The sequence below is a fragment of the Solanum verrucosum genome, unplaced genomic scaffold, assembly GCF_900185275.1.
Source record: "Solanum verrucosum unplaced genomic scaffold, falcon-dt-bn FXZP01000549.1, whole genome shotgun sequence".
Taxonomy (NCBI): domain Eukaryota; kingdom Viridiplantae; phylum Streptophyta; class Magnoliopsida; order Solanales; family Solanaceae; genus Solanum; species Solanum verrucosum.
Window position 1 is genome coordinate 140,269 of NW_026020082.1, and position 72,089 is coordinate 212,357.

Below are 72,089 nucleotides of genomic sequence, written 5' to 3' on the forward strand. Positions count from 1 at the left end.
ACAACCCTACTCCGGTGGCATTTATGGATTTGATGAATAGGGTGTTTAGAAAATACCTTGACATATTTGTGATTGTGTTCATTGATGACATATTGATCTATTCGAGAAGTGAAGACGAGCATACCAATCATTTAAGGATTGTGTTGGAAGTTCTCAAGGACCAACAACTCTTTGCAAAGTTTAGTAAATGCAAGTTTTGGTTAAGGTCCATGGTTTTTCTTGGGCATATTGTTTTCGGTAAGGGTATTGAGGTAGATCCTAAGAAGACGGATGCGGTCAAAAGTTGGCCTAGACCTCTAACACCTTCGGATATTCGGAGTTTCTTGGGTCTAGTCGGTTACTCTAGAAGGTTTGTTGAAAGGTTCTTTTTGATTGCTTCTTCATTGACGACATTGACTCAGAAAAAGGTTAAGTTCATATGGTCCAAAGCGTGTGAAAAGAGTTCTCAATAATTGAAAGATAGACTTACTTCCGCTTTGGTGTTGACATTACCGAAAGGGACAAATGGTTTTGTCATTTATTGTGATGCCTCGAGAATTGGGTTAGGATGTGTCCTTATGTAAAATGGGAAAGTCATTGCATATATTTCAAAGAAACTTAAGATTCATGAAAAGAATTATCCGACCCATAACCTCGAACTAGTGGCGGTCGTTTTTGCCTTAGAGATTTGAAGGCATTACTTGTATAACGTTCATGTGGATGTCTTTACTGACCACAAGAGTTTTCAATATGTGCTTACTTAGAAAGATTTGAATCTTCTCCAAAGGATGTAGTTTGAATTATTGAATGATTATGTCAAGAATGTTCTTTATCACCCCGGTAAGGCAAACATCGTGGCATATGCTCTTAGTCGATTATCGATGGGTAGTGTTATTCATATTGAGGATGATAAGAAAAAGTTAGTTCAAGATGTTCATAGATTGGCCCGATTGAGTGTTCGGTTATTTGACTCTACCAAGGGTGGTGTTGTGGTTCACAATGGTTCATAATCGTCTTTTGTGGCAAACGTGAAGGCCAAGCAAGGTCTTGATCCAAATTTGTTTGAATGGAAGGAAGCAGTGCTTAAAAATTCCATAGAGGCTTCTCCCAAGGGAGAGATGGTGTACTTAGATATCAAGGTCGTTTGTGTGTTTCTAATGTAGACGACTTGAGAGAAAAAATCTTGTCAGAAGCCCATAGTTCTCTATATTCCATTCACCCGGGAGCCACCAAGATGAACAGTGACTTGTCCTAATTGTCAACAAGTGAAAGTTGAGCATCAAAAGTCAGGAGATTTATCCCAAGACATTAGTATCCCTACTTGGAAGTGGGAAGATTTGAACGTGGACTTCATTATTGGTTTGCCTCGCACCCGGTGACAACACGACTCGATATGGGTTATAGTAGATCAAATGACGAAATCAGTTCACTTCATTCCAGTCAAGGTTTCTTATTCAGCGGAGGACTATGCCAAGTTGTATTTGAAGAAAATGGTGAGGTTATATAGAGTTCCCTTATCCATTATATCCGATTGTGGTACCCAATTTACTTTGCATTTTTGAAAATCTTTCCAAAAGGGTCTTGGTACTCGTGTTAAGCTTAGTATGACCTTTCACCCACAAATCGATGGGCAAGCGGAGCGTACTATCCAAACCTTGGAAGATATGTTAGATCATGTGTAATTGACTTCAAAGGTAGTTGGGATGATCACTTGCCTATGATTGAGTTTGCGTACAACAATAACTATCACACAAGTATTGGTATGGCTCTATTTGAGGCCCTATTGGTAGGAGGTGTAGATATCCAATAGGTTGGTTTTAGGTGGGTGAAGTTTCCCTAATAGGTCTCGAGTGGTACATGACGCTATGGAGAAAGTTTGACTTATTAGAGAAAGGTTGAAAACAAATCAAAGTAGACAAAAGTCCTATTCCGATATGAGGAGAAAAGATCTTGAGTTTGAGGTGGATGATTGGGTCTACTTGAAAATTTCACCCATGAAGGGTGTAATGAGATTTGGGAAGAAAGGGAAACTTAGTCCCCGTTATGTGGGCCAATATCAGATTGTGAAACGAATGGCAAGGTCGCTTATGAACTTGAATTGCCTAGTGAGTTGGCATTAGTACATCCAATTTTCCATGTCTCCTTGTTGAAGAAATGTGTTGGAGATCTGACATTTATAGTTCCCTTAGAAGGTTTGGGAGCTAAAGAGAATCTTTCTTATGAGGAAGTTCTGGTTGAGATTTTAGATCGACAAGTTAAGAAGTTGAGAAATAAAGAAGTTGCTTCCGTGAAAGTTTTTTAGAGGAATCAGTTAGTTGAGGGTGCTACTTGGGAGGCCGATGCCGATATGTTGTCCCGATATCCTCAACTCTTTCCTTCCAATCCTACTTTAGCTTGAGGTATTTAGTTCCTCATGGTTTGCTCTCTTGGTGTCATGTGTCTTAGATATGATGTTTTGAACATGTTTTAGCTTAGAGTCGATGTTTCCTCCTTCGATATGTGCATTTAGGTAGTTGCATGAATGATGGGTTGTTAGATTAAGTTTCTAGCTTTCTTATGATGTCTTGAATCTCATTCAAGGACGAATGTCCCCAGGGGGAGATATTGTAATACCTAAGTTTCAGAAAAGGGTAGAATTTGCAGCTTTTGAAGAACCTGGTGACAGTACTGACGGAGCCACCTATGGTCCATAGACTGACTCAAGGTCAGTAGGTCAGCTCCGTGGAAGGCCGACCCAAGTTCCCAAAAATATCAAGTTTCAATACTTTTTCGATGGTTCACCAGAACGGCTCGTCATCCAATACACGAGTCGTAGGTAGGGTTCGTAGGTGAAACCTAGACTTAGAGAAATTCTAGGGTCAAAAGTTGAGACCCATGATTGGGACCCACGACCCTTCATTGGGACCATGACCCGTGGGTGAGTCCCATTATTTAAGGTCCCAAGGTTAGGGTCTCTGAACCCATCGACGGCCGACCAGGACGGTCCGTTGATGGGACCATGGACCGTAGGTCCCCACCCTCAATGGTGTCGGCAACTATTTTTTTTGGGCTTTTGGGTCTTTTCCTAATTATTTCAGCCTAATAATATGTCATTTTACCCTTCACCTAAAGCCCTATATAAGTGTTTTAACCCCCAAATTTCTCCAATTGAAATCATTCTCTCAAATTCCTAAAAAAATAACACGTCTTGCTCTCAAATATTTCTCTCTCTAGAAGTTGAAGAAAAAGCTAGGGTTTGCAAGTCAAGACTCCAATTCCACCATTGAAGTCAAGGTTTTGGCATTGAGGTATGATAGTTTTCATCCATGGATCCCTTTCCTCCATGGAGTTTCCAAATTCTCCAATTTATAAAGTTAGAAATCCCCAATTGAGTTAGAGTTTTCTTCCATGTCATGGGTTCTTTTAAATGTTGATTTATTTGATTGATTTATGAACTTTTATGCACGAATTAATATAATCTCGTTATTTTTAAGGTGAATCCCCATGATCCCATGCTTAACCCATATTTTCTAGATATTGATGATTAAAAGTGGGTTTTGAACTATGAAAGGTGAATTATGGAATTATGCATGTTTTTATGGAATTGATGAGATATGATGTAGATTGCTTTGAGAGTAAAAGAATATATGTTGTTGTTGTGGTTAATTGTTGTGAAAAGATTGCTCACATAATTACCTCATGAATGAATGTGAAAGGTTTTCTCACATAAATGATTTTAAGATTGAAAGGTCTTCTCACCTAAAATGAATCAAAGATAAGGAGCTATTCTAATGAAACTTAGCTTGCATTGGTTACTTAATTGTACCTTTTCATGGATGACATATGACTTATCTTGGATTGGCAAGATGACGTGCCCTTCCATGGATAATAAAGGCAAGTTAAGAAAATGACTATTCTGTGGGATTTACGCTTAGCACCGAGAGGATATTGAGATGGGAGCTCTCCAGTTAGTAGAGGTCGGGTTTCTAGAAGCAATCTCTTTATCACATACCTATGTGCCCCCATAGGATGATTTTCTTAGATAAACATTAGCTAGTTGTTCTACATAAGATAGAAGTTCATGGTCTTACCTCGGCAAGTAGGACACCCCTTTTTGGTGTGGGGTAGACACCAGAATTCGTGTTGATAGCTCACATGGCCTTATATGTCGGTTAAAGGTAAATCTTCCACAATAATGAACTAAGGTTACTTTAAAGAAGTATCTCACATGTGACTTAAGATGATGTCTATTTGCATTGACCATGTTTTATGGCTTATGTCTTCTATTTCTTTTACATTCATGATTTATCTTGGTCATTGCACTTTATGAAAATGTCCCTTTTTCTCATGTTTTCAATGTTTTATGCATGGCTATCATACTTGGTACATATTTTGTACTAACGCATACTCTTGCCTACATTTCCCCAAATGTAGGGACCAGCCTTACAGATTCGCACTTTCGTGGCTAGGATCTCATTTAGAAGATTGAAGTTTGGTGAGTCCTTATATTCCGAGGACCGAGCTTGATTTCCCTTTTTTCTTTACATTCAGTTTTGGAACTTGATGTACGGGCTACGCCCTGATAAACTCTTATGTACTAGATGGCTTTTAGACGATGTTTAGATTTCCGCTTTTCTCTATAAAACTCTCAATTGTTGAAACTGTCTTTTTATGTCTTATATTCTATTTTCTTGTATGATGAATACTAAGTGGCTTGTATGGCGCCTCTCGGGATCCTATACGCCATGTTACGCCTAGGGGCCACCTTGGGTTGTGACACTAGCTCAGTCTCATAGGTGGCCTCCTCTACTGAAAAATGTATCTTGTGCACTTTCACCAAAGTTATCTCATTGGTCTCAACTTCATCTATCTTTGCAAAATAGCACAAGCTCCTCTCTTGAAAATCCATTTCTAATCCAATATTTCCATTGAATCACATGTGAACAATAAAAATGTTACTTCGTCAATATAGACATATAAAATACAAGATGCACAACTGAAAGACCTAGAGGTAAGGTCACCTTCTAATGTGCTGAAGTACCTCAAATAGACTAACAAACTTGGGGATAAACTTTTCTTACTTTCCAAACCTCATGACACCCTTCATGGGTGACAATTTCAATAACACCTTCTCTCCAACGATAAACTTAAAATCTTGAACCTTTCAATCTGTGTAGCTCTTTTGCATGGTCTAAGCTATAAAATTTATATCCTGAATCACCTTTACCTTGTCCAAGAAATCTCTTAACAAATTAGCACCTCACTGTCTAACCTCAAAAGCATTAAATCGTCCAATAGGATGCCTACACCTTAGACCATACAAGGCCTCAAAGGGATCCATTTGAATGCCTAAAAAGTAACTTTTATTGTAGACAAACTCTACCAATGGCAAGAATCAGTCACAATGTCCTCCAAAATGAATAGTATATGCTCAAAACATGTCCTACAGTACCTAATAATTTGTGTAGGCTGACCATTTGTATGATGATGAAAGGTTGTATTGAGCATTACCCAACTACCTAATTCCATTTGCATAGACCCAGAACTCCAATTTTAACTGGGCACAACAATCTGAAATGATATAAATAGGCATAGTGCAAGCAAATGATATCTTGGATATAAATCTTTGTCAATCTCACTGAATGGTAAGTAGTTTAAACTGGTACAAAGTGAGCAAATTTGGTCAATATGTGTACAATGACCCAAATGACATTGAACTTCCTAAGGTATACCGGTAGCTTACTCAAGACAATGAAGAACATGAATGATAGAGCTAACATGTGAGTTACAATGAATGGAGGAGACTTGAGACACTTTTCAGTGGAGATAGATTGCACCAGGGATCAACTCTTAATCCATTTTTATTAGCCTTGGTAATGGATGAATAATGTGTTCCGTTAAAGATGAGATGCCTTGGTGTATGTTATTTTTGGATGACATAGTACTAATTAATGAAGACACATAGCAGAATTAATGTTAGGTTAGAGGTGTGCAGACAAATTCTAGAGTCTAAAGGGTGCAGGTTAAATAGGGTCAAAACTGAGTATTTGGAGTACAAATTTAGTGATGAAATACAAGAGACATGCGTAGAAGTGAGGCTTAACACATAGGCTATCCCAAAGGGAGATAGTTTCAAGTATCTTGAGTTTGTAATCCAAGAATATGGGGACATCGTTGATGATATCACACATCGTATTGATGCAACGTAGATGAAAGGTAAAATTAAAGGTAAATTTTTTTTATAGAGAGGTGGTTAGACCAACTTTGTTGTATGGGGCAAAATGTTGGCTAGTCAAAAAATCCCGTGTTTAGAAGATGCATGTTGTAGAAATGAGGATTTTGAGTTGGATATTGTTAGGATATACTATTAACCATGCGTTTTGATATAGTATTATTATTGAACAATTGTTTATTCATTTATTCAATTCAATACAGTGTTACATTATATAGATCATTTTGTCATTTATGTGTCCTTAACTTATATAGTAGATGATTTGGTGTATAGAGTTTAAGCTTATACACAGAAGATTAAATCATCGGTTCTTATAAGTTAAAAGTTATAGTTCACAATCGTAGATGGAAATTTGGACAAAACGATCAGAAAGATTGTAGCACGAGATTAAATGTAATTTATCTTTATTATGAGAATGATATAGTTCTAACTTCTTGTGCTAATGCATTTTGTATGTATTGAACGGGACCGAGAAGAGATAGATGTTTTAGACTGACTGATAAAAATATATTCTCTAAACTGATAAATGTACTTATATTCTTAATCTTGATATAACGATTATGATCTGTATATATTAATTATCATTTTGATTTATTAAAAGGTAAGATTCTGAGATGGGCCAATATGCCTGGTATATTGGATGATGATAATATATATTGGTGAAATAATTAGTTAGTTGATGGAATCCATGTCTCAATATAGAGATTGATGATACACCTTTTTATGAGAAACTTATAAGTTTTCATGTGTAAACTCGGCCGGTAGATTTATTAGTCTGGCACATGAAATAAGTTAAGTATTGCTCTAAAGAAAATTAATCATTGAATTAAATTCGTCATTAATTTAATTTATTGATTAGTATCTGTAATCTTAACATGGGGAATTACATGGTGAATTTCGAAATATAAATAGATGAGTGCAATTACGAATTTTTAGTGGAATGATTTGTAATTTATTATGGTAAGAATAATTTCAAATTAATTATTTGGAATTATTTCCATAATAGGAAGCCTCAGTAATAAATTATGTGGTCCCTCCAGTGCCCAATTTAACTAGAATTCAGAATCCTATTTTCTGGTAAAAAGAAAAAAGAAGTGTGTATCTTGTGGAAAAAGAAGAAACGTGTGTTTCTTGGTTTTTCTTGGAAGAAAATGAATTCTCTTTGGACTAGGAAGATATCTCTGTAAGTAGGGATTCTTCTAACCTAGAAAGAGAATCCAGTATTCTATACGATACTTGCCCACCCAAGTATTGAGAGAGTTCAATTGTTAATTGGGATCACTGTAGAAGACCGTAGAGCTGGAGTCGGATTTACTTTAAGATATCTGCAAATGCTTCAAGAGGTAATCCTGAGTTAATTTTCAACATACTTTGTATGTGATACATATTTGTGATTGTTGTCTATTCTCATTCAAGATGTATGATTCTGGAATGCTTCCGTTGTGTATGCTATTTTCTAACAGATATGTGGGCATACAAGGATTGATAAGATTAGGAATGAGGAAATATCGGGATAAGGTAAAAGTGTCCCCATGGAGTACAAGATGACGAAAGCGCAATTTAGATTGTTTGTATATATGAAGAAGTGATGTGCAAATGTCCCAGTGAGGAGGTGCGAGAAGTTTGTTATAGTAGGTACGAGGAGAGTTAGAGGTAGGCCGAAGAAGTATTTGGGATCAGGTGATTAGACAAGACATGATGTAACTTTAAGTTATCGAGAACATGACCTTGGATAGAAGGATGTTGAGCACACATATTAGGGTAGAAGGTTGACAGATAATTGAGGGTTTTTTTGGTTTTTAAGGGTACTCTTGTTGGTATTTGTCGTTGTATTAGTCATATTATTGTAGTTATTATTTTTTATATCTCTCATCGTTTGTGGTTTACTGTGTTCCTAGTATCACACTATTTTGTTGGTCTTGTTCCTTTGCATTGCTTTTATTGTTAGTTACTTTTTTTTTCTACACTATTTCATTCTTCTTTGTACTTGGATTGGATGTATTTGAGTTGAGGGTATACCAGAACAACCTCTCTACCTCTATGAAATAGTGGTAAGATTTGCATACACTCTATCCTTTCTAGACCATACTTTTAGGATTACACTGGGTATATTGTTGTTGTTGTTCGTATGTGAAATGTCACAAATTGTTTTTAAAAAATATCGTAGTTTGAATTATACTAAAGTATTGGCCTTTCAGGCACAAATTTGTGCCTTATTTTTATACAAGTCTAGATCGCTGAGTTGCTAAGACATAAAGTTAGAACATGATGCTGACAATGTATTGTAAAATTAAGTTTAAAATAATATAAAAATGAAGATAAAGAAATAAATTATAGGATAACTTTTTCCTCTTAAATATGTCAATAATGACCTTTCATCCTCTATATATAGAATTATGTAGAGATAATCAAAGAGAATGTCATAAACATAACATGGGGGACATTACGGAGTCGGTGAAAGATATAGCATTATTGTTTTAAGGTCATAAGAGAAATAGAACATAATTCTAGAAGAGTAATGAAATAATAACGAGATTACATTTAATAGACATCCACATTATAATATATTTCATAACATAAATCAAAATTTGTGCATACTTAACAATGGCCTCAAGATAGGAAGACTTGTGCAGTCCAAAATCATATCTCTGTCCCACACATTTTTCTTTTTAATCCGTCTCATAAAGAATATTGATTTATTATAATTAAAAATAATTCAACTTTAAAATTTCTTTTTTACCCTTAATAAAGCAATTCTCAGCCACACAAATTTAACAATTATTTTAGACTACAAAGTTTTAAAAGTTTATTTCTTAAACTCAATGTCAGGTTAAACGGTTGGTCGTGATGATATTTCTGTTTTGCCTTTTTAATTAGTGGAAGATTAGCAACTCTGTTTCTGTCGGCAACTTCCCCTCCCCTGTCTGTGTTTGGTGTGAGTTTGTCAATGGCAGATGGAAATGTGGATGTTTTGGATATTTACCCACTGAATCATTACTATTTTGGTTCAAAAGAGTCACTTCCATTAAAGGAAGAGGAGACCTTGGATCATCGCATTCAACGCTTGAAATTCAAGTATATTTTTCTATCCTTATTCCTCTCTTTCAATCACTATATATATTGTATGTTCATTTTTGTTTCCTCTTTATTTCAGCTACAATACTCATGGAATCAGAACTTGTGTACAAGCTGTGCTTTTGGTTAGTTTCTCTTTCTTCCTTTTTTTCAAAACAGCTAGAGGTAAGGGGTGAGTATAGAGGACCTTTAGATACTCCGGGTGTTTTAGATACTGCGATCCAAATTAGTAAGTTTCAAAATTCTGAGGGCGGAGCCACGATTATTGCAAAACATGTTTCCTTTGGTTGATAGTGGGTTCAAACCCACAACTCTACCATGGAAAGAGTTTCCATGTCCCATTCTGAGCCGCCAATTAATTTTTAGTAGGTTAACAAGTTAATATACATATATATTAATTTAATTTTCTAATATAAATACATGATCGACTAAAAAGCTATTGGGTCCCTGAACCCTAAGTTCCTGTTTCGAATACCTAATGGTGAAGGAAAACACAAAGAACAAAACAAAACCAATCCCAAAAGATTTTTAAAGCGCATTTCTTTAGAAATAATTGAAAGTTTCAGTTGTTGCAGCCTAAAAATTAGCCTCTGGATTTTTGCTCCCTTAATATAAGTGCTTTTCTGCAAGAACTGAGGGGTTGTTTTGTAGCTGACTAGAGTTATGTAGGTATTAGTAACACATTAATTTTGAGGATATTTTTGAATTTGTTTGTGTAGGGATTAGTTGTTTCATCTTATATGCTGCATAAACTTTAAATAGCAGTTTTGCATATAAATAATATATTTAAAATTGGTTGGATCTTTAACACCATTTTAACTTTATATAAAATCGCAACAAGCAACTGACTTGGCTTAGCAGGCCAGTAACTTTGTCAAATGGAACATTCAATAAAATTGGGACATTACAGTGTACCGTGGCTCCTGCACAAGGATGTGACACAAATCGAGAAATGGTCTAAACTTTTCAAAAACTACGTGTGGTTTCCAGCTCTAGAAGCTGTTATCTTATCTTGCATTTCTTTCTCCTCGGTGAGTAAGTAGCTTTTAGTTTTAGGATTCTCATTTTGGAATAGAATTGCAACAGAGGTTCTCCTGTTATTTCACTATGTAGTTGTAGGATGCAGGCCCTACTGCTTTGATTTAATATCCACAAGTAAACGCCTCCAGGCTGAAGTTCTTTTGGGGGAACATAGTGACCTAAAGATGTACGTTCTAAACCTCCGTCTTTTATCAAACAACTTGATACTGCCACTAAGCATGGTTGGTTCATGAAGTGCTGAATAAGTAGAGCCAACGCCGTGCTGCAACTAAACCTGTTTGTATCATAAACTGCTTATACATGGAGTCATCGAGACAGTTCAGCCGTCAGTTTTGCAACTTTGCAGGTTCTAAGAGCCTGTCTAGACGGGTTTATAACTTATGGCTTATAAGCCAATCCAAACAGGCTCTAAGTCTGCAATCTTAACTAATTTCCTGTGTGAGTAGTTAAAAATCAAGAGAGCAGCAGAGATTGTAGTTTTGACATCTGTTCCAATAGTTCAAGTATCCATAAATTGGTGCCTGATTTTAAGTGAATGATCTCGATACTTATGTGAATCCTCATGGATGGTCGTAATACGGGGTGTAATTTCTATTCAAACAACTCAAGCCTTTATGTGTTCTTCTGTCGTTCAAAATGTCAATTACCCATTGAATTACATACTGCATTAGAAAGGGGCTATTCGTGATTGTTGTTGGATGATATAGTATTCAATACGTCGCATTGCAGGTTGATTTATTCAAACATCCACATCTATTATTATTGCAAGTACGGCATTCCATATACAAACTTCCAGGTGGTCGTCTTAGGCCTGGTGAATCAGGTACAATGATATCTTTTCTCATTTTGTCCAATTTTCTATGTTGAAGCTGGGAGTTTGAGCACTGAAGAATTTATCTTGTTGACATACACAGAAATTGAAGGTCTTAGACGTAAACTCTCAAGTAAACTATCCATGAGCGAAGAAGATGACAGATGGGAGGTATGTCAACATTTTACGTAGTGTTTTCAATTTATATTTTTGGCTATGCATCTTATAAATATTTCATTTGATGTATACGTAGGTCGGTGAATGCCTTGGGATGTGGTGGAGACCTGACTTTGAAACATTGATTTACCCCTTTTTGCCACCTAATATAAAAAGGCCAAAGGTACTTGGTCATAATATTCTGAAATTTGTCTAGTTAGCTATCAGGAGTTCTTGAAGGTATTAGTACTCAATTTAGCAAGGTTAACTTTATTTCTTTGTAGGAGTGCACAAAACTCTTTCTAGTGAGGTTGCCTGAAAGTTGCAAATTCATTGTACCGAAGAACCTCAAGCTTATTGCTGTTCCATTGTACCAAGTTCATGAAAATTTCAAGGTACTGTACAGCAGGAACATTCATGAATAGAATATTACCATGCTAATTGATCAATCTGTTTTTCTTTTATCACAATGGACTCTTACAGACAGTTACTCAACATTAAATGGCCTTACTCGATGTTATACTTGAACTAATGCAATCAATTCCCTTATCTGCAGACATATGGGCCAATAATAGCCGGAGTTCCACAACTGTTATCGAAGTTCTCGTACAATACACCCGATACTGACTGATTGGTGTCATAATACAAGTTAAAAGACCACATTAGGCTCAATGCTATTCCCATCCAGCTTGATGTTTTAAGTTGCAAGTTTAAGTTGAGAATACCAAGATAGTAGTGACTTTGACATGTATATATAGCATGTGGAGTGTGAGTATACATGTTTTTATTTGTAATGTTTCCATCTGCAGTGTCTGTTTCTACCTGTATATTTGTATAATTGTGTTGGCTTGTTGTGTAAAAAATATAATATAGCTTATAAATCATTCAGGTAATGTCTCAAGTCAAGTTCATCATTTTTCTTTGAGTTGATTGTGGTGGTGCTCAAATTCAGTAACAATTTAAGCTACTGTGATGCTTAATTCTTGACCTCTGAAGAAGAAGAATCCCTGAACAGAATGAGAGGTGCCTAACCAACTTTCAATAGACATAATTGACTGCATTGATCTCTGTAGCTACACTCATAATGATATCTATGCTACCTAGTATAGTCACAATATCATTATTCTTTTAACTAACTGAGGAAGAATTTGCAAATTGACCATCTACAAGGAAATGACAGAGGCAAATGAGCTTTTGCACATTTTCGTTAATCCATGAACAGGATCGAGAGAGTTAGACTTAACTTTTGTTGCCAGAAAATTAGAGCAAGTGTATAAAATAATAGTACTTAGTTTTATCATTTTTGGTCGAACAGTAAGTATGCCATTCCTCAACTTTCTTTAACTTTTCATTCACAGATTTTCTACCATGTATTCCAAGAAAGTAGCTTATAAAATGCACCAATTACTTCTAATACATCCTGTCAAGCTGGCTGCTGGCTGCTGGCTGCTGGCTTTGTTATTTTCAAGTTTTGAGAACTATGTTTGTTTGATAGTTTTTCTCTTTTCTTGCACAAGTTACTCAAAGCTGCTGGCTTTGTCTACCATGTATGTTTGATTGCTTTGGACCAACACGACAATCAAATGCGCGGAGAAAGGGAAATTAAAGAAAGTGGAAAACAAAACATAACATGCCAAGAAATGGTAACAGAAAACAGACCTCAAGAAAACAGTGAGAGAGTTCTGGGAAGACAACATTATACTATAGTGACATAAATAATCTGCTGGGAGTCAGTAGTTTGTTCTTTGAACCAACTTTGCTGAAATTTTTATTGTCAGAATAACTTCCATCATGTACGGTAACAGCCTAATTAAAAAGGAAGCTAAAATCTGCAACATGAGTACGATTTGATTTGATTATCATCCTGTACGATAAGTTTCCAATGTTACATCCACAAAATGAAATACGAGGATGGTTTAGTGCTCTACGTTTTCTTCTTGAATTTCCTCTGTGCTTTCAAGTCGACCACAATCACAGATATATTATCTCTGCTGCCCCTTTGGAGAGCAACTCGTGTCAAGTACTCTGCAGCATCCTGAGCAGCAGGATCAACGCTTTCACCCCTTTCGCTACTCAAAGTACCACCATTCTTTTTGTGCCAGAGAAGAATTCGTCTCCGGGCCACATCACAAGCTTCTTCATTTGTCAAGACATCCCATAGGCCATCACTTGCTAAAATTAGACAGTCGTCTTCTTTTGCTCGGGGTACAAACATCATTTCTGGATCTGGAATCACATAAGGCCTTAAATATCTATCACCTGCAGTAAAATGACAACTTCTTCAAATCAAGAAAGCTTTGATCTCTAGGATAACAGTTTCCAAATAATAAATGACAACCATGTCAACTGAAGTCAGACGTCGTTATCCAACATCAGTGAGCTGCTTCAGGGATGAACTTTGACACTATATATGTATGGTATAACACTTTAATTTTGGTACATATGCAGGTCTGCTCCATCGTAGCTTTGAGATTCCTTTATTTCCATGTGCAAATCAAGCACAATATAGATGACTTTCTTAACCCTCTCCAGTAAAAATACAGCAGTACAATGAAATTTGCAGGTGGCTAGTACAATATACATACCAATTGACCTTGAAACTGCAAGAACACCAGAAACACGATGTCCATCCCAATTAATGACCTTCCCTCCCAATTCTTCTATTCGTGAACACTCATCTTCCCTATTTGGCTGAAAACAATGAACAACGAATATTATATGGTTGCAAAAAGAAAAAACTAGCAAATGTTGCAGAGCGGTGTAACAACAAACACAAGCCTTACCTTATGGTCAATGGATAATGGCATGGGCAGTTTTCCCCGACAAAGGACTGCCCTTGAATCACCACAATTCGCAACAATAATATGGGTTGGACTAACAACAGCAACTACAGCTGTAGATCCAACTGCTTCAGGAGCAATGACTGAAAGGTCAGGCTCAATCCCGTCTGTTTCACTACAGAACCCTCCTACCTCATCATCGACTCTACAGAAACAATTCAAGAAAGCCTTTGACCATTGCTCCTTCCAGTTAACACTTCCATTATGTGAATCTTCTTTCATAATATCTATCTCCTGTGCTAAAACCATATGGAGACGCTCATGACAATAATTAGCAACCTGCTATGGAAAAAACAATTGGTCTTAGTACATAGGCTTAAATGACAAACAAATAGGAAATGAACTCTAAACATGCAGGCAATTACAGTTCTTGTGTTACTAGAAACTAAAAACAAAAGTAGAATGTAATAAAAACGGATAGAAATTCACCTGAGAGCCTCCGTGTCCATCATAAACCCCATATAAATGGGCTGTAAGTGTTTGACTCAGGGCATGAGAAACTGAAGCATCCGTCAAAATATGAGAAGGGATTCTCAGAAACCTTGGTAAAGCTATAGCAGTATCTTCCATCTCCGGCCTCTTTCCTTGTATCGTGATGAGCCCCCAAAGCGGTACAGAATCAAAACAAAAGGCATTTGGCCTACTTATCTTTATCTCTTGTGAGGTCTCAAGATGGGATGGTGATAATTTTCTTTTATAATCTTCAGCACCCACAACCATAGTGGAAACAAGATCACTTACAAGTTCTGACTCATTAACCAACTCGCTAGCCAAATTACACGAAAAAGACTTCCTCAGAATCTGGGATACACCAACCTTCTTGTCTTCATTCCGAGGAGGAGTTCTCCCAACCTTAACCTCCAAATCTGTATATTCTTGGTTAGGCATGCCGCCACGCTCATCCACTAGAGAATCAGAACAAGTCATATTTCCTAAAAGCTCATCAGTTGGTGAAATCAAATTGTTGTCCATAGATCTACCATCTTTTACCTCACTAGCAATCAAACAATTCCCATTAGCTACAACTGTCGAAGAAAAACTCTTCCCTTTCCTGATTTCATGGCAATCAGCAACTGTCATAAAGAGGTTAGCTTTGTCCCTGGACACTATATGATTGGACACCGAACAAGGAAGTTTGCACTTGTTAGGTTCTGATAGCAAGCTAGTCGTATTCGGGATCAGCTCATATCCAGCGAAGTCAATACATGTGGGTAATACTGATTCATCATATATCAATTTTCCCTGTTTATATGATACAGTAAGTGCTGGAAACATCTCTTCCATCTTCTAACCAACCAAAATTATTCAAATCCCTAAAATTTACTTAAGTTGTAAGCCAAGAAAAGTTTTCACATAAAAAAAAACAGAATAAATCTATGACATAAGAGAATATGGATCCAAAGTCCAAACTTGTGGAATCACTATCCATAAAACCCTATTCAGCATCTTGTACTCTTCTATTCCAATTCTATCCATTCAACAACACATTAGCAACAAACCCCCTTAACAAAGAATCACTTTTTATCAACTTATAATATATAGGAAACAACAAATCTAGTGGTCACTGCTTAACAAGACAGAACACAACATATAAAGATTCAAACTTTATTGAAAAAAAAAAGGACTTACAAGCTCAAAGCAGACCAAACATGAAACTTTTTTCCAAATTCAAAGCAACCCAACTTCTTCTTGATTACCTAAAGTTAGTTGAATCAAAAAAAAAAAAAAAAAAGTTTGAGAGAACCCCATATAATTCAAGAGTCAAACAAATCAAGAAAGGATGCATGCAAGGATTTGTTATTAGAGACTAATCATTCTATATTTATTGTGGGTATTGTATTATACATACAAAAAAAAAGGTTTGATTAGATACACAAATCAATGAATACAATAATCCAATAAACAAATACTCATAATAGAGGAAGGTAAGTGAGAAGTTGCTTACCGTTTCAAAACAATCTTGCATTAATGACACACTAAAAAATAAAAGAAAGAAGGAAAAAAAAAAGGTTAGACCAACACTTCAGTTCCTCCTAATAAGCAATTGAAAAAAATATAGAAAAACAGATTAGAAAGCAAAGTGTGTGATGTGTCAACACATTTATGTACTCTTCCCTTTATTTAAATTTGATTTTTTTAATAAAAATAAAAATAAAAATAGGTAAAATATACCCCTTCAATTTTATTTCACTTTGTTATATCTGTTTTGCACTTCCCTTAAAAAAGATATTAACTAGAGGATGTAATTATCCATACTCATTACTCCTCTCAATTTACTAATCTATCGGTTCATTCTTACTTGCCACTTATTCTTAAAATACATATATCAACAATAATTTTCTTAATAGATATATCAAGCCAAATTGTGACAAGTAAAAATAAACTGGAGTAATTTTCTCTTTGCATCATATTAATATCTCTTCATATATATGATTAATAAAAGTAAAAATGAAAATAAATAATTAATTATATCTTTATTTTTTAAAATAATAAATGTTATGAATTGTTTATTTTAAAGAAAGATGATAAATGAAATCAAACAGAGAACTATCAAAATTTTTGAATTTAATGATATTAACCATATTAGTAGAAAAATTAAAATTAAAAAAAAACACAATTTTAAACAAATTTAAAACAGAAGTGGGGCAAACAAATGGGAAAAACAAAACTGTGGTTTTATTAAATTGTTAGTCAAGTGGGTCCCAGTTAGCAGACATGTGTCCAACCAGATGGCTTGTTTTGATTGGTTGTGGACCCACCTCTTGATTTTTAATGTTTCTTTCGGTGAACTAATGGGATGATCTTAAAAAAAAAAAAAAAAAAAAAATGGGATGATCTTTATAGGAGTCTTTCTGAAAATATATATTAAAATAATAATTTTGGTGGGTGGGCCCTACACTAACTCTCTGTCCTTGCCACGTTGAGCTTTAGTTTTCATGTACAAAAACTTTTGGGTAGATAGAATCAAGACGGACAAACTGACGCATACCATCTTTACCAATAAAAATATTCTAATTATAAGCGATCGTCTGGTTTGAATACAAGTTATATGAGGATAAGTTATATGAAAATAAGCTATTTAGTTTAAATATTTTGTGTGTGCATTTTGATAATTATGATATATGTTTTTAAAATAAAATTTTCATCTTATTTAACTTAAAATAAATTTCATCCTATTTAGATTAGATATTTTGTGTGTGCATTTTCATAATTGTGTTGTATATTTTTAAAATTAAACTTTCTTTTATTTAACTTTAAAACAATTTTTCATCTTATTTAGATTAAAAATAAATCTCTCTTGTTATTTATTTAAAAATAAAATTTTCATCTTATTTAGCTTAAAAATAAAACTTTCATTTTAAGTTTGTTAAAGTAAGAGAAATTTTATTATTAAAGCTATCTACATTTTAATTGATATATAAAATATAATTTTTAAATGAGTAGTAAACTATTTAATTTAAAATATGTAATTGAGTAGTGAAATGAACATTTTAAGAAAAAATCAAAATATAAATAAACATAAGAATTAGGCAAATAAATTCAACTTATAATATATCATAAATATAAATAGTATTTATAAAATGTAATTTTTTAATAAAAAAAAAATATTATCATAAAAACAACAAATAATTAAGGTTGTGAATGTTATTATAAATGTTGTTAAAAATTATGTTACTATACATGAATATAAAAATGGTGTATATAAGAGAGTTTAAGGGGAGTATTTTTGTTATTTTATACATTTTATCCCAGGATAAGTTATCCTGGGATTACTATTCCACCCCTAGTAAGGGATAACTTATCCCAGGACTAATAGTTAATCCTGGGATAAATTTTCTCAGCCTTTGCAACCAAAACAACAAATTAAACATCACTCAAAAGTTACCTGCGATTAAATCTTCTTTTCCATCACACCAAACGATCCCTAAAGGTTTTAGATCAGTATTTTCAAAAATGTTTTTGACATGAGTCTCACAATGATTTTTGGGGTGAGGTATATTAAAATAGCTTTGGAAATAAATTTATAAGGTATACATTTTAGAATTTGGGGCGTAAAAGCACAAGTTTTGGGCATAAAAACGCATATTTTGTGCATTAAGTGTGATAAAAAATTTAATTTTTATTATTTTAAAAGTATTTTTACTATAAATCATATTTTATATTATTGATATAGTAATTTATATACTGCTATCATATTTTAATTTTTCACTCTGAAATATATAAATAAAAAATATAATTTTTATACAATGTGATATTGTCTAGATAATTGTGTCTGAAATTGATAATATAGAGATTCTATAATACTATATTTTGGAATAACTTTATCTATTTTTTGTCATTACTCTTATTCTTTTTATCTTTCTTCTTTTTTGAAATATATAAATAATAATCTGTGAATATTAGTTGAGTGAGAATGACTAGTAGATGTAAGGATGAACGATAATTTCATATTAAAGATTATCTCGGCTATTTTTATTTTTTGTGTTGTTATCTTTTTTCAAATAATTATTATGATTTTTTAAAATATTGTCCGTTATTTATTTACAGAAATATTAAAGTTTTTTCTTTTATTTATATTTTAGTAATAAAATTATAAATTTAAGATACATAACATATAAGTCTATAGATTCATGGAACTTATGTCTCCGGTTTTGAGGATTATGCTTCGTTCGTGGCTCCGTGCTATGATATGACTTGCCTCACACCTCCCCCTCCCCCTCCCCCTTTTAAAATATTGATTTAAAATAAATCAAAGTAAAATTTAAAATTTATAAATTTAAATCAAATTCACAATTAATTTTACTCATATATTCATAATTAGATATTTAAATATATTTAATCATTTTTAGAATATGAATAGTGTATCTTAGCCAAAAGTGCTGACTTTATTTGGATTCACACTTGATACAATAGAAAATCCGTCCTTATGTAAAAGTATACTGTAATGATTAATAAAGTTGTAATGAATTGCTGGGGTCATGGTTCAAAGTTTAATAAAACAATAAAATATGTGATTTTTTCTCGTTAATCTTAAGTTTGATAGATATAATTATTGAATGAAATTCATTCAAACCTTACTTTAAAAATCAAACTCCCCCTTAACTTTGAGAAATAATTATTTTCTCTTTTTCCTCTAATTGATTTTTTTAAAAATATCTATTATATTTTTACATTATCAATCTTTTTTTATATTTCTTTTAAAATAATATTAATTTTGTCCAAAAGAAAATGAAAAAATATTGATTGAGTATATATAATTTAATGTCGTACAATAATGAAAGAAACGAAAAGAATAAAACATATGCTAAATTTATTGAGGTGAACATAAATCTTCAAACACAATCGTAAATAAAACACAATAAATCTCATTAAATTAATACTCGGTAAATTAATAATTTCTCTAAGATAATATTTTTCTCTAATTCCAACTTGGACCAATGAAATAATTCATCCATTTCAATAAAATAATAAGATAATTTTCAGAAGATCCATTTATGAATATATGTTTTCATTAATATTATAAATTAATAATTCTTTAAAAGTATAAATATATTAGGGGTGACAAAATCAAACTCAATCCGTCCAACCCGTTTAAATTTGGGTGGGTTATCGACCCGCCCATTCATTAGCTAAACCCATTTCAATCCATTAAAAAATGGGTTGATATGTAACCCAAATTGACTCATGAAAAATCTTGTTGAAATATTTTAATTTTTTTTCAATTTGATATGTCGTATATAGCCATAATAATAATAATAAATTTATTAGATACTAAAATAGTTTAAAAGAACAAATAAAGCAATTAAATTTAGTAAAAATTGGATTGGGTTGGGACTTGACCCGTAATGTAACACATTACTTAACCTATTTTGACCCAAGCAAATTTGTTGGGTCTTGACTGATTGCTAACCCATTATGACCCGTCTAAATTTGACCCAAACCACCCAATTGCCACACCTAAAATATTTTAAGACAATTTAGTTAAATATGATTCTATTGTGTTTTGGTTTTTATTGAAATTCAAATCTAGTTAAAAATCATTTCTAATTTTTCTTGTTGCATCCAAAAGTCCCGGTGTTGTCTTTTTGAATTGCATCATAAAATTGTGAAGAGTTATATATAATAAGTGTTTCTTTACGCGTAACTTGTTCAAAAGGCATTGTATCATCTTCAATATTGTTTTTTCCAGTGGTATCTAGAATGTCTTTTTAAGTTTTGGACCTGTGAACATGTATCATTTTAATTCAGATAATCCAACAAGTTATTAACTTCTATTTTACTATGGTAATCGAGAACATTAATCATGACCTCAAATTCATTAATGTCATTTTCATAAGTAAGTTCATTCAATTTTTTTGAGATTTCATCTCCCAAACGAATTTGCAGTATCAAAAATAATTTGCTATTGTTCCTGCTGAACATCTATCTTCCAAGCCCGGATTGCGAAATTGATAGCACCTAAAACAATCTTTCTAATTAATCATTTAACAAAAGATATACATTACAATGAATCATACACATACAATGTACTTTATATATAACGAATTTTTTATATAAATTTAATAAATATGATATATAATTTAGTAAGATACAACAACTTTGATGTATTCATTGTACTTTATGTATAATAATTTTTTTTTTGTGAATACAATAATTATGACACATAAATTTTGATGTAATTAAAATTAACTTTTATTGAGGGTGTGTTTGGTAGGAAGGAAAATGTTTTCTTGGAAAACAAGTGCATTTCTAACCTATTTTCTCATGTTTGTTTGGAGAGTAGAAAATATTTTCTGGAAAATATTTTTTAATGTTTGGTTGGAGAATGAAAAATAGTTTTCAGAAAATATCTTCCTTTTTTTTTACTTGAGACTAAAAAATTACTCTTTAGGAAAATAATTTATGATCCAAAAATCAACCCCAATAATTGAGGACCCGACCCCGACACCCAAACTAGGACAAGACCCCGATGACCGTTCCAAAATCCAACCCTTAGATCTGACCCAGGATTTTTAAAAAAAAAACTATCTTTTAAGAAAAAATGTTTTGACGGGGTCGCCTGGGGGGTTGGCTGCTGGGGTGGGGGTAGGGATGGAGGTGGCATAAAAAATGAAAATTTTAAAATTTTGAAATATTTTTCAAAATCAATTTTTTTAATTTTTTTTTGATGGGGTGGGGTAGGGGGAGGGGATGGGATGGGGGTGGCATAAAAAATGTTTTTTTTTTTTCAAATTTGAAATATTTCCCCAAAATTATATTTTCTTAAAAAGATTTTGGAAGGGAATGGGTGGGGAGGGGGGGGGGGGGTAGGGGTGACACAAAAATGAAAAAAAATTACATTTGAAATACTTTCCAAAAATATTTTGTTTTAAATAAAAATTGATGGGGTGGCAGGAGAGTGGGAATGACCTTGTTTGGGGGTTGGGTGGGGGGGGGGGTGGCGGGAGCCGGGGAGAGTGGCATAAGAAATTTTTAAAAATTAAATTTGATTTTTTTCAATAGCAATTTTTTTTTGGGGGGGAGTGGTAGGGGTTGAGTGAGGTAAGAAAATCTTAAAATTTGAAATATTTTTCAAAAATAATTCTCTATTTTTTTATTTTTTGTTTGATGGAGGGGGGGGGGGTGCTGGTTTGGGGGTAGGAATTAAAATATATTTGAAAATTTAAATTATTATTTTTTGAATATGGAGGGTCGGATAGGAAAAAAATTTAAGGATGAAATAGAGTTTTGGAAAATCTTTTCCTTAATTTTGGATGGGAAGTCATTTTCCTTAAATTTGAAGAAAATGAGTTGATTTGGAAAACATTTTCCAAACATTTTAAGCCAACCAAACATGGGAAAATTGAAAACTCCATACCAAACACACCCTGAATCTCAAAATACGTTTTAAATTAATAATATTAATTTATCGATTAAATAATACATCTATAAAATAATAATACTTTATGATCTCACCTATATTAATTTAATAAGATATTACGTATATTATAAAATTCTTATTGAAATTTTAATTAAGAAAGAGAGTTTAGTACTGCTAAGTGGTTGCTTCCCCACAAAATATGGGACAATTGTCGCTATTTCAGCCTTGATTTTAAAATGTTGGTCGAACTTTCTAATTTAATTTTCTTGGTTTGGAGCATAAATATCAAATTAATATTTGATATAAATTCAGATATATGATTTATCAAAAAAAAAATTGGAAATACAACTTATAATTTATATAAGTATATTCTAAGTAACAATAATTAACAGACTAAATATTTCAAAAAATATAATCAAAAAAATATTTATAGCTACTTATATAATAATTAAGATAAATAAATTAAAAGGGAATATTAAATCTCCGATTAGTTTAGTTTTGGTATATCTTAGATCTCATTCTTCTTTTTCACCACTTTATTATTCTAGAAATGAAGTCCACTATTAGCCAAAATCATTGTATATCTCCTGAAAAGGAAAACTTATGTTTTCGTTAATAAATCTTAACCACATTTGATGTAGTGATGAAATAGTAAGTAATCACTCAAATCACTTTTTACCAAAAAAAGATAATCACGTAGATTAATGAAATCATGTATATCTAGTCATGGCTGGATTTGGACACTTGTTGAATTCTAGTGAGCTTTAATAAGAGGTAGATTTAAAGTATTCTAATCGAGAAAATGGTCTAAAGCCTTCAATTTATATCCAAAATTTCAATTATACACTTTAACTTTATGACTGTCTTATCATCCCTGAGCATTTTATTTGTTTATTTACTACACACTTGAGTGTTGACCTGTCATAGGAGGTGAGAACACCTCCTAGGCGCGTGAGAAGAGACAATAGCCTTAAATTTTGACGAAAAAAAGTGTACTACTTCAACGGTCATCTTTTCCAAGTTAAATAAACTATTTTTCCTTCTTCCCCACCATTAACCCTTGTTCTTTTTTTTTAAAATATTTCACGATTTTCTTTCAATTTAAGGTAGGTTGGAGGGAGGGGGGCTTTAGACCAATTGTTCTGGATATCCTCATTTCTAATTTAATCACTTTGATTATGTCCATATATCCATCTCAACATCTTCATTTTCAGCACTTACATCTTTTGAATATGAAAATTCTTGATTAGTCAATATTCCACCTTATACAACAAAGTCAATCTAACCACCACTCCATAAAACTTACCAAAAATTTAAATTTGAAATTGGAAGAGGAATTAGTTTACTTATTCTTTAAGCGTATGCTAATAAATCCTTCTTCATATTTTATTTTATTTTTCGGTACAACTTTTTCATATCATTTGCAATATAAAAAAGGGGTTGTAATAATATAAAATAATAATAATGAGAAAGTAGAGTAGATGGGTGAACAACCTTGAACGTGGCACTATTATATGAAAATCTGAAAACTCTTCTTATCGTATTCAACTGCGGACCACCACCGACTGCAAATTAGCCACGCATTTTTTCCTCATAAAAAAACAACGCCATCTGTGAATCAGTTCACAAAATATCTCAATTGCATAAGTTTTTTTTTAAATTTATACCCCTCAATTGGGCGGTTAAATAAGCAGATTAGGTTGAATTTAAATGAATCAAAATAAATTAATTTAAAATAAATTATTTAATCGTAGAAAAGTAATTTAGGCTGAAATAAATTGACTTAAGAGTAAAACACAACCTAATTTATTTTACCTTTGCTTTTATGGATGCAGAAAAACCATTCTCAAAATATCTTGACTAAAAAGAAATGTAATCAAACTAAAATAAAATTAAAAGTAAAATAATAATACCAAAATATACCGAACAAATAAAAAATTAGATAGTAGCGAAAATTAAAAAAATAAACAACGACACAAACACTGCTAATTCTTCCTATCTCATATTAAAAATATAATAACACTTCACTGGCAACTAACGCATTTTTATCCTAATCTCGAAATCTTTATCGATCGAACTTCAGCCAATAAAAGAACAACACGAATGAATTCCCAAATAAATTCCACACGATCCACTTTTAACTGCATAAACATCACGTCTCCTCCCTGTTGGAAATTAACATACATTTAACAATCCCTAAAGACCAATAGGACAAATTACTTTCATAACTAATATGATGAATAGACACGATTAGAGCTTAGAAAATTCAATTCAATAAGGCTCTTCAATTTCTAGATGTTACGCTTTCTCGATCTCAATTTATGAGACACATAAATGACCCTATATATCATCATGCCACTTAGGTGTCATATGACACAAAATTGTTCATGTGTAAGACTTACATGGTAAAAGGATTAGTCCTTATTGAAATATTTTAGAGATATATGGAGAATTTTAGATATTTATACGTGAAAGGTCCTTAAAACATTCTAATTGTGTATAGAATTCCAAAATAAGAACTTATATACAGTTTATATTTGCAAATTAGTTCCTAGATGAGTAATATTAATAGACGTGCATACATGTATGAAGATATCAAGCAAATCTTCCAAGTGTTATGACATTTTAATATTATTATATTATGCTAAAATGCCGTTTCTAATTCCCTTTGTTTCATTTCTCCCTAATTACACATGATTATGGTGCTTTACTTCCTTTTGGTAGTTGATGACAATTGATGCCATCTTGATTTTAATTTGGCTTAATTGCCATCATTCATTTGTGGTTAACATTCCACAGAACGCTGGGGGAAGCATCTTCAGTAGCCATTGGTGGCATTGTCCTCGCTTTATTTCACTCTTTATTCCTCCATTATATCTTGTAATATATGCCACCTCTAGATCATTTATATTTTCACTATTTACTATCCATTATCTTCCTATTCATTGCTAGGAAAACTTTCGCAACTATAAATAGTGATGGTCTTCAATTGTTTTGGATACAAGAAAATAGAGAGTGCATAAAAGTTAGTCAAAAAGAGAGTTCTTATTAGTTGAGGGAGGTGTTCTTTTTGTGGAGCTTTGGACTCAATTCTTTTCCAGAGTTTGTTGGGTTGTACTTTGTGATTAGACTGTTGTATCCTGGAGGGGACAAGTCAAGAAGGACTACTGTTGCACCGGTGAAAAACATTTGTTGCAGTGGGCTTGAATCTCCTTAAAGAGAGTGAGATATCCGCACCTCAACTAGAAGATATTTTTATTTCTTCATTTTATTTTCAACTGTAATTTTTAATCTTGTAATTTTCACCAATAGTTTTAAGGAGATTCATAATGGCTACTTTTGAAAAAACTGCGGATGTTAACATGAGAGATCTTAACAAGTCATTTCAATTTAATGGTAATCATTTCAAGAGATGGAAGGGTAAAGTGCTTTTCTACTTAAGTCTTCTCAATGTTTTTTATGTATTAACTGAGAAGAATCCAAATAAAATTGATGACATCTCCATGGATGATGAATAACTTATTTCTCATAATGAGAAAGTGGAAAAGTACGACGGTGATTCCTATACGTGTTGGTATTATATTCTTAATTGTTTATCTGATAATTTTTATGATTATTATGATAAAACTTACTCTAGTGCAAAGAAAATTTGAAAAACATTGTAGAGTAAGTATGATACCGAAGAGGCTGCTGGAGCAAAAAAATATGCGTCTAGAAGATTTTTTTATTTTCTAATGGTGGACAATAAATCAATGGTAGACCAAACTCAAGACTTTATAATGATTGTTGGAGAGCTTAGGTCTGATCAGGAGATCAAAATTGAAGATAACCTTATTGTTTGTGGAATAATAGACAAACTTCCTCCTTCTTGAAAGGAATTTCAAAAAAACTATGCGCCACAAACAAAAGGAAACATCTCTTAAGACGTTGATAATGCGAATCCGCATGGAAGAGGAGACAAGGGGTCAAGATGCACTTTTACAATTAAAAGAGAGAAACATCACAACAAAGGTAAATTTAATTACTTCAAATAATGCTACTCCTAAATCTCACAAAAATACTTCTATGAAGCCTAAGAAGAAATTTTTCAAGAAAAATAATGGTAGACCTCCCAAGAAAAACAATGGAGGAAATAACCAAACATAAAATCAACAAATTCAAGATAAGGGACTGTGCTTTTTTTGTGACAAGAGTGGGCATATTGCTTTGCAACACCTCAAAAGTGGAAAGTAAAAAAATAAAGAAAATTTGATTGAAGTAGGTTCTACGAGTCCAACTTACGGACTGTAGGAAGTCCTAGGGGCCGTAGGAAGGAAGTCACAGACCTAGAGATGAGTTTTTGAAAAATAAAGTTTTTGAAGTTTGACCCACGGATGAACAGGACGAACTGTAGGAGTTTTGACTGACTGTAGAAAGGTCCCATATAAGTGTTCCAAACTTGGTGAAATTTTCAAGTAAAACTTGGGTTCTACGGATGAGGTCTACGGATCGTAGAAATTTCTACGGACCGTAGAAAGTTCGACGGACCGTAGAATGATCTCGTGAAAAATGATTGAATTTTTGAGTTTCTGAAGTTGGTTCTACGATTCACCAAGACGGATCGTAGAAATTCCCACAGACTGTAGGTCACAACCGTAGGGCTATTTAACAGTTATTTTAAAGTGTATTTGAGTCTTTTTTATGAATTTAATGCCTATACTACGTAATTTTATCCCTAATTCTAAGCCCAATAACTACCCTTTACCTCTTGAAAGTTCCCCAAACTCTCTCATTCAATCGGATTTCCAAACCATCTTCAAGATCTTTTTTAAAATCCTCTCTCTAGATCAAGGAAAAATAAGCTAGGGTTCTTCAAGTTCAAGTCTCCTTTATTCATAAATTGCTTAGGGCTTCAAGATCAAGGTATGTAGGGCTTCATCAGTGGGTTCCATTCACTCATTGAGCCCCAAGGTTTTCTCTAATTCAATTTCAATCAAATTGATTAGGTTTCATTGAATTCTTCATGAGTTATATTTATGTTGTTTAAATTGCTTGAATTTGATCCTAGTATGATTATTTTAACTCAACTACATGCTTTCCAATTGAAATCACATGAATCCATGCATTGATCATGATTTTGACTATGAATCCTAATTTACATGAATTTATGAAGAAGCTTGAATCTATGAATATGTTTTATGAATTTATGCATGATTTATGAAAAGAAATATTTTATGATCTAGGTTGCTTTAAGATGAGCATCAATGAAATTGTGAAAATATTTTCTCACATACTAAGGGGTCATGACTTGGTGAAAGGTTTTCTCACTTAGACTTGATCCACGACTTAATGAGCTACTCTATGATGTTTAAGCTTGGATTAGTAATTGAATTGTACTTTTCCATGGATGATGAGAAGTTTATGAAAATTACTATTCCGTTGGGATTTAACTTAGCACCGAGAGAACTTTGAGGTGGAGCTCAAATAGGATAGTCTCTAGTAGCAACCTCTAGTTCCAAACTACATACTCCCGTAGACCTAGATAGTGGATCCACATATAGCACATTGTATGATACGGAGTTCTACCTTAATAAGTAGGCTCTCCCTTCTCGATGTGGGAGTTACATCGGATTCCATGTTATAGTGCGCATGATCTATTGTCGGTTAAAGCTAATATCCCACAAATTGAGCTAAGCTACTTACAAATATTTTATGAAGCTCCATTTATTATATTAATATGCATTGATCATGTTCATGATTTACGATTCTTCTTAAATGATTTTACTATGTTAGCTTGGTCATGCATATCATGTTTTCAATTATGTCCTCTTATGATCATTTTTCATGTTGTAGTGCATTTCGCTCATACTTAATACATTCCATGTACTAATTCATACTTGTGCATACATTATTTCACTAATGTAGGGCGTGACGATTCCTCCTTCCATTCGTGGATAGTTGATCACATTAGCGATTTGAAGATCAAGAGTTGGTGAGTCTTCATGTTCCGAGGACCATGTCACTTTTATTGTTTTCATGTGTCTTTTATGTTTTGAATGTTGTACGTGGTGTACGGATTACGTATCGACCATTTCTGTGATGTAATAGATGGCTTATCAAGATTATGTTAGACTCCATTTTTAAATGTCAAACTCTTTACTTTATATAAGTTTTATTTCTTTTCTCTATTATATTGTGTATATGCATTTCAAGTGCTTTGTGTAGGGCCTCTCGGGGTCTTATACGCCATGTCACTTATAAAGTTTACTTTGGGTTGTGACATGCTTGGTTTTACAGATTCCAGAAACGTGGTCTACACCTCAGATAAACGTTACTGAAGAACCTTGTGTGGCAGTGATTAGTGACATAAACATGGTTGAGAATGTTGATGGATGGTTGGCTGATTCTAGTGCAAATCATCATGTTGGTTATGGAAAATATTGGTTTAAAAAATATACTCCTTTTGAGGAGCCCAAAACCATCACGCTTGGTGATTCTCACACTACTCAAGTGCATGGAATGGGAGACACCAAATTGTGTTTTACCTCTGACAGGGTGTTAACTTTGAAAGATATACTTTATACTCCTACTATGAGAAAAAATCAAATGTCTAATTTTCTTTTTTAATAAAGCAGACTTTAAACATATTATTGAATTTAATCAATATATAATAGTGAAAAAATATTTCTGTGGGAAATGAGTATGCTTGTGATATGATGTTCAAACTGAATGTTGAAATGAATAAAATTTCTACTTATGTTTATATGTTTTCTTCTACTAATTTTTGGCATGCTCATTTGTGTCATATTAATGATTGTTATGTTGGAACCATAAGTTTAAAGAAAGCGTTCATAGCTCGACTTCCTACAGTTGTAAGATCTACCTAATAAGCCTCGACTTCACATCCTTCTTATTAATCAGGTACCTAAAAGTTTTATGGACATAACTGTTTTCATCAAGAATGACATGAACTTGTCATATGCCAAGACTAAAGAAAACATCTCCTTTTCAGTCACAATGTATTTCACTTGAGCAGAGTCCGAATTTTTGCTGCCATAGTAGATGGAATGGAAGACTTTGTCCTTCCTCTGTCCAGACACTACACCCACAACCACATCACTAGCATCTTACATTAACTCAAAAGGCGTCTCACAACTAGGAGCAATGAGGATTGGAGCTTCAATAAAATTCTTCTCCAGCACCTCAAATGCCATGATGCAACTCTCATCAAACTGAAATTTCACCTCCTTCTCCAATAGACCTCGCACATAGTTATGGAAAACTTGGAGAAATCCCTGATGAATCGCTTGTAGAAATGTGCATGTCTAAGAAAACTTCTTACCCCTTTCACTGAGATTGGAGGTAGCAACTTCTCTATGACTTCAACTTTTGCATGATCAACCTCTAGTCCCTTCTTTGACACTTTGTGACCTATCACAATGCCTTATCTCATCAAGAAATGACATTTCTCCCAATTCAACAATAAGTTGGTTTTCTTCATAGCGAGCAAATAATCTGTCGTGATTCTTCAAACACAACTCAAAAGCCTCACCAAACACTGAGAAATTGTCCATGAACTCTTCCACCATATCATAGAATATGACCATCATGTATCTCCGGAAGGTAGCTGGCACATTGCAAAGTCCAAATGGCATATGCTTGAAGATGTATGTGCCATAGGGATAAAATGAAAATTTTCTTCTCTTGATCCCCATGAGCTATGACAATCTGAATGTATCCTGAGTACCTATCCAATAAGCATCAATATTCTTTCCCTGCCAACATGTCAAACATTTGATCAATAAAGCGAATCGAATAGTAGTCTTTCCTCGTAGCATCATTCAACTTATGGTAGTCCATTGAGATACACCAACCCGTGACTATTCCTGTTGGGATCAACTCATTCTTGTCATTCGTCACCACAATAGCACCATCCTTTTTTGATACACATTGCACATGAAAAACCCATTTGCCGTCAGAAATTGGATAAACTACACCTGCATCCAGCCACTTTATCACTTCCTTTCTCACCACTTCCTTTATCACTAATGTCACGACCCAAGGTAGTCCCTAGGTGTAACATGGCGTATAGGACCTTGAGAGGTCCCATACAAGCCACTTAGATTTCTTCATACAAGATAATAGAATAAAGATATTAAAAGAAGGTTTCAACATATATGAGTTTTATAGAGAAAAATGGAAATCTAAACATCGTCTCAAAGCCATCTAGTACATAAGATTTTATCGGGGGGTAGCCCGTACAACAAGTTCCAAAACTGAAAGTAAAGAAAGTATGGCAGCAATAAATTTCTGGTCCTCGGAGCATGATGACTCACCAAAGCTCAAAATCTCCTCAAAGAACTACTCTAGCCAAGAAATTGGAAACCTGACTGTCGGACCCTACATTTGGGGGAATGTAGGCAAGAGTATGTGTTAGTACAAAATATGTACCAAGTATGATAGTCATGCATAAAAACATATAAATCATGCTAAAAGGGACGATTTCATGAGCATGCAAGGATCAAGCTAAAACATGAATCTTGAATGTTAGAAAACATAAGTGGTAAAACATGATCAATGCAAATGAATATCATCTTAAAACATATGCAAGATACTTCTTGAAGTCACCTTAGTTAATCTTAGCTTGCTGTGGGAAGTAGTCTTAACCGACATATAAGACCATGCGAGTTATCAACATGGAATCTGGTGTCTCACAAATCGAAAAAGGTTGTCCTACTTGCAAAGGTGAGGACCATTAACTTCTAGCTTAGGTGGATCCACTAGCTAGTGTCTATCTAGACAATCCTATGTTGGCACAAAGTTTATGGGACATGGGCAATCACCGCTTGTCCACTCGGTACTAAGCTTAACTTCCATGATATAATTCTTAATCATATTCATCTTAACTCATAAAGGAACATGAGTAATCACCTCTTGTCATTTCAATTAGAGATCATGGGTAATTGTCTCTTGCTTCAACATTAGAATAGCTTCTTAACATTGGTTCATTTTAGGTGAGAATACCTTTCAATCATAAGAACCCTTATTATGTGAGGAAACCTTTCACTATCATGATTTCAAGTGTATATGAGAAATCCTTTAAACAACACAACAATAACATCATTTATACTTCACTCTCAAAGCATCCTTAAAACATTTACATAAATTTCATAAGAACATGCTTGATTTCATAAACTCTTCTTTCATAATCCAAAACCCACATCGTATGATCATAACTTGGAAAACATGGTAATTACATGGGTTCATGGGGGATCATCATAAAAATATGAGATTAACTCAATTCATGCATAAGAGATCATAAATCAATCAATTAAATCAATAATCAAGAGAACCCATAACATAGAAGAAAAACCCTAACTCTATTGGGGATTTCTAACTTTGGAAATTGGAGAAATTTGGAACTCCATGGAGGAAAGGGATCCATGGATGAAAACCATCATACCTCAATGAAAATTGCTTAACTTCAGTGGAGGAATTGGAAACTTGACTTGGAACCCTAGGTTGAACCTTTTTTTTTCAAGATTTCTAGAAAGAGAAATATTTGGGAGAGAAAGACTTGCTCTTCTTTTTGGTAGTTGTAGAGAGTGACTTGAATGGGTTAAATTTGAGGTTAAAAACACTTATATAGGGTAAAACAACATAGTGTCAAGATAAAATAATTATGAAAAGACCCAACTGTCCCCGACTTACAGCTGACGTGAACCCCTAGATGGAGGGCTTCACGAGTAGTCTCAGGGTCCATGAGCCGTCTGGGCAGTCATGGCCCTTGGACCAGGGGCTTGGGAAGACCCCTAGATTCCTTGACCTACCTCACAACCGGCTTCAAGGGTCATTTGCCCCTTTATGACCCGTCTGGAGGTCCATGAGAAGGGGCTGGCCTTGGGGGTGGGTTCTGCCTACCCTTCACGGGTACCGCCACGAGGCGTAAAGCACATCACGAGCTATCTAAGGGCTTATGGGAGAGGAGCCCCTCTTGGCCAGACTTTGGAAGGCTTCACGAGCACCACCACGAACCGTGGTACCCCTTCACGGTCCGTCAAAGGCTCCATGAAAGGTGCCATGGCTCAGTTTTGGGCTGGTGACCTCCCACTTTACCCCTTTTTTAACCCTCTTGATTCCGAGGTGTTACATTATTTCCCCCTAGGAACATTCGTCCTCGAATGGGATTCTAGACATCACATGAAAGAAAAGACTCAAATCTAGCCGCCCAACGTGCATGCAATACATAAATGCACATATCCGAGGAGGAAACATCAACTCCAAGCTAAAGCATGTTCAAAACATCATATCATGGGGTCTATATGCTACTCATACTCAAATGCACATAAACATGTAGAAATCAATCAAGTTGACTGATTTTCTCAAAACTTTAGCTTTTTCATGATCATGCATAAATGAGGAAATCATAGGAATATCTAAGACACATGACAACAAAAGAGTAAACCACGAGGAACTCAATACCTCATGATAGAGTAGCGGTAGAAGGAAAGAAATGAGGATAACAGGACATCATATCGGCCTCGGCCTCCAAAGTAGCACCCTCAACTAACTGATTCCTCAACAAAACTTATACAGAAGTAACTTTTTTATTTCTCAACTTCTTAGCTTGCTGGTGTAAAATCTCAGCCGGAACTTCCTCATAAGAAAGATTCTCCTTAACTCCCAAACCTTCTAAGGGGACTATAAATGTCGGATCACCAACACATTTCTTCAACAAGGAGACATGAAAAACTGGATGCACCGATGCCAATTCATTAGGCAATTCAAGCTCATAAGCAACCTTACCAATACGTCTCAAAATCTGATATGGGCCTACATATCGGGGACTAAACTTCCCTTTCTTTCCAAATCTCATTACACCATTCATGACTGAAATTTTCAAATAGACACAATCATTTACCTCAAACTGAAGACCTCTTCTTCTAACATCGGTATATGACTTTTGTCGACTTTAAGCCATTTTCAACCTTTCTCTAATAAGCCGAACCTTCTCCATAGCCTCATGTACCAACTTGGGCCCTATCAAGGCAACCTCGCCCACTTCCAACCAACCTATATGAGATCTACACCTCCTACCATACAATGCCTCAAATGGAGCCATACCAATACTCAAGTGATTACTATTCTTATATGCAAACTCAATTAAAGGCAAGTGATAATCCCAATTACCTTTGAAATCAATCACACAAGGTGTTAATATATCTTCCAAGGTTTAGATAGTACACTCTGCTTGCCCATCGGTTTGAGGATGAAAGGTTGTACTAAGCTTAACACGAGTACCAAGACCCTTTTGAAAAGATCTCCAAAATTGAGAAGTGAATTGGGTACCACGATCAGAGATAATGGATAAAGACACTCCATACAACTTTACCATTTCTCTCAAGTACAACTTAGCATAGTCCTCCGCCGAATAGGAAACCTTGACGGGATTGAAATGAGCCGATTTCGTCATTCGATTTACAATAAACCAAATTGAGTCATGTTGTCGCACGGTGCGAGGCAAACCAACAACATAATCCATATTAAAATCTTCCCACTTCCAAGAAGGAATGCTGATGTCTTGGAACAAACCTCTCGGTTTCTTATGCTCAACTTTCACTTGTTGACAATTTGGGCATTGATGAATCCACGATTTGGACTCATTTAGGGATTTATTTTAATAGATTTAGTGTCCTCAAATGCATATTTTGTGCCAATAACTGATGTAAATCCTTTATTTTTGGTATTTGGATTGAGGAACAAAGCATGGACACTAATGAGCAAAAAAGGAACAAGGCAGCTGAAAGAACGAATAAAATAAGGCTTGAGGATCGCCTAAACCATTGGACGAGTTGCTGAATGGTTATGGTTTCGCCTAATGTTCCAGTGTGCCAAACCCTGAAGGAGAAAATCAAGTCGGTGATAGAAAGGAGTAGTCGGCGAGTCGTAGAACGGTTTCGCGATGTAGTGCTATAACCCCAAAGTTACAGAGCTTGAAGTTGCTGAAGGCCAAAGCAAAAAGGCGATGGAACTGACCAAATGGAGGATCGCCGAGTGGATAGGCAATCTCGACTTATTGCGCTGAATGGGTTTTTGCAGCATATTTTTGGGCGACTATAAATACGTATTTAAATTCTTAGTTTAGTAGCCAGTTCATTTTTATCATTGAGATTATTAAGTTTTTAAGTTAGAGAGCTTAGAACTGAGTTTTAGAGACATTTTCTCCTTAGCTTTGAAGATTTTCATTTCTAAGAAATTGGAAGTGGGTGTTGAAAATTCTTCATCTTAGACCTTTGTATAGACTATATCAATCCTACCAGTTGATGGAAACACAACGTGGTAACGATTTTTACCTTTTTTTGATGTCTAGCTAAAATCCCAATTCTTGGGGTGTGATTATGTGATTATGAGTTGATTTAGCTGCTGAGTATTGTTAATTGATAGTGTAAATGCTGTTTAAAAGTGATTTCGTCTAGTAATTGTGGTTGAAATTAATGGGTTGTAGTTGCAAATACAATCCTAACTTCGTATTTTTGGGTTGCTCGAGAGAGAGGTTTTAAAACCAAGATTGCTGAATCGATAGTCTGTGGGTATTGGGTTGTCATGGGTTCAACTCGAGAGAGTGAACCCTAAACCTTTTTCCACACATTCAGCTCAAGAGAGTGTATGGACTAAAGTGAAGGCTGTTCTTAATTGCTGCTTATTGGTGTTCGAGAAAAACCAATTTGATTCGGGGTAAATTGTTCGAGAAAAAGTTTTCCCCATTAAAGTCTAGCTTATTCACTGATTTACAATTATTCACTATTAATTGCAATTACCCGATTGTCTACCTTAGACCATAATCCAATTACATCCCAAGAACCCGTCTCTATACTTGTTATTTTCGTATTATTTGTTGTTGTATCAGATAGTTCTAACTAAGCCCCCCTGATATTTGACAGTTTTGTCACCCCAAACTTGAACCATGCTTTTATTCGTAAATGTTTTTAGCTATGATTGACTTGAGCATATTCTTACTTGCCTATTGATTCTCAATTACAAACCACTCAATTGGGACTCGACCCCAACTCACTTAGTTGGGTTATATTACTACTTAACGATCGTTGACACTTAGTATTGGATGAAGTGTCTTTGATAACGTTATTCAATCAAAATGGCGCCGCTGTCACGAAATGTTGTTACTTGAGAATTCTTAGTTAAGTTGAATTTTGTTCTTGTTAGTTATCGTTGTACTGACTTAATTTTTAGTTTTGGTTTGTGTGTTGCTATTTTGAGCAGAGAATTGGAGCATATTTGATAGCAACAGTGACCCGATGAATCACCCTCCGTTGAGATTGATGGCTTTTAGGGATAACATCCTAAATTTCAGACAATTGGAGGGTGAGTCCATTTATGAGTTGTGGCAAAGGTTTAAAAACCTATTGCAACAATGCCCAACTCATGAGATTCTGGATAAAATACTTCTGAATTGTCTTTATCAGGGTCTTAGCCCCGAAAATAGAATAATGGCTGACCAACTATCTTCGGGCTGCTTGATGAGACATTCCTATGAGACCGCAACCCAACTCTTTGATTGTGTGGCCAAGTTCAACAAGGAGCAGTTAGAGAAAGAAAAGGACCAAGACTTGGCCACTTTGTTGGGTCAGCTGGATGTCTTGGCCCAAAAGGTCAAGGACTTGGAGGTACTGTCCAAAAAGAAGGACAAGTACATCCCCCCTCATGAGCGTCAAAAGATGAAGAAGCAAGAGGACGGACAAATTGAAGAATGTCCTCTTACTCACTCTACATAAAGTCGAAGAACACGACAGAGTGTTGGAGGAGATACGAGAGAATGTCATGATGCTGAACCAGATGACGACCTCTCATTCCATTCCCATTCAGTTGCTAGGGTCCCAAATAGACCAAGTGCTAAATGATCTCTACCCAGAACCAAAAGAGGGGTTTCCTTGTGAAAATGAGGCAAACCCCACTAATGGAACTTAAGTGGGGAGTTGCGTCGTGCCACGACGTTAACTAAGGCACTCTTTGGGAGGCAACCCAAGTGTCTATCGCTTTATATTTGTTTTAGAAATAATGGTGTGTTGATTGTGCAGGTTAAAGTGCATAAAGTGTTAGAAAGGCAAAGATTGGCGAGCTAAAAGTCCAGTCGACGCATCGCCGAAGAGGTCGGTGAACCCGACTTAGACCGCTGTTGGACTTAAGACAACTTTAAATTGGACATTGTAAAACTCGACGAGCCCAGGAAATTATTGGCGAGTCACCGACCTGGTCGGCGATCACGATCTAATCCGCCGTTTGGACCCCCACATCAACTGAAGGTCCTGTAAAACTTGGCGAGGTAATTGACCACTCGGTGTGTCGCCGAGTGGGTCGGCGAACACGACTAACGTTGCCAAATCAGCGAGAATTGGACGGTTTTTAAAAGGCCAAAGGTCTAAACTTTCAAACTCTTCATTTTCCCTAACTTTCAATCTTCCCAAACTCACACCCGCACCTTAGTTTCTATATTTTTGCATTTTAAAAGTATTTTAGTCGTTGATTTGTGCTCGGATTGGGATTACTTTTCCTTCTAGCATTTCAGTCTTTATGTAATCGACATCAAATGTTGGTTTTCCAAACCCCAAGTTTATTTTTTAGAATTTTGTACTCATTTGTAGTGATTTTATCTTGTTTATGTGTGCTGGGCCTCTCTGATATTAATTATTGTTTGAATGCCTATTTTAATTTAATAATCTTGCTCGTATTGGTTATATTATTGAATTCCCATATTTTGTGCCTTAAAATTGATTAAATCTTGTGAGGTTGTGCTTGCATGTTGTTGAGCCTAGTGAAGTCTAAGTAATCCGTGATTGCGCCAAATGATGTAATTTGTCCAATGATAGAGCGGGTGACGTCATTCTTAAGGGCAAAAGTCATCCAATGGCCAATTTTGGCAAAATCGGGAGAAGTCTGAGTATCCCGGGGTATTGGGTGTTATGGGTCTTGCCTTAATTTGATTAGTGCATGCTTTGATTTTTTTCCGGGGGTTGCGGGGTTGAATTCGAGAAGTTGGGTTGAAAGTAGGCACGTTGGGTCGTTTGACGAGCTACTCGAGCTCGTCAAACTACTCAACGGTTCGCCGAAGTTTCCATCTCGCCTTTAATTTCATTCTAAATGAGTAGTTTGACTCTGTAGCTTTCGGCGAGAAGCTTTAGGTCACAAAAAGCACGCTGCGACTCACCGAAAGTCTTCTTGATCACCGTTTGTCTGCACCCCTGAGCCTTAAATTGCATTGTAACTTTCGGCGGGCTAATCCTTGCTTGCCGAAAGGCCTTCCCATAGCCGACTTGTCAAATTCTTCTGAGAATTTTGAGCCAATCCTTTCAGCGAGCCCGATCTAGCTCGCCAAAGCAATTCGGCGACTTGCCGACCTGTTCGGCGACTCTGTCTGCAATTATTTTTGTTGTACTGTTGATTGAAATATTTCTAACTTTTTCCTGATGTTTTGCAGACATGGTGAGGACCAACATTGACATGCCACCCCGAAAAAGAGTACGGGGTATCACAATAAATGAAAAGGGATCAAATCCTCCAAAAAGAAGAAGGCAAGTGCCTCCAAGTGGAGGTTAGAGCAGGGGTAAGAGGCCCATATCTGATAGGATGACTACTGGTCCCCATGATACTTTATTTGAGCTTGAGGACGACCAGCCTTTGCAGTCCCAACGTGATGAGATTCGGGATAGATCTCACCCTGACTTAGCCAGAGTCCCTCCAACTCCTACACCAGCAGACTCAATGCCAGCTCCGGCACCTCCTGTGGCTCCTGTGCCACTAGTCGTCCCTCCTCCCAGGTTTTTGAACAGATTGAAGGGTGATGGTTTGTGAACCATCCTCGAGGAGAAGTTTCTATAGGCCTGGAGGGCAAGTACTCAGATGTGAGGGACACCCTCCATTTTCACAGCAGATTTGAGCAGTTCACCAGGCCTCCAGGCCCCTATATTCCTTCATGGATCCGGGAGTTATATACAGTGTGTGGTGACTTGGTTCCAAAGAGCAATAAAAAGGCTAGCGAGTTCAGACCGGTGAAGTCGGTCATAGTCCTAGAAAATAAAGTTCGGTGTAGTAGTGAGTACATTAACAGTGATTGGACAGAGCTCTACATTCTTCAAGTCCTTATGAGGGATTGCCTATCGTTCAATCACTAGATGAGTTAAAGGGCTGGCTGGCACTTTTGATTTCCGATACCACCCAGAGGTGGATCGAGGCAGTAGTTCTCATTGAGAAAAGAGACCTGAGTATTGCTTCACGGTTGTGTTTTAACTTTATCAGCAGCACCGTTATGCCATCCCAGAACGAGTCTATCCTCCGCCATCCTAAGGTGGCATGCCTGGGGTTTATCATATCCAAAAGGCGTATTGACTTGGGCCTTATCATTGAGAAAGAGATGGCCGTGAGGGCTAAATAGAGTCAGACCTCATTCCCATTCCCGGTCCTGATCACGAGCTATGCTAGCGTGCTGGAGTACCCCGGGATTAGGTTACCCCGTCTTTCTCCATTGATATCCGGCGCATTGAGGCCGAGTACACTCAAGAAGAGGCTGATAGGAGGAGGGCAGCTCTGGTGGATACATCAGAGATGGACGTCGATTCTATACCTACAGAGGCATCTTCACCTACTCCAGCCTTCGGGCCTTCAGGTACTTCTACCTCTCCTCCCTCTTCACAGGCCCCATGTGCATCTACCTCGCCCCAGCCCACCAAGATTACTCAGGCTATGCTCCTAAAGATGGGGCACCTGGCCCATTTAACTGACGTGAGGGCTACTAGGCTTGAGAGATCCATCCCATGGATGATCAAGAGTGCCATCATTGCTGGACGGACCCCCTTTTAGACTTCTATCGACACTTTCACCACGAGAGTTGAGGCTTGTGAGAGTAGGCAGAGGGAGACCTCCTAGGTTACGACTATGAAAGTCGAGGTAGCAGATTTGAGCAAGGATGTAGACTATCTAAAGTCTACTGACTTTACTTCATTACTGGAGGATGCAAATGATTTGGATGCTCCTGAGACTTCACAGATTCCTCCAGCTACCACCGGAGATGTGCATATGGATGATGCATCAGTTGATGAGTCAGATGTAGAGACCGATGAGAAGCAGATATAGATAAGGGAGGAGAGCATTTATGGAGACCTGCCGGACCTTTAGGAGACGATTGTGCAGTCGGTTATCCAGACATCACTGACAGAGACATCCATGGGTGGGTCTAGTGGAGTTATTCCTTCTGAGGTAACTCTGGGCACTGATGCCCAGACAGATGGAGTGAGTTCTTTACCTCCCTCTCTGTCTTACTTTATTTTGACTTTTGGATATTTTTATTGCATTTGAGGACAAATGATTTTTATTTGTGGTGGGGTGAGGCCTACCTTTTGTGACCTTTCGTGACTCTCTTGTTTTGTGTATATATTTGGGTTTTGAGCTATAATTGTATGTTACACTATTTTTGTGGATGTTGTGACACCTTGTTTTTAATAATGATTGTTAGACCCTTTCAAAAAAAAATTGTGCCACCCCTTGTTTGTGTTTAAATGTGGCTGTTCTCTTACAAATTTGAGTATCGATCTTGATTAATCTCGATGACTTGAATAGTGCTCATAATCGAACAAAAGTGAATGTGCGGCTACGATGAGGCCAAATGAAGTTGCATAGACAATATATGAACTTTTTGCATCTCGTTGTGACTAGCCAAGTATCAAATTGAGTCTCTTGTGATGAATATTGCACACTAGCGAAAGTGTGGAGTCTTGTTTGACATTGGTGTCTATGCCTTGTGTGATGAGATTACTGTGAACCATTTGTGATGACACCTAGAATTTTCCCCGTTGGTCCGGTTGACTAAGTGATGCAATCTCTTAATATGATCTTAGGCAACTTTGAAGAGTGTGAAACAATTTGACATTATACCTCTTTTGTGGCCTACCTTGTGAGTGTGTGAACCCCATTTGAACACCCTTTGAACCTTAGCCTTTTCTTGGAAGAAACTTTATAAAAATATGACCTTGCTTGACCCATTACCCATAACCCTCATGATTTGTGGTTTGTGTGAATAGCCAAATTAGGCCAAAAGCCTAAGTTGGGGGTGTGGTGAAAAGAGAAGGTAAATCAAGAAGTGCAAGAAAGTCCCTTCTGACCCATGGGTTTGAGAAAAATGGAATCCCTCCATATAAAAAAAAGAGAAAAAGAAGAAAAGAATGAAAATGAAAAAAAAATGAAAAAGTTGTGAAAGTGCAAAGAAAATGGGGTGTCCAAGCAATCCATGGAAAGTGAAGAATGGGTGACTTTTGAGCTTGAATGAGAATGATAAAGAAAAGGAAATGAAGTGTTGTGCACACCACATTTCATGAGAATAGAAGCCACTAAGCCTAAATGACCATAACTTTACACTCAGCCCCATTACAAGCCTTGAAAAGACCTTTTTGATCTTGACTGAAACAAGTGTTGATTCGAAAATATGGGAAAACCCATGGGTGAAATCATGCATTGTGTTCATCTTTGTGAGTGTGAGTGTTGCATTTGATACCAGAGCTTTAAATTGTGAACCGTTGTGTGTGATTATGGAATCATTCTTTGTGTGAGGGCATTTGAGTACCTTTGTTGAGGTTGAACTTGCATTTGAAGCAAGTATTGTGAGCTTGAGATTCTTTGATAATGGTGAGTCACAACTTAATCTTTGAGTGCACAATTGATCCTTGCATGAGTAAGTTGAGTCTTTTTGTTTGCATTAATGATTGAGTCTTGTGTAGCACTGTTTGAGATATCCTTTTTGAACTGCTAAACTTGAGTTTTACTTGAGGACAAGCAAAAGTTTAAGTTGGGGGTGTTGATGAGTCCACAATTTGGACTCATTTAGGGCTTTATTTTAATAGATTTAGTGTCCTCAAATACATATTGTGTGCCAATAAAGGATGTAAATCCTTGATTTTCAGGTATTTGGATTGAGGAACAAAACCTGGACACTAATGAGCAAAAAGGAACAAGGTTACTGAAAGAATGAAGAAAAGAAGGCCTGAGGATCGCCTAAACCATTGGGCGAGTCGCCGAATAGCTATGGTCTCGCCTAATGTTCCAGTGTGCCAAAACCTGAAAGAGAAAATTATGTCGGCGATAGAAAGGAGCAGTCGGCGAGTCACCGAACGGTTCCGCGATGCAGTGCTATATCGCCCAAAGTTACAGAGCTTGAAGTTGCTGAAGGCCAAAGCAAAAGGCGATGAAACTGACCAAAGGGCGAATCACCGAGTGGATCGGCGATCCCGACTTATTGCGCCGAATGGTCCTTCGCAACACATTTTTGGGCAACTATAAATATGTTTTTAAATTCTTAGTTTAGTATCCCGTTCATTTTTATCATTGAGATTATTAAGTTTTCAAGTTAGAGAGCTTAGAACTGAGTTTTAGAGACATTTTCTCCTTAGCTTTAAAGATTTGAAGATTTCCATTTCTAAGAAATTGGAAGTGGGTGTTGAAGATTCTTCATCTTAGACCTTTGTAAAGACTATATCAATCCTACCCAGTTGATGGAAACAGAACTTGGTAACGATTTTTACCTTTTTATGATGTCTAGCTAAAACCCCAATTCTTGGGATCTGATTATGGGTTGATTTAGCTGCTGGGTATTGTTAATTGATAGTGTAAATGATGTTTAAAAGTGATTTCATTCAATAATTGTGGTTGAAATTAATGGGTTGTAGTTGCAAATACAATCCTAACTTCGTGTTTTTGGCTTGCTCGAGAGAGAGGTTTTAAAACCAAGATTGCTGAATCGATAGTCTGTGGGTATTGGGTTGTCATGGGTTCAGCTTGAGAGAGTGAACCCTAAACCTTTTTCCTCAGATTCAGCTTGAGAGAGTGAATGGACTAAAGCGAAGGTTGTTCTTAATTGCTGCTTATTTGTGTTCGAGAGAAACCAATTTGATTCGGGGTAAATTGTTCGAGAGAAAGTTTACCCCATTAAAGTCTAGCTTATTCACTGATTTACAACTATTTACTATTGATTGCAATTACCCGATTGTCTACCTTAGCCTATAATCCAATCACATCCCAAGGACCCATCTCTATACTTGTTATTTTCGTATTATTGTTGTTGAAACTAAACTCCCCTGATATTTTACACTTGTGTCACCCCAAACTTGAACCATGCTTTTATTCGTAAATATTTTTAGCTATGATTGACTTGAGCATATTCTTACTTGCCTATTGATTCTCAATTACAAACCACTTCCTTGGGACTCGACCCCAACTCACTTAGTTGGGTTATATTACTACTTAACGATCGTTGACACTTAGTATTGGATGAAGTGTCTTTGATAGCGTTATTCAATCAGGCACCTAGCCACAAATTTCGTAATTTCCTTCTTCATCCCATTCCACCAGTAGATCTCCTGTAAATCACAGTACATCTTGGTGGCTCCCGGATGAATGGAATATCGAGAACTATGGGCTTCTTCCAAAATTTGCTCTCTCAAGTCCTCTACATTAGGAACACAAAAACGACCTTAATATCTAAGCACACCATCTCCCTCTTGGGAGAAAACCTCTACGGACTTTTTAAGCACCACTTCTTTTAATTCAACCAAAGTCAGATCAAGACCTTGCTTGGCTTTCACATCTACCGCAAAAGATGATTTTGATCCATTGTGAACCATAACCCCACCTTTAGTAGAGTCTACTAACTAAACACCCAACCAGGCCAATCTATGAACATCTCGAACCAACTCCTTTTTTACCATCTTCGATATGAGCAACACTACCCATAGATAACTGACTAAAAGCATCTACCACCACATTCGCCTTTCTGGGGTGATAGAAAACACTCATATCATAATCCTTCAATAACTCAAGTCACCTCCTTTAGAGAAGATTCAGATCCTTCGGATTAAACACATATTGCAAACTTTTGTGGTCAGTAGAAATATCGACATGAACACCATATAAATTATGCTTGCGAAACTTTAAGACAAAAATAACCGCTGCTGGTTCAAGGTCATGGGTCAGATAATTCTTTTCATGCATCTTAAGTTGCCTTGAAGCATAGGCAATGACTATCCCGTTTTGCATAAGGACACATCCTAACCCAATTATTGAGGCATCACAATAAACCACAAAATCATCTATCCCTTTCGGTAAGGTCAGTACCGGAGTGGAAGTAAGCCTATCCTACATTTCCTGAAAACTCTTTTCACATGCTTCAGACCATATGAACTTAGCATTCTTTTGGGTCAATGTTGTCAATGGAGAAGCAATAGAAGAAAACCCCTCAACAAACCTTCTGTAATAGCTAGCCAAACTGAAGAAACTTCTAATATCCATAGGGGATAGAGGTCTAGGCCAACTCTTGACCGCATCCGTCTTCTTAGGATCTACCTTAATACCCTTACTTGAAACAATATGACCAAAAAAGTCCACAGACCTTATCCAAAACTCACATTTGCTAAACTTTGCAAAGAGCTGTTGGTCCATAAGAATTTGCAACACCGTCCACAAATGACCAATATGTTCATCCTCACTTCTCGAATAGATAAATATATCATCAATGAACACAATCACGAACATGTCAAGGTATTGTCTAAACACCCTATTCATCAAATCCATAAATTCCACCGGAGCATTAGTCAAACTAAACGACATTACCAAAAAAATCATAATGACCATGCCGAATTCAAAAGCCGTCTTCAGAATGTCATTTTCTTTCACTCTCAATTGGTGATAACCCGACCGTAGATCAATCTTGGAAAAGTAACTCTCCCCTTGAAGTTGTCAAACAAGTCATCTATCCTTGGGAGATGATACTTATTCTTAATGGTAATCTATTCAATTGCCGATAGTCTATACAATTACAGAGAGAACCATCATTTATTTATAACAAACAAGACTGGACCACCCCATGGAAAGATACTCGATCGGATGAAACCCTTATCCAACAAATCTTTCAATTACTCTTTCAACTCCTTAAGTTCTGTCGAAGCTATTCGGTAATGAGGAATAGAGATAGGTTGTGTATTTGGGAGAAGGTCAATACTGAAGTCTATTTCCCTTTCGGGAGAAATACCGGGTAAATCATCTGGAAACACTTTCGAAAACTCATTAACCACGGGAACCGACTTAAGAGTAGGGGTTTCAGAATCTACATCCCTCACCCTAACTAGATAGTACATGCAACCCTTAGAAATCACCTTTCTAGCTTTAAGACAAGAGACAAACTGACCCTTAGGCATAGAATTTCCCTCTTTCCATTCTAGGACACACTTATTTGGAAACTGAAACTTGACTACACGAGTTCTACAATCAATAAAAGCATAGCATGAGTGCAGACAATCCATATCAAGGATAACATCAAAATCTAACATATCAAGCTCTACCAGAACAATAAGAGTAACTCTCTGGGACAATGAGACGGGACACTTTCCATAGACCCTCTTAGCCACAATAGAATCACCAATAGGAGTAGGGACATAAAAGGGATCTTTCAACACATATGGAAGAATATCAACCTCATAGCCACATATGGTGTCACAAAAGACAAGGTAGCAGTGAGATCAAGTAAAGCATAAATATCAAGTTAAAAGACCTTCAACATACCGGTAACAATGTCGGGAAAATCCTCTTGCTCATGGCGAGTTTGAAGTGCATAGAATCGATTTTGCTTGGAAGCAGTTGGACCCAAACCACTGGGACCGGATGAAGGATTAGGTTGAGCCCTTCGACGTTTATCTCCTTCACTTTTAGCAACTGAGGGACAATTCTTATCTTATGGTCCATCTTACCACAACAAAAAAAAACATTAGAACCATCTAGACACTTGCCCTCGTGCTTCCTTCCACTATCATTTCCTCCTTAAGGCTTAGAGTTAGACACCCTATCTTTGTTGAACCTAGAAGGAGCATAGTAGAAACCTTGATCGGAAAATCTTTGTCGAAACTTAGAACGACCATGCCCATCAGACCTTGAATGTGAGAAATTACCATCCCCGGTCTTAGCCCTCTTTGCCTCCTTAGACCTTTCTTTAAGTTTCTCCTCTTCGATTTGTTGAGCATGAACCATGAGACGATCAATATCCATATCATTAACAAGCATGGCGGTACGACATTCCTTAACAACCATTTTGGACACACCCAAAATGAACTTGGTCATCTTCACCCTAGGATGAGCAACCATTGTTGGAGTATATCGAGACAATTGTGTGAAATTCAAAGCATATTCTTTCACACTCATACTTCCTTGATGAAGATTAATGAATTCAAGCACCTTTGCCTCCCTCATCTCAAGGGGAAATAACCTATCAAGGAAAACAACTTTGAACTTTTCCCAGTCGAGAGGACCCGCATCTTTTGATCTCCCTTCTTTCTATTGATTGAACCAAATTTGAGCAACACCCTTAAGTTGATAAGCGGCCAAGTCCACCTTTTCCACCGACGTCACCCCATAATCATCAATACCTTATAAACCTCATCAATGAACTCTTAAGGATCTTCTTCAACCTTAGAACCATGAAACTCTGGGGGTTTCATTCTAGTGAAGTCCCTCACTCTAGATGCCGTCGTACCCACATTTGGGTTCATGGGAACCACAACCTCCCTGTTGGTTAGAGCCGTCATGGCTTGGGCCAACACTTGAAAAACAACCCTAAACTTTGCATTAGTCACTTGTTCAGCCAAAAGGTCAATCGGAGCTTGACCAGGTTGAGACGGAGCTTCTTGTTCCCCATTCTCCCTCCCAATCCTTCTAGCATAAGCTCTTCGAGTAGCCATATCCTGTAGAGCATCAATTAAAGATTAAGAGAGAGACCTTATAGAGTTAAACTCTATCGTACGACTTTAAAGTAATGAAAGAAGTGGAGTTTCCTAACATCTTGTAGCCTCTCATTCATAAATGTGGCGCGTTTCACACTCATGAAAAAGACTCTACTCGACGTGGCTTATAAGACTTCCTAAGACCTTTGTAAACCTTGTTCCCTGATACCAAGTTTATCACGACCCAAGGTAGTCCCTAGGCGTAACATGACGTATAAGACCTTGAGAGGCCTCATACAAGCCACTTAGCTTTTGTCATACAAGGTAATAGAACAAAGAGATTAAAAGAAGGTTTCAACATATATGAATTTTATAGAGAAAAGTGGAAATCTAAACATCATCTCAAAGTCATCTAATACATAAGAGCTTATCGGGGCGTATCTCGTACATCAAGTTCCAAAACTGAAAGTAAGGAAAGACTGAAAACAATAAATGTCCGGTCCTTGAAGCATGAGGACTCACTAAAGCTTGAAATTTCCTCAAAGAACTCTAGCCACGAAACTAGGAACCTGATTGTCAGACCCTACATTTGGGGAAATGTAGGCAAGAGTATGCGTTAATACAAAATACGTACCAAGTATGATAGCCATGCACAAAAACATATAAATCATGCTAAAAAGGGACGTTTTCATGAGCATGCAAGGATCAAGGTAAAACATGAATCTTGAATATTAGAAAACATAAGTCGTGAAACATAATCAATGCAAATGAATATCATCTTAAAACATATGCAAGATACTTCTTGAAGTCACCTTAGTTCATCTTTGCTTGCTTGTGAGAAGTAGCCTTAACCGACATATAAGACCATGCGAGCTATCGATATTGAATTTGGTGTATCCCACACCGAAAAGGGTTGTCCTACTTGCAAAGGTGATGACCATGAACTTATAGCTTATGTGGATCCACTAGCTAATGTCTATCTAGACAATCCTATGTTGGCACATAGTTTATGGGACATAGGTAATCACCGCTTGTCCACTCGGTACTAAGCTTAACTTCCACGTAATAGTTCTTAATCATATTCATCTTAGCTCATAAAAGAACATGGGTAATCGCGTCTTGTCATTTCTATTAGAAAGCATGGGTAATTGCCTATTGCCTCAACATTAGAATAGCTACTTAACATTGGTTCATTTAAGGTGATTAGACCTTTTAACCCTAAGAGCCCTTATTATGTGAGAAAACCTTTCACAATCATGCTTTCATGTGTATATGAAAAATCCTTTCAACAACACAACAATAACAAAATCATTGAAACTTCACTCTCAAAGCATCCTTAAAATATTTACATGGATTTCATAAGAACATGCTTTATTTCATAAATTCTTCTTTCATAATCCATGTTGACACCCAATTTTGGCTCTCCACATTTATTTAACTAAAGTTTTAATAATAATAATAGTAATAATAGAATATATATATGTTATGTAATTTTTTGTAGGAATTCGAAAAAAGATTTTTAATTATTTATTTTATTTGGTAAATTTATTTCATAAATATTATTTTTTATAAAAAATTAAATGTATTATATAAATATTACTACTTACTTTCTCATTTTTAATTTTTTCGTCAAATAAATATTGTTCTTAAGAGTTAACTCGATTTTTTCTCCTTTATCATTTCTTTTCTGTTGATTCTGAAATTTGCGTTTTGGGCTATAAAAGGAGGACTTCGGTTCTCATCAAAATCAGCCAAGAATCAACTGAAAACATCCATCAACGAAGGAAAGGGATAAAAAAATGATCAATAAAAAGATCCAATAATCAACTGAGAATCACGAAATAGCTCTGCTTATTTTCTTTTACTTCTCTGCTTTTTGTTTTTGCTTTCGAGTTTTAATTTTGAAGTCGGAATCCTTGACGTCAAAGCCCTTGTTTGCTGCTCAATACAGGGTCAGTATTTGGTTCATTCAATTTTTTTTATATATCATTTCTGTTTAAGTTGGAATCTGTTACTGCTCGTGCTTGTAGTTTTTAAAAAAAATGTGAGTGCAATCGTTTGTATATTCTTGTCGCTGGTTTCAAGTGTATGATTACATTGAATAAGTTGCCTTATTTTATAGACTATGTACAACTCCCTCTTCCTTGTTTCATTTCTATTCTCATGGATAAAAAATATTAACCATAGAATGTGTACATATTTTGAGTCGTTGATAATCATTATGGTTTTGTTATAGTTTGAATGATTGAATGCCAAAAAATGTGAGAAATCATATCCCTTATGGCTTGTCTGTTGAAAAATGAAGAAGTTTCCTTTTAAGGGAGCATTTAGTTTGCATCTTTTAGCTTCAGATTATGTCCCAGAATGATCTCTTAGTGAATTTATCATATGATTCCTTTGAAATATTAGGAAGAATGTAGGGTTTACTTTGAATGATCAAGGGTATGAAGCTTTCAGTCAAGAAATTATGTGAATCATAGCTTCATCACATTATAGTTATGACATGAACATGCCTCGTCTAAGTTATATTTGTCTAAACACACATGTAAGACCATTAGAGTCATCCTAATCTGTCTTATTGCGCCGTTCTATTAGCTTTAGTTGGTCGCGTTCACCTTTTAGCTAAAAATCTTTAAGTTAAATGGTTTGGAACGTACTTGCTATCCAGATATCTGTATGTTAAACATTTTTGACATGGTTTGATGAATATTTACATGTTAAAAGCTCTCTCCTTGAATCAACCAAGTTTTGGGAACGGTAAAAATATTTCCCCTGTTTTCAGTTTTAAAAATGGTAGCGTGTTACTTTTTTTTTTTTTTTTATCATTTTGCTTTGAATCTATCGGATTGATCTTAATATGAATTAGTTCCTAAATGGCTAAGTTGGTTGCTCGACTCTTTATCCTTGTTTGTTTTGGACTTCTGGTTCTAAGGTTAAGAATGAAGAAAAGAAATTTTAATTTTGTTCAAATCATGTGAACCAGCTTATAACCAGTAGCATTTTTTTCCTTTTCCATGTCTACTTGGTGTATTTTCAGTTAGTAATGACTTTTGATTGCCTCATTTTCTGTTTTAGTCTAAAGTGCACCATTTACTCTTGCTGGAAAATCTGGGAATTCCAGTTTGTACATAGTCTATGTCTCATTTTAGTACAAATCAGGAAAAATTAATTAATTTAACTCCACCTAATAACTGAATTAAATGATCAATATATATTTCTTCCATCTCTCATCTAATAAGCAAAATATTTTGTGAAGTAGAAAAAGAGAACGAATCCCTTACACCAATACGTGTTGACTGTCATTAGAACTTATATGTTAAACTGATTCGTGATCACATTCTATATAGTTTAATAAGTTTGATGAATCCTTGAGTAATTACACATGAAGTTCTTTGTCCTCTACGTAGGTAGACAATTGGGTGCTTCATTTTTCTGGTGGATATATATTAGACATTTTTGGTTTATCTTAATCTATCAAAATTTGTTGAATCACATCACATCTTATTTTTAAATTCATTTTAGTCATTTGCTGAAAAAAATACTTAAATCAAAATTCTAAAAGTTTGAGTTTATATTCATGCCTAATCATGGCTTACTTCTTTCATTATATTCCGTTGATGTCGTTTTAGTTTATTAAGCCGATCCCATGAACTGTTCAAGAGTGGAACAAAATGTTTAATCTTCTTTCATATTTGCCTCTTGTTTGGACCATGAAATGCATAAAAACGGAAGATGAATGAAATTTGTTAGCCTATTACTATTCTGTTAGTTAGGAATTAGGAGATACTGTTTTTTTTATGATTTACTATTGGTACTTTTACATATTTAGAATCATTAAAAAATAAAAAGTGTAGATTTGTTGGGTAGCTAACTGTCTTGTAGCTTCATTACACATGATATAAGTTCTTTTATCCAAACATAAATGACTAACTCATATCGGATTAGTTAGGATCTTGTTTAATTTCCGAAAATGATAAAATTACTTTTATCATTCCGTTCACTGATTTAGCTTAAGGTTGTACTAATCTTTTTATCTATTTTCTTTGCACATGTACACTTGGGAGCGCATTTGGATTTGTGTTATAACTCCATCTCTGTCCAAATCAGAGAAGCGAATGACAGCCTGCATTATCGCTCTTGTCTAGCAGCCTTTTTCACGTCAATAGTGTCCAACTCCTCTTTCTCACTTCAAAATTTCATGTGCTTTATATTAATATATGTGTTGCTATTTTTGACTAACATTTTCCATATTAATGTTTTTTCGTATTTATATTTATGCTTGCTTTTATTTTGTTTGGTTTGGAACAACTAAAAACGATGGTAAAGTATAGTCTTTCACCCCCACACCCCTTTAGATATTGGGTTTATTATTGTTATTTAGTTTAGAATGACATTTTTCAACTAAGTTTTACTTGTTACTTGATGCATTTTGGTGGTTATGAAAACATATCTTTTAAAGAAGTTCACATGGGAATAATGTCTTCAAATGTTGTGAATTTATTTTAAGGTTTTTCTTTCATAAACAAGTGTTTAGCGTACAAGTTTAGCAGCTTAAAGTTTGGGGTCTCAAAGTGCCATGTTGAGTTCAAAAAGTGCAGAATTTTCACATTATAAAGTCCAAATTTTGAGTATAAAACTGCAGGTTTTGAGTCTCCAAACACAGCCCTCTTTGTGGGCTTTGAAGTGCAAAATTTAAGCTGGAAAAATGCAGATTTTTGAGGTTAAAAAGTGCAGATTTTTAACTTAAAGTGTGCAGAATTCGAGTGTAAAAAATGCAGGCTTCTGAGGCCCAAAAACCAACTCTTTTCGTGAGCTTTGAAAGGCATATTTTAGCTTTAAAATGCAGATTTGAGAGACAAAACTGTCAATTTTTCCCTTTGTGCAGATTTTTTAGTGTAAAAAAAAATGTAGTTTTTCACTTAAGTTTGAAAACACCATTTTTTAGGATCTAAAAGTACATTTTTGGAACTAACCACTATACTTTGAGAGTTTAAAAGTGCAGTAGTTTGGGTCCAAAGGTGCTTTTAAAATACTACTCTCAAAAGGAAGATATGATTTTAAAAGATCAAAATGGATGTTATAAGGCTCGCTAGAATTGTTACCTTTTTAGTCTTGAAAACACACGGCTTAAGTTATTCGTTCCAAGGAGGACCAAAATATTCATTAGCTTTACCTATAAACTCTCACTTAGATCTTAATTCTATATATAAACAAAATGACAAATTTTCATATCTTTTAAACTCAACATTTATTTCGGATACATTTATATAGGACAAATCTATATTTTTCAACATATAAAATTGTCATACATTTAAGCACATTTATTTATTTATTTTACTATATGATAAACATACTACTATTAAATTTATTTTAGAGACGTATATATGTCGTACCTTGTATTTTACTTTTTTTCTTAAACAAACAAAATTTAGTTATCATTGATTTTAAATCAAATAAATGAACAAATTTTCCTAATTATTTTTCCTAAATTGAGTTTAAGAATTGTCTTCGGATAGGCTCTGAGGGATGCTTAATACCTTCCCCTCGAGTAACCAAAACCCTTACTCAGAATCTCACTGGTTTCGCAAATCAAAACAGAGTTTACATTTACATAAAGAAAAAAATGGTTTTCCTAATATTTTTCTTAAAATTTAGGTGGCAGCTCTAAAACAAAAACAATTTTTTTTAAAAATCAGAGTGGCAGCCATATTATGTTGTGAACTGTTTCGGCTGGTTCAAAATAGGGGGCGACAATCCAAAACCCATATCATATGATCATAACTTGGAAAACATGGGATTACATGGGTTCATTGGGGATCATCATAAAAACATGATATTAACTCAATTCATGCATAAGAGATCATAAATCATTCAATTAAATCAATAATTAAGAGAACCCATAACATAGAAGAAAAACTCTAACTCAATTGGGGATTTCTAACTTAGAAAATTGGAGAAGTTGGGAACTCCATGGACGAAAAGACCCAACTGTCCCTAACTTACAGCTGACGCGAACCCCTAGATGGAGGGCTTCACGAGCCGTCTCAGGGTCCATGAGCCGTCTAGGTAGTCGTGGCCCTTGGACCAGTGGCTTAGGAAGAACCCTATATGCCTTGAACCACCTCACCATGGCTTCACAGATTGTTTTCCCCTTCACGACCCGTTTGGAGGTCTATGAGAAGGGGCTAGCCTTGGGGTGGGTTCTGCCTACCCTTCACGGGCACCACCACGAGACGTGAGGCACACCACCAGCTATCTAAGGGCTTATGGGAGGGGATCCCCTCTTGGAAAGGCTCCAGAACGCTTCACGAGCACCACCACGAGCCGTAGTACCCCTTCACGTCCCGTCAAGGGCTCCATGAAGGGTGCCATAGCTCAGTTTTGGGCTGGTGACCTCCTACTTGACCCCTTTCTTAGCCCTCTTGATTTCGAGGTGTTACAACTGAATTCAGTCTCCTTTGGTTTGTGTAATGGACCAATGTCCCTCTTCCATATAGATCTTATGTATGCACAAATTCATACTAATGCCATGAATATTTGATATTTGTCATCTGATTTCTTTCTTTCTTTTCTTGAGCACAACGAATGTTACACTAACCTGTGCCTTAGAAAATGTGTAGAGAGAATGATTGGTGAAGTGTCATTATCACCCAAGAAATCATACCGAAGACGATATGTGAGTGCTTTCAACTGTAGATTAGGATCTTCTCTAATCGGTGGCTCTGGTGGTGGCCCCAACACTCTATTCAAATGGTCTTAGTTACCTCTCCTTGCAAAAATAGTTTGCACATCCAGAGTTTGTACTATCTCCTACGCTTCAGTATCCCCAAAATATATGAACCATCTACACTCTTTCAAGCGGGTATATAGAAGCAATGTAGTGTTCTTTCACAACAAGATCAATTACTGTGATGACCGACAAATCCTCATAGATTACAAGCATCTTCATTGCCCTGTATACATCAAACACTTGAACCTTGTCATGTGCTCTTATGGTCAACTGTTCAACAACTACATCTGTTAATATGCGCATTGTAGAAAAGAAATGACATCCCAATATGAATGAGACTTCAGGATCTGACTTAAAGTTAAAGAGAACAAAATCTACCGGGAATATCAAGGACTCCACTTGCACTAACACATATTCCATAATGCCCTCTGGCCTAGACACTAAGTTATCAACAAGCTTCAAAATGATTGTTGTGAGCTGAGGATCAACCCTAATTTTTTGAACTATGAGATGGGCATTAGAATAATGTGTAACACCCTGTATCCGAAAATAGATCAAACAACAGATTTTCAGAAGTTGCAGGTGCAACCCACGGTTGCCACCTACGGACCATATGGGGGCCCATGGACCGTTGGGGGGGGGACCATAGAACGTAGGTGGGGTTCGTGGTTTGCCACCTACAACCCCATCCCAGAACCCCAGGAAAAATCAACCAAGAGTTGACCAACGGCAGGACCCACGGACCGTAGGTGGGACCACGACCCATGGTCTAGGCCATGGTCGAGACCCCCATATTCCAATTCCCAGACGCCGAACGACGGTCGACCAGAATGATCCTTCGGTTCGGCCACGGTCTGTCATAGGCCCCGACAACTTTTAAGGCAGGGGTCGTTTTGTCTTTCCCTATGTGTTGGACACCTAAACTACGTCGTTTAACTCCTAAACTTCGTAGTTTTGGTTAGTTTAAGCCTAGTAACTTAATTAGAATCTACCCTAAGCTATTCATTCACCAAAATTTAGCAAACTTAGAGCGAAAGAGGAGAAAAAGTCGACCAAACCCCTATCCAAGAACGCAATAGATTTTCATCAGTTTCAGCCGCAAAATCGAAAGATTTCTCCGTGGAATCCGTTACCAGGTATGTGGAATTTCACTAGTAGACTCCTTTAATCCACTAGGTCCCTAGAATTCAGTCAGATTCTTGAACCCCTTCATATTATATAGACCTAGGGTTTCTTGAACGTTCGAAATTGTTGTGATTTAGTTGTTAGAACATTCCTTATCAGATTTTCATGTTGTAACATTGTTGCCTAGTTCCTGGCATGAAATTCAGAACCCTAGATGTGTAGATTTGTTTAGTTCATGAATTACACTAGCTAGGACAGATAAACAGATATACATGCCTCAGTTTCCAAATGTTTCATTATCAGTACATTAATGTTGCATCTTCAGTTAGCATGTCAGAACAGTGAGCTATCCATTATGTTTTAATTATGTGGTATTGTACATATATTCAATTGGGAGTAGGCCTAACACCGAATTGGACTAGGGTTAGTCACCCTCATAGTCCTAGAACTACGTGCCCCCGTAGGTTTGTAAGTCCCCTCTGTGGGGATCATATTTAGTAATCACACCAGTCATGCCTCTATACCCTTGGCACGGTATATTGGATCCTCTCGATGGGGCATATACATAGGACTCCACATTTAGCTCATGTGGTTTTATGTCGGTGATTAGTAGCTCCCATAGTCAGATTCTAGTGCATTTGACCAAGTTCCTAGTTACAGTTCAGTATTCAGTTTCAGTATGTTATGTACTTGGTCATTGCATTCAGTTCAATTCATTTCAGTATATTTCAGTATTTCCATCATGTTCAAATTATATCATTGCACAGTATGTTTTATTTCGGTTATGTATATATTGTTCAGCTTTATCCTATCCTGCATGCTCAATACCTTTCAAGTATTGGCGCATACTCTACGCTACATTTTCTAGTGATGTAGGTTCAGGTTCTCAGCATTCAGATCACGCATAGATCAGTTCCTGATCTCCAGTTCAGCATTATCAGTGGTGAATCCTCATTCGTCGAGGACGACAAACATGTTGTCTTTTACCTTTGGTCTTTCAATATCAGTTTTGCTAGAGTTAGCTGGGGCATGTCTCAACATCTCTAGTTAGTTAGAGGCATTTATTCAGACATAGTTAGATTTAGTTTTAGTTTTGAGTTTGATCTTTCAGTTGTTATTAAACTCATAGTTTTCTTTTTATTCAGATAATATTGGGTATTCCCCATCATTTCAGTTATCTCATGATTTAGCTTCCACATTAGTTTATCTTTTCATTGTTTTGTTTAGTTTGCTTATGATATGCCAACTTAGGTTAGCTTGGGGTCACTCGTGATCCTAGGTCCCATATTTACATCAAGGGGGTAGCCTCGGGGTGTGAAAAACTTGGTATCAGAGCATTAGGTTTAAGAGTCCTAGGATGTCTGAAAAGTCACACTAAGTAGAGTCCTTTTAATGGGTGTGAAGTGCAAAACATCTAATGAGAGGGAGGATACAAAGTGTTTAAGGAAAACTTCACTTTCTTGCTATTTTTATCGTGTGTGGGTATGATCTACCTTCTAACTCATCGTTATGCATTTCAAATCATGCCTCATCGTAAAGCTTACGCAAGGAATGCAAATGCCCGCAATTCTAACTCAACTCATCTAGTCCCAGATCAAGAAGTTTTGACTGCAGAGTTTCAAAATACGATTCATCTTTTGGCTCAGAGTGTGACTAACCAGAACAATCAGAAGGTTCCAGTTCCTGCAAATGCTAGTGGTGGATCAGTGGCAGCTAGCGTATGTGATTACGTTAGGATGAATCCACATGAATTTCTAGGGTCGCAGGTTGGTGAGGACCCACAAAACTTTATTGATGAGGTTAAGAAGATCTTTGGAGTGATGCAAGTGACTGGGAATGATAGGGTAGAGTTGGCGTCCTACCATCTTAAGGATGTAGCTCACATCTGATTTACTCAATGGAAGGAAAACAGGGGTACATGTGCAGTTTCTATCACTTGGGAGTGTTTTACCAGAGATTTTCTGGACAGGTTCTTCCTAAGAGACTTGAGGGAGGCCAAGGCTAAAAAATTTATGAATTTGAGGCAAGGTTCTATGTCAGTCCAAGAATATGGACTTAAGTTCACCCAGCTCTCTAGGTATGCTCCGCATATGGTTGCCGATCCTAGGGAACAAATGAGTAAGTTCCTTTTCAGGGTATCTGACTTGGTGAAGACAGAGTGCAGAAATGCGATGTTGTTGAAGGACATGAACATCTCTAGGCTTATGACTCATGCTCAATAGGTTGAGGGAGATAAGCTTAGATAACATGCTAAGGACAAAAAAAAGGCTAGGACATGCAACTATGCTTACTCTCAGTAGAAATCGGGTGGTGGAAATTGCTCACAGTTTCAGCAGAAATCTTCAGCCCCAACACCTTCATCAGCTAGTGCTCCATCCTTCAGGTTTCGATAGGATCAGAAAGGTAGGGCATCAGGCTTTAAGTCTCAGGGGAGTGTTTCAGGTACCAGGATCTACCTAACTTATCCAAAGTATGGTAAGAACCAACCGGGCGAGTGTCTTGCAGGAAAGGAAAGGTGTTTTCCGTGTGGTCAGACTGGTCACAGGTTGAGGGATTGCCCTCTTTCTAAACAGGGTCAGGGAGGTAACAATAGTAGGGCTCATTCTACAGCTCCAGCAGCACCAGCAGGTCGCCCAACTCAAGAGGATGCTTCATCTAGTACCGGTGGCGGTCAGTGCCAGAACATGTTGTATGCTCTCCAGGCTCGCCAGGACCAGGAAGATTCTCCTAGTATGGTCACTGGTACATTACGAGTCTTTCATCTAGATGCTTATGCTTTGTTAGATCCAGGGGCTATAACTCCGTATGTAGTAGTGAACTTCAATGTCAGACTATAAACTCTTTCAAAACCCTTCTCAGTCTCTACTCCAGTCGGTGACCCAGTTATAGCTAGACGGGTATACAAAAATTGCCCTATCAGAGTCTCTTAGAAAATCACCTCAGCAGATCTTGTAGAGTTAGAAATGATAGACTTTGATATCATTCTAGGCATGGATTAGTTACATTCCTGTTATGCCTCAGTCGATTGTAGAACTAGGATAGTTTGTTTCCTGTTTCCATACGAACCAATCTTAGAATGGAAGGGTAGTAGTTCAGTGCCTATGGGCCGATTCATTTCTTACCTTAAGGCATAAAAATGATTTCAAAGGGGTATATCTATCATCTAGTTTAGGTTAAGGATTCCAGCTCTGAAACCCCAACTCTCGAGTCAGTTCCAGTAGTAAATGAGTTCCCAAAAGTGTTCCCAGAAGATCTTCCTGGAGTTCCTCCCGAAAGGGAAATCTACGTTCTTTTAGATACCTAGCCTATTTCTATTCCTCCTTAGAGAATGGCTCTAGCTGAGCTTAAGGAATTTAAAGAGCAGTTGAAATACCTTCTAGATAAGGGCTTCATCAGACCCAGTATTTCCCTTGGGGTGCTCCAGTGTTGTTTGTGAAAAAGAAAGATGGTTTTCTCAGGATGTGCATTGACTATGGACAGTTGAACAGGGTCACCATAAAAAATAAGTATCCTATCCCAAGATTGATGACTTGTTTAATCAACTTCAGGGTGCTAGTCATTTTCGAAGATAGACATCAGATCCGGTTATCATCAGCTCAGAGTCAGAGATAGTGACATTCTGAAAACAACCTTTAGAACTTGGTATGGTCATTATGAATTTGTAGTTATGTCTTTTGGACTAACCAATGCTCCTGCAGCTTTCATGGATTTGATGAACAGGGTGTTCAAGCAGTATTTGGACTTGTTCGTTATCGTCTTTATTGATGATATCCTTATTTACTCTAGGAATGAGTAAGAACATGCAACTCATTTGAGGGTTGTCCTACAAACTCTCAAAGATCGCCAGTTATTCGCTAAGTTTAGCAAATGAGAGTTTTGGTTACAATCAGTTGCTTTCCTTGGGCATATAGTGTCTAGCGAAGGGATCCGAGTGGATTCTCAAAATATAGATGCAGTGAAGCAATGGCGTAGACCTACCTCTCCTTCAGATATATCAAAAGTTTCTTGGGTTTGGTTGGTTATTATAGAAGGTTCGTGGAAGGATTTTCATCCATAGCTTGTCTATTGATTAAGTTAACTCAAAAAAGGTTAAGTTTCAGTGGTCAGATGAGTGTGCTAAGAGCTTCTCAGAATTGAAAACTAGGTTGACTACAACTCCTGTCTTGAGGGTTCAGACGGTTATGTGATCTATTGTGATGCATCTAGAGTCGGCCTAGGTTGTGTGTTGTGCAGTGAGGTAAGGTTATAGCTTATGCTTCTAGATAGCTTAAGGTGCATGAGAAGAACTATCCAACTCATGACCTAGAGCTTGTAGCCGTAGTATTTGCCCTAAAGATTTGGAGACATTACTGGTATGGTGTTCACGTAGATGTTTTCACAGACCATAAGAGCCTTCAGTATATTTTCACCCAGAAAGAGTTGAATCTTTGCCAGAGGAGATGGCTTGAATTACTCAAGGACTATCATATGAATGTTCTTTACCATCCTGGTAAGGCCAATGTAGTAGTTGATGCTCTTAGCAGGCTATCTATGGGTAGTGTAGCACATGTTGAGGAAGAAAGGAAAGAATTAGCAAAAGATGTTCACCGACTTGCTCGTTTAGGAGTTTGCCTTATGAGCATATCAGATGATGGTGTGACAGTTCAGAATGGGTCAGAATCTTCATTATTAGTGGAGGTTAAGGGAAAACAAGAAAGTGATCCCATGTTGCTTCAATTGAAGGGTGCAGTCTATCAACAGAAAGTTGAGGTTTTCTCCCAAGGGGGAGAAGGTGTGCTTCGCTACCTGGGTCGTTTATGTGTTCCTAAGGTGGGTGAGTTGAGACAACAGATCCTTACAGAAGCCCATAACTTCAGGTATTCTATTCATCCAGGTTCCACTAAGATGTACCGTGATCTGCAGAAAGTATTTTGGTGGAATGGCATGAAAAGGGATATAGCCAATTTCGTGGCTAAGTGCCCTAATTGTCAGGAAGTGAAGGTAGAACATGAGAAACCAGGAGGTATGACTCAAGAGATTAACATTCCTATATGGAAGTGGGAAGTGATCAATACTGACTTCATTACAGGTTTACCTCGTACTCGCAGGCAGCATGATTCCATTTGGGTAATTGTATACAGAGTTACTAAGTCTGCTCACTTTTTGGCTTTTAAGACTACAGATTCAGCGGAGGACTACACAAAGATTTACATTAATGAGATAGTCAGGTTGCATGAGGTTCCTTGTCCATCATTTCATATAGAGGTCCTCAGTTTACCTCTTATTTCTGGAAGTCATTTCAGAAAGGTCTTGGTACCCAAGTAAATGTCAGCACAATATTTCATCCGCAGACGGATGGTCAGGCAGAGCGTACCATTCAGACTTTAGAGGATATGTTGAGAGTTTGCATGATCAACCTGAAGGGTAGTTGGGATGATCACCTTCCTCTTATAGAGTTCGCCTATAATAATAGCTACCATTCCAGTAATCAGATGGCCCCTTATGAGGCATTGTACGGGCATAGATGTAGATCTCCAGTTGGTTGGTTTGAAGTAGGTGAAGCAACCTTGATAGGGCCAGATTCAGTTCATAATGCTATGGAAAAAGTTCAGCTTATCAGAGATAGACTTAAGACAGCTCAGAGTCGTCAGAAGTCTTATACAGATGTGAGGAGAAGAGACTTAGAGTTTGAGATTGAAGATTGGTTTTCCTGAAAGTATCACCAATGAAGGGGGTGATGAGGTTTGACAAGAAAGGGAAGCTCAGTTCCAGATATGTAGGTCCTTACAGGATCTTGAAAAGGATTGGTAAAGTGGCTTATGAGATAGAGTTGCCAACAGAACTAGCAGTAGTCCATCCGGTCTTTAACATTTCCTTGTTAAAGAAATGTGTGGGTGATCCAGCATCTATAGTGCCATTAGAAAGTGTGACTGTGACGCATAGTCTCACTTATGAAGAGGTGTCAGTTGAAATCCTTGATTGTCAGGTTCGTAGGTTGAGGAATAAAGAATTCGCTTCAGTGAAGGTTTTGTAGAGAAGTCAGTCCGTAGATGGAGCTTCTTGGGAAGCAGAAGCAGCAATTAAGGTCAAGTATCCTCATCTGTTTCCTTCCGATTCCATTCCAGCCTGAGGTAATAGTTCCTCTCCAGTCTCTCAATTTACTCTTGCATGAATTCAGTCTTAGTATCACGTTCCTTTAGTTAGACTTGCATTTTCAGTATATTTGCCTGTTCTTGGAACTCAGTTCAGTTTGAAATCAGGTTTAGCACTTAGTGGTAGGGTGTGCAGCTCCTTCCCTCCCTTTTTCAGCTAGTTTTAACTTCATTTGGGGACGAATGTTCCCAGGGGGAGATATTGTAACACCTAGTATCCAAAAATAGACCAAACAACAGATTTTTAGAAGTTGCAGGTGCAACCCATGATTGCCACCTACGGACCGTAGGGGGTCCACAGACAGTAGGCAGGGTCTGTGGTTCGCCACCTGCAACCCCATCCCAGAACCCCAGGACAAATCCGCAAGGGTCGACCAACGGTAGGATCCACGGACTGTAGGTGGGACCATGATCCGTGGTCCAGGCCGTGGTCGAGACCCCCAGATTCCAACTCCTAGACGCCGAACGACGACCGACCAGAATGAACCGTCGGTCCAGCTACGGTCCGGCGGTCATGCCCGTTGGTCGCCCTGACAACTTTTAAGTCAGGGGTCGTTTGGTCTTTTCCCTATACGTTGGACACCTAAACTATGTCGTTTAACCCCTAAACTACGTAGTGTTGGTCAGTTTAAGCCTAGTAACTTAATTAGAATCTACCCTAAGGGATTCATTCACCAAAATTTAGCAAACTCAGAGTGAAAAAGGAGAAAGAGTCGACCAAACCCCTCTCTAAGAACACAACATGTTTTCATCAGTTTCAGCCCCGAAAGTGAAAGATTTCTTTGTGGAATTCATTACCAGGTATGTGGGATTTCACTAGTGGATTCCTTTTATCCACTAGGTCCCTCTTCATATTATCTAGACCTAGGGTTTCTTGAATGTTCGAAATTGTTGTTATTTAGTTGTGAGAACATTCCTAATCACATTTTTATGTTGTTGTAACATTGTTGCCTATTTCCTTGCATGAAATTCAAAACCCTAGTTGTGTAGATTCGTTTAGTTTAATAATTACACTAGCTAAAAGAGATAAAAAGATATACATGCCTCAGTTTCCAAATGTTTCATTATCAGTACATTAATGTTGCATCTTCAGTTAGCATGTCAAAATAGTGAGTTATCCATTATGTTTCGGTTATGTGGTATTGTATATATATTCAGTTAAGAGTAGGCTTAACACCGAGTTGGAGTAAGGTCAGTCATCCTCATAGGCCCAGAACTACGTGCCCCTGTAGGTTTGTAAGTCCCATATGTGGGGATCATATTTAGTGATCACGCCAGTCATTCCTCTATACCCTTGGGAAGGTATATTGGGTCCTCTCGATGGGGCGTATACATCGGACTCCACATTTAGTTCATGTGGTTTTATGTCGGTGATTAGTATCTCCCATAGTCAGATTCTAGTACATTTGACCAGGTTCCCAGTTACAGTTCAATATTCAGTTTCAACATGTTATGTACTTGGTCATTGCATTTAGTTTAGTTCATTTCAGTATATTTCAGTATTTCCATTATGATCAGATTATATCATTGTTCAGTTTGCTTTATTTCAGTTATGTATATATTGTTCAGTTTTATCCTATCCTGCATGCTCATTACGTTTCAAGTACTGACGCATACTCTGTGTTACATCTTCTTGTGATGTAGGTTCAGGTCCTCGGCATTTAGATCACGCTTAGATCGATTCCCAATCTCCATTTCATTATTATCAGTGGTGAGTCCTCATTCTTCGAGGAAGACAAACATGTTTTCTTTTACCTTCGGTCTTTCAGTTTCAGTTTTGCTAGAGTTAGGTGGGGCATGTCCCATCATCTCTAATCAGTTAGAGTCATTTATTCAGACATAGTTAAATTCAATTTTAGTTTTTAGTTTGATTTTCAGTTGGTATTAAACTCATAGTTTTCTTTATATTCATATAGTATTGGGTATTCCCCATCATTTTAGTTATTTTATGATTTAGCTTCCGCATTAGTTTATCTTTTTATAACTTTGTTTAGTTTGCTTATGACATGCCAGCTCAGGGTTAGCTTGGGGTCACTCGTAATCCTAGGTCCCGTGTTTGCGTCAAGGGGATAGCCTCGGGGGGTGACATAATGATAGCCCCAAGAACACACTACCCATGTGCATTAACGCTTTGACCTATAGTAATCTACACTATGAAGCTACCCAAATATTTCAGCTTAGTGGGTGACTTGTGTTAGATTTTAAAACTGCACTCCTTAGTAAGTGCAACTATTTCCTAATCAGTCAGCCTTCTTATGTTTGGCACAATAATTTCACATATTTGGCATACTTTGAAATTTTTCGTAAAACATCAATAAGAGGCAAATTAATGTGAACTTGCTTAAGTAAAGAGAGAACCTTACCAAATTATTCATTCTCATTTTGATCTTCTAACTTTTGTGGGAGCGGAGGAGGTGGTTTCATACTTTGCAGCATAATATTATATTTAGCCTTTGTTAGACTCACTTTTATTCTCATCCTTTTTCATCGCTTCAAGAAATTCTTGTGTAGCTAACTCTTCCAACTAGTTAGCACTACATGTAATATTTGCGTTTACTTGCTTTGGATTAGGTTCAATATTACATGATAGGCCTCTTTGAGGTTGAGAGTTTTGAGCATTAGCCTATTGCCCCAATTGCCCCAACTAGCGTGGCCTAATCTGCCATTATTTTACTCAGCATCCCTTCAACGCTCATGTTGCCTTGCTTAGCACTCTGTTGATTTCCTTGTCCTTGTTGTTGGTATTGTTGTCCATTTCCTTTAGGCTTATATTGATTTTGATTTGGATTACCTCCCTATGAGAAATTTAGAGGGTTTCTCCCGATCAAATTGTAAGTGTTCCTATAGTTCTGTATGCCACCACGTCATTGTATTTCCCACAATGTTTACAAAATAAGGATTTGACCCACATAAATCAGTAGGATGATCTCCACTACCACAATTTTCACACCATACTTGAGGTTGCTACACAACATTCACTACAACCTATTGTTGCCTAAAGTTCATGTTGTTGAAATGGGTGTTCATCTGGTTTTACATTACAATAATCTGTGCAAATTTGACTGTCAATCCATCCACATCTAACATCCTTACAGTTTTCTATACCACAACTCTAGAACCTCCGCTATTCCATGGAGAATTTCTGTACCAAATTCTATTCAGCAATGTAAACAACTCATCATAAGTCTTTACCAGGGCCTTTCCTCCTGTATAAGAATCAAGTAAATTATTTGTGTTGGGTTCAAGACCCTCAATGAAGGTATGAACCAACACTTCATTAGCTTGGTGGTGACGAGGGCAATTTATCAACAATGACTTGAATCTATGCCAAACTTGGTACAAATTCTCTCCCCTTTTGTCTAAAACTCTCTTCAACTTTGTCTTCCCAAATGGAAAGAATCTGATCAAGAACCTTTGAGCAAGATCATCCCAAGTAGTGATGGAGTTTTTGTAACTCCAACTTCAACCACCTTTTTGATTCCCTTAACATAGAGAATGGAACAAAGTGAGCCTCGCAAATTAGAAGATACCCTAGTTGGCATATAAGTATCACTGATTTCCAGAAAATTCTGGATATGCACTTGGAGATCTTTATGAGGGAGACTGGTGAACTATCTATTTGAGTGCAGCAACTACACCATGTTTTACTTAAGTTTAAATCTACCTCCAGTTGCTGATTTCTGAATGCTAGAAGTAATATTGGTTGTGAGTAAGATTGCCACATCACGAACTATCCTGGGAACCATTCTTCTAGGTACCCAAGTTTGTTTTCAACTTCCAGATCAACTTAATGGACTAGATATTGCAAATCATCTTTCCTTTTCTATTGGCGGAAAAATTGTTCAGGATCAGGTTGTGATTCTACCAGTTCTTCATTTCTTGCGAGTTTACTAATTTGAATTACCTGCAATAGTAACAACTAAGATCAAGTTGTCAACACTTGGACAAACTACCAAAAATTGAAAGGCTAAATATTTGCTAATTTTTAAGTCCAGACAACGACACCTAAAACATATTGTGCCAAATTCACACACGTAAGTGTACATGATCAAACAAGTAATAAAGTGACTCTTACGAGCCAGATCATCAAATCCAAAGGACTTTTGACTAGTAAATATATAATTTTACTTATAACTATGATTAAGTGCAAGTGTGCAAAAGATGTTGAACAGTGATTTTAACTTAGAATTTTGATTAACAACTAAGAAAATTAAATAATACAGACTTGTGTTCAACTTGGGGGATTTTAATCAATAACTAGGGAAATTTCAGTGTTGTGTCTTTCATGCGAATTCGTGCAGAGCTGTTCAACCTTAGATTTTGCTTGGTTATCAAGTTAATGACTTATGAGGCAAATTATAATATGGTTATGGTCTTTTGAACCTCTAGCCATGTAACAACCAAAAAATGGACGTGATGACACTCGTCTATACCCACCAAGACAAGGCAGCCTTAACCCAACAACACGAAAGAAATGCTGAAAGTAAATAAAGAATGAGATAAGAGCGGAAAACTTAGTCATTCTAATAAGACCCCAAATCATGGTTGTCACGTACACAAAATTGAAAGATAAGTGAAAGTCTCAATGTCTTTGTCACTAGAATAAAACAAAGCATAAAATAAGAAACAAGAGGGCCCGCTGGAATGAGAAGCAACTACATCTCAAAGCCCTTTGAAAGACTCATAAATAGAAGAAGAACAATCACACAGATTCGGGCTCGAAACCTACATGAGTGTAGAAGTAATGAGTGAGTACCAAACAACACGATACTCAACAAACAACCTACTAAACAAAGTAAACTAGGCTAGAATACGAGTAGTCCTTTCACCCCAACCAAACCTCCTCAAACTATAACCTGTATAGAAATCATCCCAACCTACGAGTTCACAATACACAACTCAGAAGGAAACGATCACAATCCAATAATCATAATTTAACAACTAACAAGAATCTAGTATGTCAATCAGAAATGTCAAGTAGATATCACAAGTATCAAGTAGATCAACCACAAGTATCAAGTTCATCAAATCACAATAATCAAAAACTTGTCGGAACCATTTCCCATCGGCACAATATCACTAGTCGGAACCATTTCCATTCGGTTGTATATAGAACCACTTGTTGGAACCATTTCCCTTCGACACAATATCATTAGCCGGAACCATTTCCCTTCGATATTAAATCACTAGTCGGAACCATTTCCCATCGGGTTTATATCATATCACTTATCGAAACTATTTCCCTTTGGCACAAAATCACTAGCCGAAATCATTTTTCTTCGGCTTTATATCATATCACTAGCCAGAACCATTTTTCTTTAGCTTTATATTTTTCCTTTGGCTTTATATCAAAACACTTGTCGAAACCATTTGCCTTCAACATCATCATCACATGTCTCATCACAATGCAAAGAAATAAAGCAAATAAGCAATGTCACACCATAAGAAAGAGATAATAACTCAAGCAACTCAAGCCCACAATAATGCCATCAAATTATTTCATCAATCGACATATTAGGGTCCACAACTAAGCAATTCACAAAACATAACTATCAAGTGGAATAATTGAACCCATGACCTCATTCCCATTATTCCCGAACACATACAATGAAGGGAAACACAAGATTCTACAAGTTTCAGAATATTAGTTGCCTCAATTCAATCAAAAGTCAATCTTAGACTTGAGCCTTCCCTTCCCAAACAATATCCAAAGCCACATAATCAAATTCAATCAAGTAATCACTATAATACTCTGGAAATAACAACACCCAAATTATACATTTTGAAAAATGGGCCAAATCAACTCAATAACCCAATTTCAAAAATAAGGTTTGAATATGAAATTGTTTACTTGAAACTGTTAGCCAAGGCATTTGGAAATCATTGGTGAAAACCAATTTGAAAAAGAAGTAAAAATCACTTCACAACCACCATTTTAGTTTAGAACTCAAGTTCTTGAAATACTTTGCCATTTGCCAATCAAAATCCCAACTTTTGATGTTAAAATCCATAAATGATAAAAAAGAATTGAAGTTTTAGGGTTACTAAGGCTTACCCAAATTAGTTAGCACAAGAAATCTTTACAAAATTGCCTCAAAGGGTTTTACAAAGCTTAAAAATAGAAAATGGGGGTTAACTCAGAAATGGCAAGACAAAAAACCTCTCAGATGTCGCATCAACAAACCCCACTTAAAGTGGGAGTCTCACTTTTGTGAACTAGGCTTCGCTTAAGAGATCATCGCTAAAGCGAGCCCTAGTTTGCTTAAGCGATCCCGCTTAAGTATGGCCTTCGCTTTAGTGATCACGGCTTTGCTAAAGCGAAGGTCGCTAAATAGGAAGGCCTATCGCCAATGTGAAGGGTACAAAACTGAGGCACCATAAAATTCAGCCAACTCTTAAGACGTCGAAAGAACATTGCAGATTCGTTTGAAAACACACACAAACAAACCATATATGGAGTTTGACTAAACTCAACTTTCTGGACTCAATGGAACCATTGAAACATGAATCCAAAGTCTCCTTGACCCGAAATTTGTAAAAGTCACCAAGAACAAACATAACGCCTAAAAAGATAAAACAAGCTCGGGACCACTAACAAATAAACCAAGACCTCCTCTAGGCTTAAAAGCATCCCCTGAATCCATTAGAACACTCATAATTTTGATCTGATCATCCAAATGCCAAATATTGACCAAAGTCAACTCATACGCTAAAATCTCAATAATTTTCAATTTAGGATCTCAAATCCTCAAAAAAAATTTGAATCTAAAACGGACTATCGCTTAGACCAATTTCCACATTCTGGAACTGATGGAATTGACAAAATTTTATTCCGATACTTCAAACTCCAAAAGATACCAAAAACTACTTTTTAATGACTAGCTTTTCAAATTTCTAAAATTCCCTTGATTCACACTTGTAACTCAAAACTCGAAACCACTTTCAAAACTCATTCTACAATGACTCGGTGCCTATATTGGGAGGGGTATAATGGTAATTTTATGAAAATTTCCAAAAATGACCGACTGATTCATTACATTATCTACCACTAGAAGCCATGTTCGTCCTCGAACATAAAGTAAAAGAACGTACCTGAAGCTTTGAAAAGTTGAGGATATTATGCACACATATCAGACTCTGTATCCCAAGTCACATCACCAACTAAACGGTGCTTTTACCGCACCTCACTGAAGTAATCTCCTTGGTCCTAAGCTTTTGGACCTGCCTATTCAAGATGTTTACAGGCTCCTTCTTAGATGACAAGTATGGACCCAACACTACCGAATCAAACAAAAGCACATGGGACTCATCTGTCACGTACTTGTAAAGCATAAAGACATGAAACACAAGATGTACAGTTGATAAGCTAAGTGTCAAGGCAAACTTATAGACCACCTCTCTTACTCGACTCAAAATCTTAAAAGGTCTAATGAATCTAGGGCTAAGCTTTCCTTTATTTATGAACCTCATCACACCCTTTATAGGTGACACTTGAAGCCAAACATGATCACTCTGTATAAACACTAAGGCTCGAACTCTCTAGTTTGCATAACTCTTCTATCTACTCTAGGCTATCAACAATCTACCTTGAATCATATGTACCTGCTCCAGAACATCTCTAAGTTGGTATGTATCTAAAATGTTCATCTCTGTTGAATAAAACCAACCAATCAGAGATTACATTGTCTGTCGTACAACGCCTCAAATAGGGCCATCTGAATATTGGAGTGATAACTGTTGTTGTAGATAAACTCCGCTAAGGGCAAATGCTAATCCCATCTTGTCACGACCCAAGGGTACCCCCTAGATGTAACATGGAACCTAGAACCCCGAAAGGAACTATGTAAGCCACTTAGAATATCATAACATACGTAAAGAAAAATAAAGAGTAAACACATTTCAAGTCAAAAAGAAAGTTTTCATAAACGCATAGCAGAAGTTTATACTTGTCTCAATTAGCCATCTATTACAATCGAAGTATCAAATAGGGTCACAACCCTTACAACATAGTTCCCAAATGGAAGTACAAGAAAAAAACTAGAAAACCATCATCCGTCCTTGAACCATGAGGACTCACCAAAAGCAACGAGAATAGTCGATCCAAGCTTTGACCAAGAAGGAGATCACTTCAAGAACCGGACCCTACACTTATGGAAAAATGTAGAAAATATGGGTTAGTACAAAAATGTACGAAGTATGATAGTCATGCATAAAAACCTTGAAATCATGCTAAAAAGGAACATTTAGTTGAATTTATGCAATTTTCTAAGTTAAAGCATCATTTGGAAAATAATGGAGAAGCATAAGTCATAAGTATAATCAACTCATAAATCATCATGTCATAAGAGGAACATATCATAAATACCCTTAAAGCTTAATTGTACAATGCATGAATAAAATCCCATAATCCCACCCATACTAAGTAAAGCTTCTTGAGTAACTATAGTTCATAATTCAATTTCTTATTCATACTAGCATACTAGGGAATAAGCCTTAACCAGCATAGACCATGCGAGCTTATCAAATAAGGTCACAGCCCTTACAACATAGTTCTCAAATGGAAGTACAAGAAAAGAAACTAGAAAATCATCATCCATCCTCGAACCATGAGGACTCACCGAAACCAAGAAAAATAGTCGATCCAAGCTTTGACCAAGAAGGAGATCACTTCAAGAATCGGACCTTACACTTATGAAAAAATGTAGAAAATATGGGTTAGTACAAAAATGCACCAAGTATGATAGGCATGCATAAAAACCTTGAAATCATGCTAAAAAGGAACATTTAGTTGAATGTATGCAATTTTCTAAGTTAAAGCACCATTTGGAAAATAATGGAGAAGCATAAGTCATAAGCATAATCAACTCATAAATCATCATGTCATAAGAGGAACATATCATAAATACCCTTAAATCTTAATTGGGCAATGCATGAATAAGATCCCATAATCCCACCCATACTAAGTAAAGATTCTTAAGTAACTATAGTTCATAATTCAACTTCTTGTTCATACTAGCATAATAGGGAATAAGACTTAACCAACATAGATAATGTGAGCTTATCATGGAATCCGGTGTCTACCCCACACCGAAAAGGGGTTGTCCTACTTGCCTAAGGTAGAACCATACTCTTAGCTTAGGTGGATCCACTAGCTAAAGAAATATGAGGGCACATAATTATGGGATAGGGAGATTGCTTCTAGAAACCCGAATTCAACTATGGTAGAAGGTTTCCATCTCATGAGATACATACTTTGGGAACCCGGACTCAACTAAGGTAGAAGGAACCTATTTGGAAAGTCGGACTCAACTAAGGTAAAATCTTCCATCTCATATTCATATCCACTCGGTGCTAAGCATTAATTCCCATAGATTACATATTAAGTCTTGACTTAAGTTCATATTCTTGGAAGAATGTCTTGACACTCAATCCAACATAAATCATACTATAGCTCATAGATTCAATAGGACCGAATAGCCTTTCAAACTTAGAATCATCATATTGTGAGCAAACCTTTCACATCATATCATATTCATACATAAATGTGTACATGAGGATAACCTCCAACAACACAACAGCTAGATCATAATCATCTTCACTTTACTCGCAAAGTGTTCTCACATCATATACAAACCCTCATAATCATGCATAATTCCCTTACATTGCCCTTCAAGGACCATAGATCATAATTCATCAACAAATCTACAATTTACTACATTAGACATGGATGATAACATAATTTAAGTAGTTCAAGTACTACATGTATAATTCTATCATATTCTACTGGCATCAATCAATACCCACACTTTAAGATCCAAAATGGGAAAATAGGGAAATTCATCTTAAAACAGTAAATAATCATCAATTAGATCATAATGTAAAGCAATTAAAATATTATAATCATTTTTGAAGTGAACCCATGACTTGGAGTAAAACCCTAGTTTTTGGGGGAAATTAGAAGTTTTGAAATTGAGTTTGGAGGGACTCCATGGATGAAAACTATCCATTGATGAAGCACTATCATACCTTGGTGAAGAATTCCCCCGAAATTGAGTAGAACAGATGGATCCTTTAACCCTAGCTTTACCTTTTTTTCTTCTTCTTTTTCCTTGGAGTTCTAAAGAGAATATTTTGGAGAGGATTTTGATTTTGATTTGGGGATTTAGAAATTATGATTTAGATGAGTTAGTTTAGGTGTCTAAAATACTTATATAGTTGTTTAAAAATAGGCTAAAATAACATCACTTTGTAATTAATGAAAAAGGAAAACCCCAAAAGACCCCTAAGTCTAACTGCCAAATGGCAGTTTTAGTGACCACCCACGCACAGTCTGTGGATGGACCCACGTGGCGTGCTGGTGAACCGTGGATTGGGTTCTGGTGTTGGTTTTCTTGGGTCTTGACCCACGACCCACACCCACGGGGCGTTGGTCCACCTACTGGCAGTAGGTCCCCTCGTGGGTGGACTGTTTGGGGGCATGTTTTAGGGTCCCCCTCAAGGATTCTTGGTTGGTCCTTGGGGAGTCGTACCTTGACGTTTAAACCCAAAAACTAATATATTGAGTACCGGTAGTTATTTACGACTCTAACCCTTACGTTAGGCTCTAGTTAAGTCTACTAGTTTTACATTAGGCTCTAGCTTAGTCTACTAGTTTCCAGAATGTTACATTATCTCTCCCATGGGAACATTCGTCCTCAAATGACGATCTAAACACCTTACGGAAGTAAAGACTCAAGACTAGAAGCCCAACATACATGAACCATCAAAATAATGCACAATTCAAATGAGGAAACTTCAACTCCATCTCAAACATAATTGTAACGACCCGAGAGCACCCCTTAGTCGTTACCGGAGTATTCGTCCTCTCGGAGGTCTTATACAAGCCCCTAGCATTCGTCATAGCATTTATCATAGAAAAATAGAGGAAAATTTAAAACGTTTTCATAATATAACACAAGACATAAAAGTCACTTCATTTAAACCTTTAATACAAAATTGGAATACTACGTCCCAAGGTAGCCATCTTAAAACACGACTACAACACAATAGGGACACAACCCTTACAATACAAAAGAAAATACTATCTAGTACATTGAACTTAAGGAAACTCTTTAACATAAAGGTCCTTGAATCTTTAAGGACACACCTGAACTTGGGAATAGTAAGCCAAACTCATCACTTCTAGGAAAGGCCCTTTAGCCACCACCACCTACACTTGGTGTAAAAGATGAAGAAGAATGGTGTTAGTACAAAAATGCACTAAGTATGATAACCATGCTAAAACATGCTTATAAATGGGACATTTAGTTGGAAACCATGCATCATGCCTTTTTAGATAAACTTCAAGAACATTTAGTACAATAGGAACAATATAAACCACATACATTATCATACACATGGAAACCATTCCTAAAAGCACATAGAGCCACTTATAACATTTTAGGCACATTCAATGCATACAATACATTACCTTCCTCTTTATCTTAACTCTTTTCCTCAAGCAACCCTTAGGAATACTTGGTGCAATGTATCGCCTTAAGGTTACCAAAGGTGAACTTACATATAGCCTCATCAATCCAACCACATATATTCATAGAGTCATAAGCATACCATAAGACATAGTCTTCACATAAGAACCATCACCTAAGACAACCCCCAAGTCATACTAGTGCAATGTGCAAGTAGCATCCCATAATACTAGTCACACCAAGTGTTCCTAGGAAGCCACCACAGACTAGGCACATCATATTCAACAAGTCATATCATCTTCATTTAACATTAGACATAAGACCAACATACTTCATAACATCATATAAGGACTCATTCCTTTACTATATCATTAGTCATAACTCATTTAGTTCATATCATAGGTAAACCACCCTCACAACCCCTTCCCAAGCTCACTTGTGCAATGTACACATGGAGTCCCATACTTCCACATGTACTAAGCAAACCCATTAAGAAGTCATAAGTGTAATTCACATGCATAATCATACTTCATGTCTTGACATAAGTAAAGTCAACCTTAACATGCTTTCATATTAACATACATAGACCATAGTCTTCATTACATAAAGAGCCTAATCATAACCTCCCTTAGAGTCCACTTGTGCAATGCATAAGTAGGGTCCATAGTCCTACTTATACTAAGTAACTCTTCAAGAAATCATGACTAGAGTTCATATTCTTATCTTAGTTCATTTCTTAACTTTTGGGAGACCTTGCCATAATCGACATCGACATAGACCATGTGAGCTACATGGAATCCGGTGTTCTACTCCCACACCGAAAAGAGAGGGTACTACTTGCCAAAGTAGGACCTACATACATAATAGCTATCTAGTGGATCCACTAAGCTAATACCTACGGGGGCACGTAGTTATGGAAC

General features: G+C 36.4%; 2 protein-coding genes across 6 annotated transcripts; one reads left to right on the forward strand and one right to left on the reverse strand.

Moving 5' to 3' along the window:
• The first annotated feature begins 9,090 nt into the window (after window positions 1–9,090).
• On the forward strand, window positions 9,091–12,123 carry LOC125824254 (pre-mRNA cleavage factor Im 25 kDa subunit 1). The gene is made up of 7 exons (XM_049503607.1): window positions 9,091–9,265; window positions 9,345–9,390; window positions 11,036–11,129; window positions 11,221–11,288; window positions 11,371–11,457; window positions 11,558–11,668; window positions 11,830–12,123. The coding sequence occupies exons 1-7, from the start codon at window positions 9,138–9,140 to the stop codon at window positions 11,902–11,904; spliced, it is 609 nt and encodes a 202-aa protein (XP_049359564.1). The 5' UTR covers window positions 9,091–9,137; the 3' UTR covers window positions 11,905–12,123.
• Window positions 12,124–13,036: 913 nt separating this feature from the next.
• Window positions 13,037–16,146, reverse strand: LOC125824253 (protein phosphatase 2C 50-like). 5 transcript variants are annotated; one of them, XM_049503603.1, is made up of 5 exons: window positions 16,059–16,146; window positions 14,543–15,810; window positions 14,057–14,392; window positions 13,859–13,964; window positions 13,037–13,532 (listed from the first exon to the last, which is right to left on the reverse strand). In XM_049503603.1, the coding sequence occupies exons 2-5, from the start codon at window positions 15,395–15,397 to the stop codon at window positions 13,198–13,200; spliced, it is 1,632 nt and encodes a 543-aa protein (XP_049359560.1). In that variant the 5' UTR covers window positions 15,398–15,810; window positions 16,059–16,146; the 3' UTR covers window positions 13,037–13,197. The 5 variants fall into 5 exon arrangements, with proteins under 5 accessions (XP_049359560.1, XP_049359558.1, XP_049359562.1 ...); XM_049503601.1 differs by having other exon boundaries at window positions 14,057–14,395; XM_049503605.1 differs by having other exon boundaries at window positions 14,543–15,355; window positions 16,059–16,094.
• Window positions 16,147–72,089: the final 55,943 nt, after the last annotated feature.

Bases quoted from the DNA above. Each gene is read 5' to 3' on its own strand.
- LOC125824254 (XM_049503607.1), top strand. From the start codon at position 9,138: ATGGCAGATGGAAATGTGGATGTTTTGGATATTTACCCACTGAATCAT. The intron at 9,391-11,035 runs GTTAGTTTCTCT...GTCGCATTGCAG, and splicing joins GTGTACAAGCTGTGCTTTTG to GTTGATTTATTCAAACATCC. The intron at 11,130-11,220 runs GTACAATGATAT...TGACATACACAG, and splicing joins TCTTAGGCCTGGTGAATCAG to AAATTGAAGGTCTTAGACGT.
- LOC125824253 (XM_049503601.1), bottom strand. From the start codon at position 15,397: ATGGAAGAGATGTTTCCAGCACTTACTGTATCATATAAACAGGGAAAA. The intron at 14,396-14,542 runs GTGAATTTCTAT...TTTTTTCCATAG, and splicing joins ATGGACACGGAGGCTCTCAG to CAGGTTGCTAATTATTGTCA. The intron at 13,533-13,858 runs GTATGTATATTG...ATTTTACTGCAG, and splicing joins TGCAGTTTCAAGGTCAATTG to GTGATAGATATTTAAGGCCT.